Source organism: Nyctereutes procyonoides, unplaced genomic scaffold (assembly GCF_905146905.1).
Source record: "Nyctereutes procyonoides isolate TBG_1078 unplaced genomic scaffold, NYPRO_anot_genome, whole genome shotgun sequence".
In the NCBI taxonomy this organism is placed as follows: Eukaryota; Metazoa; Chordata; class Mammalia; order Carnivora; family Canidae; genus Nyctereutes; species Nyctereutes procyonoides.
In genome coordinates, this window is record NW_026575044.1 from 13,397,605 (window position 1) to 13,458,552 (window position 60,948).

General features: G+C 41.9%; 1 protein-coding gene and 1 pseudogene across 1 annotated transcript in view; both read left to right on the forward strand.

Annotated features, from left to right (window-relative positions):
- The window catches only part of LOC129508859 (Fc receptor-like protein 2), a 16,939-nt gene extending 9,788 nt beyond the window's left edge, over window positions 1–7,151 (forward strand). The window contains exons 8-12 of the mRNA XM_055324082.1: window positions 4,257–4,284; window positions 5,229–5,314; window positions 5,578–5,643; window positions 6,794–6,825; window positions 6,915–7,151. Of these exons, the coding sequence (XP_055180057.1) occupies window positions 4,257–4,284; window positions 5,229–5,314; window positions 5,578–5,643; window positions 6,794–6,825; window positions 6,915–6,953 (251 nt within the window). The 3' untranslated portion in view covers window positions 6,954–7,151. The remainder of the gene's footprint in view (window positions 1–4,256; window positions 4,285–5,228; window positions 5,315–5,577; window positions 5,644–6,793; window positions 6,826–6,914) is intronic.
- Window positions 7,152–31,884: 24,733 nt separating this feature from the next.
- Window positions 31,885–58,182, forward strand: LOC129509027 (Fc receptor-like protein 3; annotated as a pseudogene).
- Window positions 58,183–60,948: the final 2,766 nt, after the last annotated feature.

Below are 60,948 nucleotides of genomic sequence, written 5' to 3' on the forward strand. Positions count from 1 at the left end.
TATTTAAAAAATTTCCACACAAAGCACAGCAAATTCCAATCCGTGCCTCCCTGCCCCACCAGACTTCCTGAAGCACCGGCCCTTGGGCTTCCCTGTCCGGCCTTGGCAAATGCCCCGCAGGACCAGCGGTTTCAGAGCCAGGCCTCTCACCCAGAGCCTCTCCCCTCCCTAACCTGGCTTCAATAGTTCTTCACTTAAATAGACTTCTACCAATATTTTGTCCAATATTTCCAGTTTTCAGAAGAAAAGTCTGTTCAATTTCTTTTTCTGTCATCACTGGAAGCATGAAAGCACCCCCTTCACTGACCAGCAATCCCATAGAGCTGCTGTGTTTTCAGCATGATGATATCTCTTTGTAACATTATATGTAAGTATAAGATTTTAGAAGACTCCTGTAAGTGATATCGCATACTGACCCCTACTAATATTCTGCTAGCCAAGACATGTTACCAATGACCAATTATTGTATCTGTTATGTATGGCAAGCTTACACATACTATCTGTAATTATAAAAAATAAGTGTGTGTCATGGTCTAGGTTTAACCATCTTGGGAAGTTAAGTGGGCTGTCTTGTTCACACAGCCACTAGAGGGCGGAGCTAAGACGGAGTCCACACCTCCTGGCCACAAAGCCTGAAGCTTGCCTCTAGAATCTCCTGACCTTCACCATTCTCCTCTTGCAGATTCCCCCCACTTCAGTGGGCTGTCTTACATTAATTTGTAAGATACAAGACAAGCATGGGGCACAACAGAATCACAAGATAAACTTTTAAGCTCTTGCAAAATGCTTGCTTAGACCTATCAACTACCACTAGGTAAAAGAGATTTTGGAAACTCATCAAATAGTGAAAATGTAATTCAGTTTTTTCAAGTCCAATGGAGGTTATATTTTTTAAACAGACCATCTAAGACTAAGGAATTGTGATTTTTTTCCACATTATACTTTTTAGTTGATAAAAATATATGTATATGAAGAGAGAGGTTGTTGGTTAACATAAAATAATTTCTAAATCATCCATTGTGATGAATTCTCTCAGTTTTCAAGTTACATACCAATATATTAATCACTTTTCAAATATGGAAATAATCTACAAAGCCATAAAACATTTACTTTCTCCTTTTCCATTTTTAAGCAAATTATTTTCTCAAGTCTAATTATATGCACAATGGCCTCTGGTATCTTATGTGGATAAGTTTGTCTGGTTCCTGTTTTTGAGGGAAATTTTTCTAGTATTTCTATGCTGTGTAACATATTCAAATACCTCTTAACATTTTCTCAGAAACAACTTTTATTTTTTTTAATATTTTATTTATGCATTCATGAGACACACACACACAGAGAGAGAGAGAGAGAGAGGCAGAGACACAGGCAGAGGGAGAAGCAGGCTCCCCAAGGGAGCCTGATGCGGGACTCGATCCCAGGACTCCGGGATCACAACCAGAGCCAAAGGCAGACGCTCAACCACTGAGCCACCCAGACATCCCCAGAAACAATTTCTAATTTTTGCTAATACTTGTTAGTATTTGTGAAGATAATCACACGTTTTCCTTTTTTCATCTATTAAATTGACCAATTACATTATACCAGAATACCTAATATTGACTAATCTTTGCATTCGTGGTAAAAATTCAATTTTAGTGATGCATTTTTAACAGAAACTAGCATTGTTTCAAAGTTTTTTTTTATTCATAATGTGTGACTTTTGCCAGGTTCCTTGTTAATTGTGATCTTTTCTGGGTTTCGTACTCAACATTACAAAGGAAATTTAACACTTTTCCTCTTTTCATATGTCTTATATGTTAGGGAATCGTTTACATGACAATATAGAAAACATGGCAATGTTTTCTAAAGATTTTGTGGAATGGTGCCTGTTGGGGTTTTGGAGGAGCAGCTCTTTGACAGCTGTCTCTAGCTCTAAGTCATCTTGTGAGAGGCGCTGCTAATGCTCACTGACACCCGGCCCCCCTTTGCCTCTGGGCTCATAAGCAGGTGCATTCCTTGTCTCCTCGAAGTGAGACGCAGACAGTGAAATGTCAGCAGAAGCCGCTTGTGTTATTTCCTGTCAGAAGAATTTATGAGCAGGGCTGTTGCCTCCTTGTCCTTCCCAAGCAATGGTGCTCACGCAAACTCACGCTGAGCGACGGTGTCTTCTCCAGACAGCGTGGCCTCCAGCAGCCTCCTGAGTGGCTTACTGGCATATTTTCTTTTAAGATTGTATTTACTTATTCATGAAAGAGAAAGAAAGAGAGAGAGAGGGAGAGAGAGAGAGAGGCAGAGACATAGACAAAGGGAGAAGCAGGCTCCATGCAGGGAGCCCGATGTGGGACTCAATCCCGGGTCTCCAGGATCAGGCCCTGGGCCAAAGGCAGCGCTGAACTGCTGCGCCACCCAGGGATCCCCCCCAAGCATATTTTTGACAGGTCTGCGGCACAAGTGGGAAATTCACAAACCTGTGCTGCTTTAAGCCCCTGCAGCCTGAAGTTTGTCAATGTAGCATAACACACTCCGTCCTGACTGCCACATTCTGTTCACAGTTTCTTTGTCTTCTGGGGAATTTTCCTGGAAAACCAACTGTTTTATCCAGGGCCCAAAATCTGCTTACTCGGAGTGGAGTGAAGTGGTGTCCTGTGATTCCTCTAGCTTCTCTGTGGCTGCATTTATCTCTCCATACCTTCTCCTTTCGCATTCTTGAGTGGCATAGAAAAAGAGGTATCCGCCCTTCTGATTAAAAGATGAAGCTGCTAGAGTTATTTATTTGATCTACCATTTGCTTTCTAATTCTGACATTTCTGCTTTTATCTTCATTAGTTGCTGCATTCTGTTCTTGTTAATCTTATTCTTTAGAAGAAATTTGGCATTTAATAGATTTGCTTTCCTTTGTCTTATATATTTATATATGTATTTAGTAGCTGAAGACTTAATTCCCTTAAATGTATATGTTGTAGACCTATCTAGTTTTCTTTATCTTTTTTTAAAAGATTATCCATTTATTTATTCAAGAGAGGCAGAGACATAGGCAGAGCCTGATGCCAGACTTGGTTCCAGAATCCCGGGATCGTGACCTGAGCCAAAGACAGATGCTCAACCACTGAGCCACCCAGGTGCCCCACATATCTAGATGTCTTCACAGTTTTGTGATGAATTACCAGTTATACTAAGGTCAGAGAAGATAATTTATACCATTATACCATCACTTGTTAGAATATTTTTGGAATTTTCTTTGGGAGCCAAGATATCATCAATTTTTGTTATTGTTCAAAAGTGTTTAGAAAGTAGACTAAAGTCCATTTTTAAAAATAATTTATTCAGGATGGAGTTGCTAGAATCACATACGCCAATTTCCTACTCTTTGAAGATGTGCATCCTTTGCCTTATGGTTGAGTGACTGGCTTGGTAGAAAATCCTGAGGTCATTCTTTTTTCCTTGAAGAAAATAAGTTAGTTCCTCCTTCTCTTTGGAGAATACACTTAGGCTAGCCTTCTAACACTGTCTACAAAAAACCCAATACAGTTGGAGCGCTGGCTATATCACCACGCAATGTTTTTCATGATTGCTGAGCTGCATCTAAACTGGAAGGGCTCTGAGTGGGGTTATAAATGCTCAGTGAGAAGCAGAAATGGGCACATCCCCAAGTGCAATGCGACTCTTGAGACTAATCACATCCCTTGTAGTGGCCTGTGCTCCCACCCATGTGGACTTGTCCCAGAGCTGTTAGTTGAAGGACCAGGAAAGAGCTCCTTCCCCCTGGTGACACAGCTGACACATCCATGATGACATGCTGTGTTTCTTGTTCTGCATCTCTCTGCAAAGCTAAATGGTGCAAAGAAGAGTCCACTGGGTCTTATGAATGTCAACATCAAGCCTAAACCCAAGACCACTGCTTTGGGGGCGGGGGGGTTGCAAATATCAGAACATTGAAAAAATGAGAATGTTTCACCTAAACAAGGAGAGTGGTGAAGTCTTCAGCAGGTAACATATATTTTGCAATAATTGAAATAGCAATAAAAAATCCAGAAACAATAACCTATGCTTGTAGGGTTTGCCATTTGAAGTGGCATATCAGATCAGTGGGAAAACAAAATGGGTTGTCCAACTAACAGTGTTGGAGTAAATAAGTGGTCATCAGGACACAACATAACTGGATCTCTATTCTGTATCTTATATCCTAACAGTGACGACATGTGGTTAAGTCAGGTCAAAGTTTTAAGAGGTAAGGACACGTCCCCTAAAATGAATATTTCTTTATCTGCTTTTAGGTGGACACTCTGCCACTGATGCACCCAGGTGAGAACTTTTCTTTTTCAAAATGGGAACTCTAGGGGCAGGCTGGGTGGCTCAGTGGTTTAGCGCCGCCTTCGGCCCAGGGTGTGGTCCTAGAGACCCGGGATTGAGTCCCACGTTGGGCTCCCTGCATGGAGCCGACTTCTCTCTCTGCCTGTGTCTTTGCTTCTCTCTCTCTCTGTCTCTCATGAATAAATAAATAAATAAAAATTTTTAAAAAAGCAAAATGGGAACTCTAGAGAACTTCCTCATTTATGATTTTAAATACTTACTGCTCCTTCTGCATGTACAGATTACGCAGTATCTTTCTATGATACTCAACCATGTCTGTATTCATTACATTTTTCTATCAGGGTGCTGTCTTGGGGTGGCCCATATGACTCTAGGTGTTATCTTGCATAGGATTCAATGTTTCTAAATTACCCTACTAATTCACATACTCAAGATTATTTATGGAGTATTTACAATACATGAGCAAGTTGTTGTTAGGCTTTTAAAAGTGTGAAAATATGCATAAAATGGAATTTATTTCCATAGGACACATAATGTCTTATGGAGAATGTAAGACGCATACAATATACAAAAGAGAGATAAATTGAGGAGAAAGAAGCAGATGAAGTTCTAGGAGAGTTTATAAGAGAAAAAATTAAATCTAAGGCAATATCATTCTCTTATTTATAACTTTTGAAAAAGCTAAATATGAGGAATAGAACATGTTTGCCACATCAGAGAGGCTATCCTATTAAGAAAGTACTTTGTGATGCTGTGGCCTGTCTCTGGCTGCCCACCTGAAAGACCATACCTTAAGAGTCTAGATGAAGGGCCATCAAATCACCCAAGCCAAGTGCCCTGTCTTCCTGGCCCCTCCTACTCTCTCCTCAGCCTACCTCCTCTCTGTTCTCACTCTTGCCCTGGGGACTTTATGTAGTTAGTTTGTTTCCACACAGAGATGCTTCCAGTGCAAACCCTCAAGGGTCCATTCGCCCCAGCTCACTCCCAGACACTGAGGAACTGCAGCCAGAGTATGTCAATGGTGAGTCTCCCCACTGAAAGGGGCTTTAGAGCTGCAGCTGGGAGGGAAGAGAAAGCAGGTGAAAGAAAACAACAACAACAACAACCATGAGATGGTCTACATGCCCTGACCCCATGAAGCCCAATTTCAATAAATAAATGACCTTCAGAATCATGTTGGGGTTGGGAGGACAGTCACAAAGCAGGGGACTGGGAAGGCACATATGAAGGTTGAACCCCTGTCCGTGGACACCTGTGAACCATTGTGCACACTTTTTCCTGCAGTGAACCCTGTAGATGTGGATGTGGTTTATTCCCAGGTCTGGAGCATCCTGCCACCAGAAGACTCAGGTGAGAAACTGCAAAGTGGTTCTTGTCAGATGCATCTTCCTAAGAAAGTGAGACCATGTGTGCAATAGAGGCTTTCATACAATATTTCACCTTGGTATGAAATCTGTAGATCCAAGAGGGAGCAAGAGATATTTTCAGGCAGATTCTCGTGGAGAAGCTGAATTACAAAACAAAGCAAAAACAGATGGTTGGTTGAGAAGAGACAATAGGGAGAATCTGGAATACAAGGTCCTGTCAAAGAAGCCTGGCAATGACCTTTCTCAACTGGGACAATTCCTCCGGACTGTACATACCATACTTCAGGTATTCCCACCCTTATGTGATTTTATTTTCCCCTTGTCTTGTATTCCAGATTCTCCCTAATTGTCTCTTCTCAACCAACCAACCTCTGTTGCTGCTCCAGTGTCCTTGAAGCTGCAACCTTCAGACATGCCCTTGGCTCTATGCTCCAGCTATTTCTGCTGGAGTCAGAGGCTGTTGGTGCTTAGTGGGTTTCCTGGCAAAGGGTCACTCAGCCATGTTCCTCTGAGCCACAGAGGCTGGGTCCCCAACCAGCCTTGCTTATGGCTGTGCCACTACGGCCTGCAGAGAACCAATGACCCTGTCATTCTCCTTCCCTGTCAGGGACCAGCCCAACAAAACTGAAAAGGTACAGTCATGTCCACTGCATGTTTATTCTCCAGGCCCTTGAAGTGTTGATGTGTTGTTAAGGGAAGGGGGAGATTCAGTTCCAGTCTGCCCACCTGGAATAAAGAGAGGAAGAAGCAGCTGCCACATGCTCAAGCTGCCGTGTGACTCAGGATCTCCCCTCCTGTTTCCTTCTCTATAGTGCATCAACCACCTGTGGTCATTATCTGAAGAGCATAAAGGGCTGACAGGAGAGTGAGCTATGACAGCATATTGTCAATAATCCATAGAAGTTGCACCAAAGAGAGGAATGATTTTGTTTAACAAGGGTTGGTGGGGGGCTTAGAGCATGGGCGGTCTTAGAAGGACTGCAGAGTGGACAACATTAAAGCATGGATTCTAGAGAAGAACAGGAGAGGCTGGAACCGACACATTAAGCATCACTAGCATGTGCCCTGGAGCACCATTTGGGCATGAGGTCTAAGTGGAAACCCAAGAGCTGAGTAATATTTTTTCTCCATAGCAAACATCAGAAGGACAATTCTGGAGAACAAGGTGAGCTGGACTCCTGGAGAGTTCTTTCCCCTGTTGTCTCCCCCTCCAGCCATGTTCCTTCACTTCCTTCAACTGTGCATCTCTCCTAGGACTCCCATGTCATCTACTCTTATATAAAGGAGACATAACACTCAGAGGAATTGGGAGACAGATCACCAACAAGGACAGAGCAGCACTAAGGGCTGCGAAAAATGACAAAATGCCCAACCCTCATGAAGCCTCACAGATAGAATGTGCTCCAGGGGCTGAGGAGACCAGCGAGGTCATCATTTTTGTTTTTATCATGTTATTTCCCAGTGTCTTCTTTCATTCATTCAGTATTTATTGAGCTGCTGCCGCATTCCAGATGCCTTGTGGGGGGTTATCTTTGTTATCTTCTCTTTTCAAAAATTTTTTATTGAAATTCATTTTAGTTGACATATAATGTATTTTTAGTTTCAGAGGTTAGAGTTTAGTGATTCATGTGATGAACACTGGGTGTTATAGTCAATGTTCATCACATTGAATAGTGTTCATCACATCACATGCCCTCCTTAATGCCCATCACCCAGTCACCTCATCCTCCCACCCACCTCCCCTCCAGCAACCCTCACTCAGTTTGTTCCCTAGAGTTAAGAGTCTCTTATGGTTTGCCTCCCTTAATGTTTTTATCTTATTCTATTTTTCCTTTCCTTCTCCTATGTTCATCTGTTTTGTTTCTTAAATTCCACATATGAGAGAAATCATATGATATTTGCTTCAATGTTCAAAGAGATGAGGAAGAAGAATGAACACAAGAAACAAGTTTTCTTCTTGTTCTGAGGTGTTGTGAACAGAACCTATTTCTGGGCTTCGCTTTGTTTTCCAGACTGGGATTTTGTTGTCTTTTGTTTCTACAAACAGACATCTCAAGTTTTAGAAATCCTCTCTTGCTCTTGTGAAAACTTTAGAGTTCAGTTTGTGGGGGGGGGGGAACAGCAGCTTGAGTTAGCTTGCCATATTTGTCCGTTCTTGAATGCTTGGTTTGTATATTGATCCACATTGATTTAAAAGTAACAAGGATATTTATGTCTTCTTGAAATGCTAAGTGTTTTATGTTCATTTGCACCATCGTGTAGGGAATAAGATCACAACCTTTGAGACCCCCTACCTAGGGTGGTGTCCCAACCTCATCCCCCACTGAGTGTGTAGTCTTGAACAAACTGCTTAACTTCTGTGTACTTCAGTTTCTTCATCTTTAAATGGGGAAGACCATTTGTTAAATGTTCATAAATCACATAGAACAATGTCTGGCATATAAGTAGCACTAATTAATTATTCAACAAATAAAATATGCATAATTATCACTCAGCCTCAAACATAGTTCAAAAAAAGTTCAAAAAGTTGAGTAATGAGAATTTCTAACAAAATGACTATCAAATGCAACTATGAGAATTTTTAACACTGTAACTCTTTGAATAACATCTTGTATAATCTACTCCTCTGCTAAAGATAGATCACCAATGGGAAGAACACAGGTGACTGTGGGCTTGGGATTGGCCATTCATCTACAAAGAGGTAATTTGGGATATTTTATAAATTATACACAAAAAATTTGAAGTTTACCAGAAAAAACAATGAGGAATACTTACAATTATTATTTAAAGTTTTATATTTAAATAATTATACACCCTTAGCAAGATCACCTGACCTCTGAGCTCCAAGCATTAGGAACTGAGAGTTAACATAACCCAACAATCTAATTGTTACAGGATGAGGGTACTCCCAGCCCTATAGTTAGTGTTGTTACCACCTTAGCAGCGACAAACGCCCCATAGCTGTTCTTTACACCCAACCATCCCTGAGGTATATACACACTGTCATTATTAACAGTAACCCTGGCATAAAAACTTCTAGGTGAACATATGAAAACTGTATATAGGGACACAGGTAAAAATTTTTTTAAGAATTTATTTATTCATGAGAGACACACAGAGAGAGGCAGAGAGATAGAGGGAGAAGCAGGCTCCATGCAGGGAGCCCGACGTGGGACTTGATCACCGGACCCAGGATCATGCCCTGAGCTGAAGACAGACGCTCAACTGCTGAGCCACCCAGGTGTCTCCAGACATAGATAACTGGATGCATCTCTGCTCAGCCTCCCACTAAGCCACCCCAAATCACCCTTATCCATTCCAAGTTACTTATCTACCTATTTCTGGCTTGCCAGAATTGGTGGGAAATCATAGGCAGTCACGAATCCTTCTACATTACCAAGGTTTGTTCCAATAGCTAGGTAACCAATGGGCACTCTGATCCATAGATGGGGACAGTCTGACTCAGAGCTGACCCTTAACGCTCCTCTGTCCACACACTGTTATATGCGGACATGCATATAACCTGACTATTCTGCAATCTGAGGGCTACCACCTGGAGCTGGAAAAAGCTGCAAAAACCTATGGACTTTAATATATAAGATAATGAGATGTGGTTTATGTATACAATGGAATATTACTCAGCCATTAGAAATGACAAATACCCACCACTTACTTCAACGTGGATGGAACTGGAGGGTATTATGCTGAGTGAAATAAGTCAATCGGAGAAGGACAAACATTTTATGGTCTCATTCATTTGGGGAATATAAAAAATAGTGAAAGGGAATAAAGGAGAAAGGAGAAAAAATGAGTGGGAAATATCAGTGAGGGTGATAGAACATGAGAGATTCCTAACTCTGGGGAAATGAACTAGGGGTGGTGGAAGGGGAGGTGGGCGGGGAGTGGGGGTGACTGGGTGACGGGCACTGAGGGGGGCACTTGACGGGATTAGCACTGGGTGTTATTCTATATGTTGGCAAATTGAACACCAATAAAAAATAAATTTAAAAAAAATATAAGATAATGTATCTTCATTGTAGAAAATTTAGAAATGAAGGCAGCGAAACAGACAACTATTAGATTCATTCATACTTCTATCAGTCAGACAATTGTGCTAATATTTCAATATCTATCAGCCAGAGTATTTTCTATGGATGTCTTCCCATGTACGTAAAAACATGTGATTTTAAAGGAATGATAACTATAATCTATTTTATTCAAAAATTTGTGATGTTTTCATGCTGTTATATGCTCAAAGATCTTTGTGGATCTTTGCTTGGTATTTTTGCATAAATTGTAAGTTGCTTTATAAATTATTTATTTGGGAGCCATTATCATATTGACAATTACTCACTATGATAAACAGTGTTGCAATGAATTACCTTGCTTCTAAGTCAACATTTTGTTTGGGTAGTATTACAGTTTAGAGAGAAATAACCTATTACTCTATTTAGAGTCAAACTCAGCAGGATTTCTCCCAAGAGACTGAAGTGGTTGTGGGAAGGGTCCATCAGCTTATTGTGCGCTATACCACAAACAGAAGTGAAGGGACCTCAGAGAACAGAGTAATGTCCATTCCTCTGACTTCTATGTGAGAAAACAGAGGTCAAACACTGGAGGAGTCTTCTGCTTCCTTACTTTCTTTTCATTCAAAATATCCTGAAGACGTGGATGGAACTGGAGGGTATTATGCTGTGTGGAGTAAGTCAATTGGAGAAGGACAGACATTATACGGTTTCACTCATACGGGGAATATAAAAAATAGTGAAAAGGGATTATAGGGGAAAGGAGAGAAAATGAGTGGGAAAAACTAGAGAGGGTGACAAAACATGAGAGACTCCTAACTCTGGGAAACGAACAAGAGGTAGTGGAAGGGGAGGTGGGTGGAGAGATGGGGTGAATGGATGATGGGCACTGAGGGGGGCACTTGACGGGATGAGCACTGGGTGGTATACTATATGTTGGCAAGTCGAACTCCAGTATATATATATATATATATATATATATATATATATATATATATATCCTGAAGGGCAGTTTTTGGTTCCTGCCGCCTGTGACTCTTGTAAGACTCCCTCAGGCCAGCTGCTGAGAGTCTCCTCTCCAATAGCTGAGTGAGGAGGAACTTGTGCTGCTGCACTAGGTGCTTAGTGCTGCAGGTATGTGGGAAGTGGGACAACGGGAATGAGACTGGGAAGTAAGAGGATGGAGACTGAACATGTGGGCATCCCGGGGGCCTTTGTGAGGTCCAAGCCTCTGGCTAAAGTGTAGCAGCCAAGCTGGGTCCCCATGGCCAGTCCAGTCTCCAGAGATCTTTGGGAAGATCCCAGTTTCCAAGAGTGTATAAAAGTGGTACATCTCAATTTCTATCGGGAAAAAATATAGTCCATCTTTGCATAAATTTCTATTCCAATCACATGGGAAACTTTGTAAATGATGTAATTAGCATTCTTTTTTCAATACTAAACCCTCCATTCCTCCTTTGTGTGTTTAAAGTGAAAAATGAGATGCTAAGCAGCGGGATGAGGTGCAGTCTGTGGAGAGATATAGAAAGTGGGAGGACAAAGAGGACAGGAAGGGGAAAAGAGGAAAAGTGAAGTAGGGCAGAGACCTGGGCATCACAGAACAGCAGACCTATGCTCAGGCACAGGACCGTGGGCCCCTGAGCCCCTTGGCCCTGCACCTGATGCTCTAGGCAGCAAGGACTTGGGTAGTTTCCCTGCTGCTCCATCTGAGCATAGGTTCTGAGAAATGATGTCTTGGTCAACTCAGGAGACACATGGATTCTGCTCCAGACTCCCAAGGTTGAGGATGGCTCACTGTGCAGGGCCCAGGCCACTACTGGCACATGGCCACCGCAGAGTGGACAGATGCTGATCAGCTGTCTGAAGCTCTCTGATACTTGACCCTTTCTATCAGGTGACCCTTTCTATACTGGTGATGCCTGGCCTGACTTTAGCTCACACACCTCTTTATTTCACTAGCATTTGGTGGGGGGGTTTGTTCCCATTAAAGCCTTTCCATTTGTGGACAAGATGGCTTCAAGCTCTTCCTCCTAATCCATATCTTGGAAATACATAAATAAGAGGAAGGTTGGTGCCTATCAAAACTTTACATGAACTATTATAAATGCAGGACACAGAGATTCAGGGAAACAGAAGCTGCTCAAAGAAGAAGAGGCAGACTGGAGGACGTGGTGTTCTCTGGATGAGACCTTTGCTCCCCAACATTGCTCCGCAGGGATCCTTGCCCGACCCTGTGGGAACTTTGTCCCACCAGCAGGAACCAGGCCACACAGGAGCTCAGCTGTTGTGAGCCGCAGATTTAATAGCAGGTGCAGGTGAGCTGCTGGGCTCCCAAGAACTCCCATCTTCCACCATCACCCACAGCTCCAGGATTGTGACTGTCACTGAATGGGGCAGAGATATCCTTAGGACAGAACAGTGACCAGAGCAGAAGCACAGAGATGTGCACGTGGGTGGACAAGTGGGGAAGGACACAGCAGGCAGCCTCCCCTCCACACCCCTTAGATGCATCAAACTGTGCCTAGTTCAAGAATAGCCAAGTCAAGACCACAGGTGTGTAAATTATAAAAGTCAGAATAAATAACTGGCAGGTGGATGAATTTACACATGGAATGATACTGAGGAACAAGAGAGTAACCTGGAATATCAGAAAAACTCCCCTGAAAATACATAATGGGGTAGAGAATGGAAAGTCCAAGGGAAAACAATCTGGGTGCTGGCTGTACCAGGGTCCCTGTGTGTAACATCTGCACTACAGGCACAGATAAGAGAGAAGAAAATCTTGGGGATGATAACCAAGGATCTTAATGAGCAGAGAAAAGAAAGATTTCACCCTGAAAGTATAATTTGCTGAGGGACACTGGGTGGCTCAGTGGTTGAGCATCTGCCTTCGGCTCAGGTCATGATCCTGGGGTCCTGGGATCAAGTTCCTTATCGGGCTCCCTGCATGGAGTCTGCTTCTCCCTCTGCCTGTGTCTCTGCCTCTCTCTTTCTGTGTCTCTCATGAATAAATAAATACAATCTTAAAAAAAGGAAGTGTCATAATTTGCTGAGCTGTATAGATAGTGAGAACCAAACATCAGAGTACAGCTGATGAGTGTCAGAGACCAAGGGGCTATTCCAAAATATTCAAGAGGGTAAAGCATCATCAGTAAGTCAGTTAGCTTGACTTTTGACTTCCTCACAATAACAATAAATATGAGAAGTCAATGGAAAATAGTATTTTCTTTTTTTTTAAGATTTTATTTATTTATTCATGATAGTCACAGAGAGAGAGAGAGAGAGAGAGGCAGAGACATAGGCAGAGGGAGAAGCAGGCTCCATGCAGGAAGCCCAATGTGGGATTTGATCCCAGGTCTCCAGGATCGCGCCCTGGGCCAAAGGCAGGCGCTAAACCACTGCACCACCCAGGGATCCCAGAAAATAGTATTTTCGAGGTGGAACTTATCATTTCATATCTAGCTGCCATTTACTTTAATTCTGAGGATTAATATGATTATCCCTGGCAAAACGGGCCTCAGTGTCTTACACACAGATCATGTACCATGCACTACACATACACACCATATTCACACACATACCACACACAGATACACCACAAACACACATACACCACACATCATACACATCACACACACAAACACACATGAACACACACCACACACTATACATATACAACACAGACACACCACACACAAACATACCATACACATCACACGCACACACACACACACCTGAAGATACTCTTAAAGGAAGTACTCTATTGAGCAGAAGAATATATTCAGAGATATACCAGAAGATATAGAAAGTAATTTTGAGTAATTAAACAGTAAAATTTTGTTGTTTATTTATTTTTTATTAATTCAAAGTATATTTATTCAATGCTTATTGTGCCAGGCTCTAGGAGTGTGAAGTTTACTAAGACATAGTCTCTAACCTTAGGTCTAATGGGGAAGACAGAAATTTTTAAAAATCATAAAACCCACAAGAAAAGCAAACACTTCTGTCATGAGAACAGATAGAAGGGATTTTATTCTGCATCCCAAACCAGGAGTAAGTTCTGTCCTTTGATTCCAAGAACTTTCATTCCGCTCCTAAAAATATTTATGTCAGGGAAGGTCCACCTACAACACTGAGGGTGGACAAATGACAATCAGGGATTCACCAACTGAACAAAGAAAGTGTAGGTATTTTAGGCAAAGGCAAGTGCAAAGGAACTGGGGCCAGAAAGAGCAGTTCCAATAAATACATTTTTTCCCAGCCACTAGAGCACCATGTAGGAAAACAGTAACAGTAATGGTGGGCAAAACAGTTTGTGGGAACCAGGGGCCTGTACGCGATCTATTTTTACATAGCAGGCAAGGCACTTATGCTTTAAACACAGCTGTTTAAGACAGGACACAATTACGAGGGCTCCGCTTTCTCTGAACTTGACTCTAAGACAGCAGATAACCTGTCATTTATTTTTAAAATTCTTTTTTCTTAGTGATTTAGAGGCGCTACTTTCAAACTACTATAAATATTTTATAAGTAATATCTGGCAGTTTCCTCACCAATTGAGTATATTCTGTTGCACAATAAACCACTTCATATTTCTCAGGAAGAAACCCCCCACACACAATAAATTTGAATAAAGACATCACCCAATGAATTAGGACACAATTAAAGTTTGCTTTAAATATTTCTTTGGGGAAGGGGACACCATACTTTTACTCAAATAAGAGAAAGAGTTTTACAATTTTGAGGTCTTTTTTTTTTTTTAACACTTATCATGCCATGTATCCGTGGGAAATGGGTTCCTGTGGCTCATGTGCCTTTCCATGGTTCTCATGGTGTGTCTCTTGGTGGGACAGGCTGGTGCTGTCATGGGACCAAGTACCTTTCTCTTTGTCGTCCTTCTCTTTCTGATCATTTTCCTTCACACACTCCAGGAAGCTAGCTTGGCTCTTTGAGTGCTTAATACATTCACTGCTCACATTAATTCTCTTGGTAGGAATCTTGCCCTTAACTTGTACTTTTACAACAATGCATGTGGGGTGACACCAGAGACCCTTCCAGATTTGTCACAATGTCACCTTTCTTGTGGATTTACACGTATGTGGCCAAAGGAGCCGCTCACATTTTCTAAGAAGCTTAGGAGCCTGTAGCAGATGCCTCTCCTCTTTCTCTTTGTGTTGGTCATTTTGGCAAAATACTGGAAGATGGCAGCTCTGGCTGAACTTTTGTTGCTGAAATAAGCAATTTCTAACTAATAGAAGAAATAAAATAAAATTTTAAATTCTATTACTTCAACCCTAGGCTCTGATAGCACAATGGTAATGTGGGAAAGTGTTGTGTCAAAAAATATACATTAGTATTGTGAGTCATCTTAGTAGTTAGTCATGGGCCCCAGAAAACAGAAACAAAGTATGTGACTTAAAGAGAAGCCTGTCCCCCCCAGGCCACAGCCACTGCAGAGAAAATGGCCATGCCTTTGTGTGCTCACCTGGGCAAAGCTACCAAGATGTCTTCACCAAGGGCTACATGTAAAAGGGCTATTCACAAAATCTGATTTGGAAACAAAATCTCAGAATGGACTGAAACTTAACAGCCCAAGCTCAACCAACATGAGACCGCCACAGAGAAGGGAAATTTGGAAGCAAGTTCAGGTGGACCAAGTGTGCCCTGACATTTGGGGAGAAGTGGAACACCACAGCACTGGGCATGGAGACCGTCGGGGAGGATGAGCTTGCATGTGCACAGAAGGTGACTTTTGATTCATGCTTCTCAGCTCACACTGGGGTGGTGGGATAGCTCAACCCCAGATAGGATATCAGCAGGTGCACATCAGCCTGGGCTGTGAGGAGAATCTTGACATTACTGGGTTCCGGGTGCTTAGTGCTGAGTTAGCAAGGCCGGGTTGGCTGGCTAACAAATGAATTTTGAAACTGCAAAGTCCTGAGTAATCCAGAGCAACTTTGCTTGGCTTCAAGATTTGTAAGTGAATGGTAGGGCAGAGTTTGGTGGCTCCACTTACCAGAAGGTGAACAAGAAGTTGGATCTCTGGGTTAAAGATGTTTCATCTCAGTGGTGTTACCCATTCAGAAATATAATTCTAAAAAATTCCAAATAAAAAAAAAAGTCCTTTCAGCTAGCTATGGAGATCTGGGATAAAGATCAGAATGACAAAGATCAGAATGCAAAGGGCTTTGGAGGCCCTTAAGCCCTGTGCCAATATGGGGAGGGGGTAGAGGAAAGACCCTGTGAAAATGTTGGTAAGGGACTGAGCGAGATTGAAGTAGCCTTGTAAGGCTAGCAACAAAAATCAAAGTCTAGTGTCTGTGAAGCTCTGAGAAACACCCTCCCTATTGCACTGGGACCTCAAAGGGTCCCACTAGAAGCATAAGAATGAATTAGAAGTATGCTAGCCTCCCTACAAACGGGTGCCTGGCTCCAGCTCCAGTATGCTAGCTTTCCTACAAATGGGTGGCCTTCTAGAAGGCTACCATGCTCAGATGTGGGTTAAGATGATCTTGCACTGGGGTGCCTGGTGGCTCAGTTGGTTACGCATCTGTCTTTGGCTCAGGTCATGATCCAGGCCCATAGGACGGAGCCCTCCACCTAATGTCGGGCTCTCTGCTTAGTGGGGAGTCTGCTTCTCCCTCTCCCTCTGCCTCCTTCTGCTCATGCTTTCTGTCTTGTTCTCTCTCTCCAATAAATACATAAAATATTTTTAAAAAATGGTCTTGTACTGTTAGTGCCTCCAAAACACTGATTTTTCCAAAACGGATTTAAGCAATTAAATATGCTTGGGAAAAAATTAAATCAACCTAGGCTTCAAGTTAATTCTACAAATTAATTTCCAAATGCAATCTGAACACAAACACAGGCCCATGAAGAAACAAGACACCATGAGTCACAATCAGAAGTAATGAGAGACAGGTCACACCTGTGGTTGACTGATCAGGACAAAAGAAGAGAGAAGGTACCAATAACCAAGATCTAGAATGAAGGACATGCCATGATTATATATTCTGAACTTATTAAAAATTAAAACAAGAGGATAATACATAATTTTAGTAAAAGTGAAATTAGATGAAACAGTTCCTGGAAAAATTAATACTTTTTTTCCAGGAAGAAATATTATAAAATAAACTAAAAAAGACAGCAGGAGAGAAAGAACACCTAACCAGTGTTATAACTATGAAATAAATTGAACCAATGGTTTAAACCTATCAACAAAGAAAATATCAGGCCCAGAGACCATTGCTGGCAATTCTACCAAGTATTTTGAAAGAAATAATGCCAATTGACACAATGCCTGCCAGTATTTGAAAATACTAAATGCATGTTTTGAGTCATTTTATGAAATAAGCACAATTTTTTATCACATTTGCTGCCCTTTGCTATAAGAGCTGGTATGATTCTTTGCAGGTCGTTAGGGATCATATCTCATTTCTCTTTGTGTCACCGACAGCAGCTATGGGAGTTCCTGAAAGTTGGTGGCTGGGCTCGTGATTGCTTCCCCAGAACCAGTTCTGCTCCTGTGGGTATCCTCCTGGCAGCACTGCTGAGCAGTGCTGGGCAATTTTCCCAAAGACACAGGGGGAAAATGTTAATTAAATAACTCCAATGTCATTTGGCACCCCAGGGTGAAAATTCCCTTCTAATTACATTTTCCATTCCAAATTCAGTCCAATGAGCTGTGTAAAGGTTCTACGATGAGATTTAACAGTACTCTAAGATCATCTAATAGTAAAAGCTGCAACCACTAGATGTCATAAATTTTGTCATTAACTCCTTCCTTGTCAATATACCTGGGAAGAAAGTAAGGTTCAAAGATTAGATCACCTTGTTAGAAAAATTCCAGACACACTAAAGTCAAAACAAATCAAACCCTGACATCATTTTCTCTCTTGTGAGTCAAAAGTCTAAGGAAATGAAAGTAACCGCTTATCCAAATTTCTCTTCCTGCTCAATTTCAGCTAAGAAGCAGTTCTCAGCGTCTAGGTGGAGCCGAGGCCATTGGAGCAGCACTGTTCCCACAGAACCTAATACTTCTGTCCAGAACTTTAGAAGTTGTATTGATGCAGCACCAAGACTCTCAAGAGCCACGCATGGTTTTAATGATTTCAAAGAATTAATGGGACATAGAAGATGACAACAGCACAGGCCTCCTGCCCCACACCCACTGGATTTTAAGAGGCCAGCTCCCTGAAGCACTTGCACCAAACAGACATATATTCCAGAACCTGTGTTTAAGGTCTCCAAAGACCCTAAGAGAGGCCCAGCCACATATGAGTAAAGGGGAAGGGGAGGTAAATTCTGTTTGGCTTCAGGAGGATGCCAGTCACTTGGTGCCAATTAACATAAACTCAGTTGTGAGAAACCTTCCAGCCAAAGGTTAATGCTGTCACCAAACACCTACTATCTTGAGAGTGGGTGGAAATCACCTATTTTGTACCTTCTCTTAACTTTCAGTTCCCCTCCGAATGCAGTACGTGTGATACTGTGGTTCTGGACGGAGTGGGGTCTGAGTGACACAGCATCTGCACTCTCTATAAGCAGACAGCCTGCTGCTTCTGGAAGAATGGCACTGGCCTGAGAAATCTGTCAGGTTCATATGCTCCCCACACATATTCCAGGTGGAAGATGTATCTCTGTGGATTCTGGGAATGAAACTGTTCTGTATCTGAAGCTCATGCCTCAAACAATCAGTCCAGTGAGACTGGATCCTTCATACTTGTGCACACCAAGAACATGACCTTCCTCCTCCTTCTAATTCCATAAATTTGTCGGTCACATTCTCAGAGGGCACAGGCAAGCCTTGCATTCCCACTTATAAGACCTACATAATCTTGACCCTTACCTACTAGATCTCCAAAAGAGTCATCTTCCAGTTTGCATCTTGGGCCTTTTTTTTTTTTAAATATAGACAAATTACGTCCACATAATGTGTCTATATTTTTTTTAATTTTTATTTATTTATGATACTCAGAGAGAGAGAGAGAGAGGCGCAGAGACACAGGCAGAGGGAGAAGCAGGCTCCATGCACCGGGAGCCCAACGTGGGATTCGATCCCGGGTCTCCAGGATTGCGCCCTGGGCCAAAGGCAGGCGCCAAACCGCTGCGCCACCCAGGGATCCCACACCTTGGGCCTTAAAGCAGGGTGGAATTGGGGACAACTGATATAGGAGCCTTTCTAGGCCTGACACGAGCAATTTGAAGCAAAAACGGTTACTGGTGCTTTGTGGCACACAAGGAACCTTACAGCTAAAAACTATTCCAGTCATCAGTGCCTTCAGAAGCTTTAGAGTTTTCTACTTTCACTAAAGTATGCTGCACTGCTGAAGCTGTAACTGCCCCAGAAAGCTACTCAGGCTCCCAGGGGACTTTGTGGGGCTACCCCTGCAGCCCCAAGGCTCTGTTGCTGGGTAGCCCTGTGTCCTCTGCTCACAGTTAAAACTCAGCTCTGATGAGTCTGTGTAGTCTGTCAGAGGGAGAATGGAGATGCGTCTTGGGCTGATAGCTACTCCCATAGCTACTCTCCACCCCCATTCAGCACAGAGCAAATGGCAAAAATCACAGCTACCTGTTTCTACCCGAGGAGGGAAAGAGTTGTAGAGTACCCCCAGAATCTCTGGATGGGCTGATTGGTGGGAGTTTTCTCCTGTATAGGTCCAGTCTATAGGTCTCCTGTAGAGGTCCAGTCTATAGGTCCAGTCCAGGTCTATGAAGACCTGGAAAGGTGTCTGCTTTGTCTAATGAACAAATGTTTACACAGAGGGTCAAGGAAACTGAAAAGCCAGACAAAAACGTACCAACAAAGTAAAATTTCCAGAAACCAATTCTAATCAAGCAGAATTAAATGATTTCCCTGACAGAAATTAAAAACAATCCCATAAAGATGCTCACTAGAGTCTAGAGAATAATACATGAACAAAGCAAGAATTACAACAAAGGGATAGAAACCATAAAAAGAACCAAACAAAAATCATGGAGCAGAAGAACACAACTGACCTGAAACATTCACAGGAGCAATTCAACCACAGATGAGACTGATGTAAATGATGTGATTTGAAATTTTGGGTTCATGAGCAAAGGTCTAAGAAAGAATACTTGAGACATTTTTGGTACAAAAGGTGATTTTATTATAGCACAGGAACAGGAACCATGGGCAGAAAAAGCTGCAGTGGGATTGTGAGGAGTGACTGATTATGTACTTTTAAGTTTGTGGAAGGAGGGAGGTGGGTAGAGATAAAGCAAGTTTTGAAGAAATTTTGATGCAAGCCTTTCAGGATGTTGAGGAACTATCTGCTGTTAAGATAAGGTTACTCTTAGTCTCTAGTAAAACATCAGCATTAAGACAGCCACGAGTTCCTTGAGGAAAGTCATCCTCTGCACGTTTCAGGAATCTATCAGTGGAATGAAAGCTGTAAGGGATTTAATTTAAGCTATACTTCTCTCACCTTTGTTTTCCTCATCATTTTCCCTCTGGAACAATTTTGACCCTTAAATCTTTAAGATTGTTGAAGATGGAAAGTCTCATCTTCTGTAGCTTCTTCCTGCTGAATAAAGGTATAGAGATGTCTCTACCTATGGGTTAACATTGAGCAGTTGGGGAACATATAGGAGAGCTAGGAAAGGTGGAGGCAGCAGAGTCCAACATGACAGCAAAGAAGTATCGCTGTGGGTGGTAAAGACCATCTGTCAATGTGAAGTTGTTGTAATGGTGGAGTCTTGGCATCAAGCAAAGAAATATTGGAAAAAGCAACATATCAGGATTAGTATACTATAATAATGAGAAATCCAACAAAGAGACCTTTAATAATTGACCATAATCCTTTCCCAAAACTAAGAAATCATTAAAAGAAAGGGAAGGATTGTGTAGAATCCCAATTTGGGTATTTCTAGCTTTTAGTAGTCCTGTGATATTTTTATGGTAATCTGGGATGTGTAGACAGTATTCTGTTTTAGCAATGGCACATGGACTTCCTTGTACTGGTAGAACATCTAAAACCAACCCATTTTGTCAACAGCTTTGCACATTTGTGCAAGTTCAGTATTGAGTAAGGAGATGCTGGTTTGTGAATCATTGAGCGCCTTTATGGTGTACTTCTACGTTCCAGATAATGCTTTCTAACCCTACAGATGGAACAAAGATGGACATTAGATGGTCATATCAATGAAAGGTATATTGCGTCCATCTTTGTTTTAAACTGAGAGGATTAGCCAGGATAGTGATGATTTAGTAACGTACCCATGAATCCAGGCAAAACCTAATGTGCAATGACCTACCCCACCTGGAGGAAGCCAGGGCCATAGATTAGTTTCATATAAGCAGTGTGTTCCATTTGGAACTAGCCATCTGGTTTCAGGTCACCTTATCCAATCGGTAGCAAACCAAGCAGTAGCCTGGAACACAATGGTTTGGGAACATGTTTCTAATAATAGCCATCCTAGATGTGTGCTATTTGCCCAGCTATCATATGTATGATTCCTTTCTTCCCAACATAAAAACGCCTTTTTGATTGAGCTGTCCAATGTTGTATGTAAGCCATAAATATGTATCCCAAATTTGATATATATTCTCCTCAGTATAGTGATAAGTAGGATTTCATAACTTAGACACTTTTTTGAGGGTATAAAAAAGTCTGATTATGTCCTGGTAAATTCCATATCCTATTAATCATGGGCCAAGAAGCAACATTTCAGTTAGTGATAGATTTATCATGAAACAGGATATCATTATATACTATTTCTGAAATGTAAGTATATAGAGAGTGCCAATCAGTACCTTATAAAAGGGAAACCCATCAAGGTAACCCAGATGTCCTTCCCATGGGCAAAATACCACATAGCCAACAAACTGTCTGATTTTGAAGTTCAGCATAATGTGCCCATTGTAGAAAGGAGCTGTCTTTTAAGATAGGTGAACAGAGAGCAAAAAGAAAAGATACATCCTTCATTGTCATCTGAAGAGGAGTTTGAGATCTTCTACAGTTTCACAGGAGTAAGAAGACACGTTGGTTTGCTTGTGGGTTTCCTATGAAGGAGATACAGATTTTATTCTAGATATATGAGCCCAGGAAGAATGTCCCTTTAATTTTACCGTAGCAGGAGTACATAATGTGACCCAAATGGACCTTTCCATTTTGGGTTTAAGTACCTTGCCATTCTGGATTTCCAGTCTTTTAAGTTAACCACATCTCCCAGGCTTATGTGGAGCAGACTTTCATTTAGAGTTGAGCCAATTTTGTGGAGCAGGTGATCAGTATATTCAGTAAGTGGCCAATAAATTAAACCAGCCTCGAGTGAATAGTTTAATAGAGTATTAGAATCTTCTTTCAATAAGAGAATGAGATGACTTTCCATATAATAACTCAAAAAGGCTGAGGCCTAGAGGTTGTATTGGAGTCATCTTTACCCTGAGAAGTGCTATTGGTAAGAGAGTGGCCCAGTTTTCCTGGGCCAATGGACCACATTTAGTAAGGTGTTGTTTTAAAGCATGATTAGCTTTCTCTACCTTTCCAGAGGATTGTGGATGTCAGGCTGAATGTAGGAAATATTTAATTTTTAAAGCTGTGTTATTTGTTGAGTTATTTGTGCAGAAAAAGAAAGACCATTGTCACTTTGAAGGAATTGTGGTCGGCCAAATCTAGGAATAATTTCTTGCAACAACACTTTGGTTACTTCTATGGTTCTTTCGGTTTTACTAGGAAAGGCTTCTATCCATCCAGTGAGAGTACCAACAAACATTAGTGGGAATTTCTAGCCTTTGCAAGGAGGCATCTGTGTGAAATCAAGCTGCCAAGGATATATTCCATGACTTTGGACTGGTCTTAAAAGTGGAGGCAGACTGCACCTTCTCAATTTACTTGTGTACAAACAATATAAGATTGGCAGACCTGTTTTATTATAGTTTAAATTTACTCTGTCAGATACGTTTTGAATTAAATGTCCTAATCTATTTTTTTTGCCCAAATAAGTAGCCTGGTGTAAACCTCATATTACCTATCATTGATTATTTTTGAGTATAAAGATTTTCCCCCATCATTAACAAGCCAGTCTTGTGCATTTTTTTAATATCTCCATTTCTGGGCTATGTGAACTTCTTGGTCTGAATAGACTAGAGTTATGAACTTTATTGGAATAAATTCTGGTATAAAATTTAATATTTGTTTATTTAGTGCTGCCTGTTTGGCTGCATGGTCTGCCAAATTACTTCCTTTAAACTCTAACATCATATCCTTTTGATGTCCTCTGAGGTGAATGATAGCTACCTCTTTAGGTAGGTGAGTAATTATTTCAGGCCCATATTTGATTGGGGAGTTATGGCTTGACAATAACATCCATGGGCATGTAGTATCAGGAAAGCATATCTGAAGTCAGTATAAATATTAATTATTAGGCTTTTTGCCAATTAAGAGCATGGGTAAGCCTTATTAATTCAGCCTTTGAGCAGAAGCATTTTCTGGAAGGGCTTTTGCCTTAATGGTCTTAATTAAACTAACTATAATGTATCCAGCTTTTCTTTCTCCCTTATCCAGGAAGTTGCTACATCTGTAAACCAACTGTCATCTGCATTTTCAGTAGGGGAATCTTTTAAATCTGGTGTGCTAGAATAAACAAGGTCAATATTTTCTGAACAGTCATGTTCTAATATAGAGATATGATAGTCACATCCAGGCATAAGGGAAGCTAGCTTTAAAGATTAATGGGTTTTAAGTATTATTTCAGGTGTGTCCAAAAGAAGAGCTCAGTATCTAGTAAGCAGTCCTCCCATCATCCATTGATGGCCTTTGGTCTCTAAGACACTTTGAACCTATGTGGAGTCATTATTGTTAAAGACTGTCCCATAGTAAGTTTTGAAGCTTCTTCTACCAGGAGGGTTGTAGCAGTCCCTGCTCAAAGCCAAGCCAGCCACCTCTGTGTTGCCTTATCAAATGACTTTGAAAAATAGCCCACCTGGCTTGTTTCATTTCCTAACTTTTAAGTAAGAATTACCAAGGCTTGTCCCTGTTTTCCTGCTACATACAAAGTAAAAGGTTTTTCTAAATCCGGTAAAGCCAAAGCTGGGGCTGACAAAAGTTTAATTTTTAATGTTTGAAAGGTCATTTCCTAGGTTTTAGTCCAGAGTAAAGGTTCCTTCATCAGGGCCTTTAACTGAGTCATATAATGGTTTGGCTAAGAGGCCAAATCCAGAAATCCATAGGCAGCAAAAGCTGGCCATGCCTAGGAAAGTATGGAGTTACTTCTTTGTATTTTGGGGTCCAAGATCTTATATAACTTTTTTTTTTGTTGGCAGATAGGGCACAGTGTCCTGGTGTCAGTTCATATCCCAAATATTGTCCTTTTTGTCTAGATATTTGTGCCTTTTTAGGGGGGATGGTATACCCTCTGTCTGCCAAGAAATTAGAGTTATAGAATTACTATCAGACCATTCTTTTGTGGGACTACAGATTAAAATGTCATCCACTGACATTTTGAGTGATAGTCCCTTGAGGCAAGGAGATATTATAGAGATCTTTCCTAAGTGTAGCCTCAATGCGTGAAGACTGTCTCTAACTCCCTGGGGCAAGACTGCCCAAGTTCAATAAAAAAAAAAAAAAGACTGTCCAAGTTCATTCAGTAGCCTGTGGGCTTGAAGATGAGGCTCATTCAAAAGCAAATAGTAAAAAAAAAAAAAAAAAAGCAAATAGTAGCCGAGTTTCCTCGCTTAGAGGGATACAAAAGAAAGCATACTTTAAATCAAGTACTGTAAACCAGTTGGCATCCCTAGGGACATGGGTGAGAATAGTACGTGGATTTGTCATTACAGGACGTATAGGCACCATTGCCTCATAAGTGCTCTTAAATCTTGTACCATCCGATATTCCCATTTGGCTACTTTACTGGTAAAACTGGAGTATTACAAGGAGATTGACAAGGCCTTAAAATGCCATGTTTGAGGGGTGTCTGGGTGGCTCAGTCAGTTAAGTGTCTGCCTTGGGCTCAGGTCGTGATCTCAGGGTCCTGGAATCTAGCTCTACTTTGGGCTCCCTTCAAAAAATCTGCTTCTCCCTCTCCCTCTGCCCCTCCCCATGATTCATGCTCTTTCTAGCTCTCTCTCCCTCTCTCAAAATATAATATAATATAATATAATATAATATAATATAATATAATATAATATAACATACCATGTTTGAGACACTTATAAAAAAATGGTTGTAACCCAGCTTTTGCCTCAAGTTTTAAGGGGTATTGTCTTTCATGAGGTATAATGGCTGGGTCCTTTATGGTTACTTTAACTGGCTGGGCTTTAAGAGCCTGTCCTGGGACATCACTATCTCAGACCTGTGTGTTTACTTCCTCCCAGATATCAGAAGGGGTACTGGAGTAAGGTTTTAATTCCCTACTTAAAGAGAATAAGCCTTCCTCTTCTTTAGTAAGAGCAAATCTGATGCCTAGTTTATAGATTAAGTCTCATCCAAGTAATGAAGTAGAATAAGACAGAAGGACTTGAAGAACATGAATAACCAATCGGCACTGATTAAAGGCACTGTCTACATTTACAGATTAAAGGCACTGTCTGGTGACACATTTTAGGTTCCCCCTCTATGCCAACAATCTGATGGTTAGAAAGACAAGTAGGATCAGAGTGCTGAATAAGAACAGAGTAAGTAACTCCTGAATCAATAAGGAAATTGATAAACATATCTCCCACATCTGGGGTAACCGGTGGTTCAGTCATCTTGCTGTCACAGGGAGCCAGAACAATCTCAGGGCCCCATCATGCCAGATCCTCCAGTTCTTGCTCTTGCAGGGAAGTGAGTTCCTGTCTTCCTATCTCTCTGGAGACGAGGACAGTTTCTCTTCAAACATGGGTGTTTTTGTTTTGTTTTGTTGTTGTTTTTCATACAGACAGGACATGGCTCTGGGAGAGAGCCTTTGTTCAGACATTCTTTTCTTCAATGTCCGGTCTGGGTCTTACCTGATCCTTTGTGTGATACTGCTCTTTCTTTGGCCCCTGGTTAGTCTGGTGTTGTGGGGAGTCCACAGTAGGGGAGCCAGTACTTGAGCCTGGATTTAGCAATTTTAGCTCTCTGGTCCTTTTCTTTCTTTCTTTCTTTCTTTCTTTCTTTCTTTCTTTCTTTCTTTCTTTCTTTCTTTCTTTCTTTCTTTTTTCTTTTTTGACTCTAAGGCCACATCTCTATTATTAAAGTCTCCAGTAGCTACCTCTAGTAGGTGTTAGGTGGAGACTTGAGGACTCAAACCATTTTAGTCAGTTTTTGGCAGATGTCAAATGCCAACTGACTTATAAAATGCACGTTTAGTATAGTTGTTCCCCCAGATGAGGTTGGGTCTAGATTTGTATATTTAAGAATGGCTTCTATTAAACGACCCCGAAATAGGGCTGGATTCTCATCAGCTCCTTGAGTAACTTCCTGAATTTTGTCAAAATTTACAGTTTTAGAGAATCTTTCTTTTTCTTTTTTCTATTAAACAGGTGATCACATGGTCTTGTCTTTCCCTTCCTGTTTTATCCTCTTGGTAACTCCAGTGTGCCTCAGCATTTGGGACAGCAGGGTCCCCCTACCAGATAATGTTCCCTATCTATCCTTGCTAGCTCATCAGTGAACTCTTGAGCCCCTGCCCAGAAATGGTTCTTTTCCTCAGGGGTGTAGCAATGAGTTGATATGATGGATATATCTTGCCAGGTCAAATCAAACATAATAGATAACTAAAGCCCCCAATAAATTGAGAGGGGTTTTCAGACTATCATCCTAATTGTTGTTTTATCTGAGCCAGGTCTGCCATGGAGAATGGGACACGGACTATAATTGCACCCATTTCTCCATTAGTGACTTCCCTAAAAGGATGCATTCTAATTTAGGTGGGGCTCCTGCTGTCAGGGAGCCCACTGGAGTTCCACTCTTGGTATGTCTTTCTGGTCTGAGAGCAGATGAATCATGGGGGTTATAAGGAGGAGGGATAGAAACAGAGTCAGTGTCCTCTTTGTCTGGACTGGCCAGTGATTCCTCTTGTGGCCCAGGAAAGGGTGTATTTATACAATATGTTCAATATGTCCAAAGAGGATGTTTATTAACCTGGCTGGTGGTTAGACACATTCTGCAAGAAGCCCTTAGGTCCAGACGCTGATTTAGGGCCATGAAGGCCTAGACATAGGGTACCTCACTCCATTTTCTCTGTTTCTTACAGAAGTGATCTGATGGATCATATTAAGGTATAATATCTCATTAATGAGCCATTTTCCCTCATCTCCTAAGGAGTCCTGAGGTCAGGTAGTATTACATAAAAAGGTCAGTTCATTCATTTTATTTCTTCCTTCCTTTCTTCTCCTTTAATTTAAATTTTTTCCCTCACTCAAAGAGTACTCCTTAGTATTTCTTTCAAGGCTGGCTCAGTGGTCACAAACTCTTTTAGTTTTTGTTTTTCCTGAGAAATTCTTTATCTTTCTTTCTATTCTGAATGACAGCCTCAATGGATAAGATATTCTTGGCTGAATATTTTTCCCATTCAGTATGTTGGCTATATCCTGCCCCTCTATTCTGGCCTGTCAAGTTTCTGTGGATAAATCTGATGTGAACCTGATTGGTCTTCCTTTATAGCTTAAGGACTATGCTTCTCTTGTTGCTTGTAGGACTTTTTCCTTATCTGTGTATGTTGTGAATTTGCCTATGATATGCCTTGGCTTTTGTTGAATTCAATGAGAGTTCTCTGTGCTTCTTGGATTTTGATATCTGTGTTCTTCCTCATATTAGGGAAGTATTAAATTATAATTTGCTCAAATAAACTTCCTTCCCTCTTTTGTCTCTCTTCATCTTCTGGGACTTCTTTGATATGAATGGTATTATACTTTAAGGAGTTGCTGAGTTCCCCAAGTCTACCTTCATGGTCCATTACCTTTCTTTCCCTCTTCTTTTCAGCTTCATTATTTTCCATCTTTATCTTCTATATCACTGATTCACTCTTCTGCTTTATCCACCCTCATTTTTATGGCATACATTTGAGTTTGCATCTCAGTTATAGCATTTTTAATTTTGGTTTGACTGGATTTTAGCTCTTTTATCTCTGCAGTGAAGGATTCTCTAGTGTCTTCTATGCTTTTTTCAAGCCCAGCTAGTATCCTTATAATTGCTGTTTTAAGTTCTAAATCAGACTTCTTACTTATATCTGCATTGATTAAATCCCTGGCCATGAGTTCTACTTTCTGTTCTTTCTTTTGGGAGAATTTCTCTATCTCATCATTTTGTTCAGAAAAGAAAAGAAGAAACAAAACAAAACAAACAAAAACAATGAAAAAACAAACAAAAAACCACCCCAAAAAAACTAGATTCTGGGTGTACTCTGGTCGGTTTGTTAGAAGAACCTAGGTCCCAAAATAAAAATAACAAATAAATAAATAATAAAATGAAATAAAGTAGAATGAAAATAAAACATAAGAAAATATATTATGTATAAATTAAAAATATGAAATTTAAAAGGGAATTGAAAATATAAGAAAATAAATGAAAAAAATAATAAAAAAATAAAAAATAAAGTTAAAAAGGAAGCTAGATCCTATTCCCCTAGAGCTGAAGCTTAAAGCACTCTATGATCTCCTTACTCTATGATCAGTAGACTTGATGCAAGTGAGTTGTTTGTGCTGTATTTTTGGGGAGGGGTTTCTTATGCTGATTCTCCAGCTGACTTGTTTTATTGGGAAAAGCACCTCCAGGGCACAGGTGAGCAGGGCTCGGTGTAAGTGGCTCTGGACTCCACTAGGTGGCGCTGTTCTGCTCCCTGAAGCCTTCTAGTGCTGGTGAGTGGGATGAACATGACAGGCTCAGCTCTGTAGCCCCAGAGTAGAAAGTATGACCCACCCACTCTTCGGTAAGCCCTCGCAGGAATGCAATGAATCATCTCTCCTGTGTCCATGTTTTCCGTCTGAACCCTGCATTCACCCTGCCTGTGTCCGAGCTGTTTTATCTCAGGCACACAATTGAGTTTCAAAACTCCAAATTTTAGGGACTCCCAAGGTGCAGACCTACACTGCTTTCTGAAGGTCTCACCCTGCTTTTGCTGTTTACTGGCCACTTCCAGGAAAGCAACCACACAACCACACAGGAGTTTGTAGTTATGGCAAGGCAGAGAAGAAATTTGGCACCGAGACGTGCTGCTCTCAGCCAGCTTCCCCACGCCTATGCCTGGCAATAGTGCACACACTGGCACCACTGTTCTTTTTGTGACCTGGGGAATCCTTAGGCCATGCTGTCACTCCTGGCACTCTGCCCTGCTTTACCACCTGAACACCTTTAAGCCTGGCATGTCCCTCATGATAGTGGACTTCCTTGTTCTGCTTTTGCATTCTGCTGCTTATAATACTTTGCAGTAGTCTTCATAAGCAGGCTCCCTCCCTGCTGCTGTACCCACAGCTATATCTCCCCCAAGTCAAGTTTCTGCACCTCCTACCTTCCAAAATGTGGTCACTTTTCTACTTGTAGACTTGTAGTTTTTGTTTTATCAGAACTCTGATTGACTTCTCAGGTATTCAGAATGATATGATAACTATCTATTTGTGTTGGAAGGAAGAGATAAGCTTAGGGTCCCACTACTCCTTTGCCATCTTAACTCTTCAGTTTTTTCTTTCTTAGATCTTGCAATCTGAGTTGATCCCAGTGGGTGAAAAAGCATCCCAAGAGAGAGTCCTTGGGGACTGAAGAAGATCCATGTTCCTGGAAAAGTGGAGAAAGTCCATTATTAAAAATCCTTCTGACTCCTGGATGGTGTCCCACACAGGCTATGTTAGAGGTCCCAGGTCTCAAAAGCAACTAGAGGAAGGAAATTGGTATTGATCATCATTCTGTTATAAAGGCCCCACAGGAGGGATGCCAGTCAAAAGGCAAGCTTTATCCTCACCACCTGGTAGCCATGGGCTAGAAGATTGTAGCCTGAGCAATGGATATGAAAGTGTTCCAATAAGACCATACTCCTTGAAAAGTCCCTGGAATGAAAGTAAAGGGAGAGGAGTGGAAGTACTCACCAAGTTTGTGCCAAGGTTCGAGTACAGATGAGCAGGCTCAAAACCCCATATTGGGCACTAAATTATGTAAATGATGTGATTTGAAGTTTTGAGTTTGTGAGTAAATGGCTGAGAAAGAATTCTCGAAACATTTTTGGTATGAAAAGATGGTTTTATTATAGCATGGGGACAGGACCTGTGGGCAAAAAGAGCTGCTCTGGGGATCCCTGGGTGGCGCAGCGGTTTGGCGCCTGCCTTTGGCCCAGGGCGCGATCCTGGAGACCCGGAATCGAATCCCATATCGGGCTCCCAGTGCATGGAGCCTGCTTCTCCCTCTGCCTGTGTCTCTGCCTCTCTCTCTCTCTCTCTGTGACTATCATAAATAAATAAATTAAAAAAAAAGAGCTGCTCTGAGGTTGTGATGGGTGACATTATGTATTTTTAAGTTTGTGGAGGGAGATGGGATATAAATAAAATAAGTTTCAAAGGAATTTTGAAGCAAGCCTTTCAGATGTTGAGGGGCTTGCTGATGTTAAGATAAGGTTACTTTTAGTCTCTAGCAAAACATCAACATTAAGACAGGCATGAATTCCTTGAGGAAAGCCACGGTCTGCATGTTTCAGGGATCTTTCAGTGGGATGCAAGCTGTAAGGATATTAAATTTAAGCTATATTTCTCTAGCTTTTGCTTTCCTCATTAGAGACGCAACAGAAGAAAGGACCAGAGAACTGAAGACAGGTCACCAGAAATACTTCAGTTAGGGGAGCAAAAAAGGAAAAAAAGTCTCTGAAACAGAACAATACTCACATTGTGAGAGTTTCAGAAGAGAGAAAGAATCAGAAAAACAAGGAAATAATGGCTAAGAACTCTCCAGATCTGGGGAGGGAAATTGACAAACTTTGAGAAATGTTCCTGGAGTGGAAATAGGAAGTAATGATAAGAGACCCTTGGACCACAAGACTGCATAGGGCCCTTCTGGGGACGATCCATGTTAGACACTGGGCTTCTGTGTAAGTGGATGGGAGGTTTCCATTTTGTAGGGATGTGCCTGCCTGAAGCCTGTGGTTCCCAGAGCACCTATTGCATGGTGGTGGCCCCTAGCCTCTGAGACCCAGCCAGTGCCCTCCACCCCAGGCTCCTTTGTTTCAGAGATCTTGGTTGATTTAGCTAACCGACCATTTGGACCACTTGTTTTTCTTCATGCATTTAAATTTCTGCTGTTATATTAAATTCACTGATGAAGAGTAAGCCCATGAAACTTGAAGTGCCCCCCATCTTGATCCCAAAAAAAGCAGAAGAACCTCAGGCTTGTGGCCTCACACTGTGGTCCCAGGTGTGTCATGTACTTTCCAGGACATGTGATTAATAAACCTTCCCCACTCCCTGCCCATGTTTCATAATGGTATTGCTGGGGGCAATAATGAGCACCACAGGGCTGGTCCAGCCACAGTGCTGGTTGTTGACAGGCTGAGACCCACACAACACAGGTTCCTGTGTGTGTGCTTGTCCATTCATCCCCTAATCTGCATAGGTCCAGGTGGCATTTAGAGAAGCCTGTTTTGCTAATCTGCAAAGGGGTATTTTTGTTTTTTAAGTAGGCTCTACACCAAACATGGGGCTGGAACTCGTGACCTTGAGATCAAGAGTTGCATGCTCTATTGAGCCAATCTGCAAATCTCTATTATTTTCCTCTTCAGCAACTTCAGGACAACCTATGTAAAAGTAAAAAAGACTTTTACAACTGCTTGAACCTTTTGACTTTGTGGGGCTCACATCATAAAATATCCTGAAACCACACTTACCAAGTGTGTCTATATTAGGACCTCATGTGACACTAAGGTTTGTATGACTTTAAGGTGATAAAGGGCATTTCCATTTGAAAAATGAAATAAAAGTTATTTGAATACTAGTAAATCTACAGCTTGGTATTTTCTGAGGACCCAGGCACAACCTTGGAGACATTTTTCCTGACAGATGTGAATCACTGGAAGGTGGCCAGCAACACTGAAACTGCGCAGCCATGAGCCCTGAAAGACAAGCAGCATTTAGGAAGGTAGACACATTCACATTTTGAGAACACAGGCAGGTTACTTACCTTTTCTAATTCTTGCAGGCCTTATCTGAATACCACTCTCCAGTCCTCCTTTGCAGATGAGAGATAAGCCTGACTTTCGGTGAGATGGCCTTTCCCTGCCGTCAGCCAGGCCAGGTCCTCATGCTTGTATGGCTGCTGCTGCTGATCTTGGGTGAGTAGGGGCCCGACTGGGATAGGAGCCTAAGTTCCTAATGTCAGCTGGGGGAAGCCCAGGGGGCTTCTGTCTCCACTTCTATCTGGGCTTCAGAGACATAGCAAGAGGTAGAAAATGAGCAGAGCCAGGTTTCCAGGAAAACCAGAAGGCTCCAGAGACCACCCGAGAAAGCCATGTGTGGCACCTTGGCTTCCCACCTGCTTCCTTTCTCACTTCATAGGAAGCTTGGATTTTCCCTCTGCCAAATCACATGCCTAGACCCTCAGAGAAACAATTACTGCCAACACAGGCAAGGGAGGGCAGGTCTGCAGAGCAACACAACTCCCTTCCTGAGATTTTAAGCCAATATTTAACCAGAGATTGAAAAGGTATGGAATACAGTGCCCAAGAAGTAAGGTAGGGGAGATAAACCATTTCTCCAAGCTGTTCTCTGCCTCTGCACTGCCCAGTTCAGGCCAGAGAAGAGAGGGAGATGGGCGTATAAGCTGCTATGTGCATAGCAAGGAGGCCAGTGGTGTGGGTACAGCCATTCACGTTCATCACACGAATCATAGGTTGTGTTTTTGTTTGGAGGTATGGAATGTGGGCAAAGAAATAGGAGGAAGAGCCCAAGAAGGGGCTGTAGCTTGGTTGCTGGGGAGTTTCTCAGAATTTAACAAAGCATTGGAACACCATCACCCCGTGCTAACCTTTAACCTTGTCTCTCTCTCTCACAGCTCCCGGACGAGAGCAGTCAGGTCAGTCTTCCATTCTCTCTCCTTCCTGCTATCTGGGCATTTGTCCTCCCAGCCAGCATGCCTGTCCTTGTAAATGGGGACTAGGGGGATATGCCAACATGAATGGTGCTGCCACTCTGGAATCACAGCTGTCACCATGGAAGATTAGCAGAGCCTCCTGTGAACTCTGCAGCCTTCAGTTCTTTCCCCATCGGTGCAGGGGAAGGGAGTATTTGCAGAGACAGTAGGCTAATGCCCAGAACCTTCCAACTGTCTCCTTTCTTCCCTAAGGAACTCCCTCCTCAATATGTTCAAGTTAGAGCCACCATTAAAAGACAGAGAAATAGCTCGCATTCACAGAGGAAGTGTTACAACCAAATCTTTACACCTCCAAGGGAGCTCATGTTGCTATCACGCTTCAATTTCTGGTCCCATTGGTCAGTTGCAATTTTATATACAAAGGTGGTTTCTCAAGTAGCTCATGCCTCTCTATTCAAATTTTTTATGTCCCTTAATCTTTTATTGTGTCTGACTTAGATGGAGTGCAGACCAAGGTTGCCTTCACCATAGAATCTCAACTTAAACAAAATTTAAAAGTAACGAAAGGAGAAAAAAATGTTGTTCATTATATATGAGCAACCAAGTAGGAAGTGGTTTTTCAGAGTCTAGAAACTACATTCCAGGCCCACCTGTATTTTTTTTAAGATTTTATTTATTTATTCATGAGAGACACACACACACAGAGGCAGAGACATAGGCAGAGAGAGAAGCAGGCTCCATGCAGGGAGGCGGATGTGGGACTCGATCCCAGGTCTCCAGGATCATGCCCTGGGCCAAAAGCAGGCACTCAACCGCTGAGCCACCCAGGCATCCCAGGCCCACCTGTATCTTGACAGGAATGTACAGGACAAGAACATTTCAGAATCAGCCACCTTCAGAGACCCTCATAATGTTTGCCTTACTATGTATCCCATCTCTCAAGCTTTTCTGAGCCCATACCAGGGACTTGAGACCTCTCCCTATGATACCCACCTGCCCACCTCTGGGCTAGGAAAAGAGTGAAGAAGAGTAGCTTCTACCCAAGGCATGTCCCTGGGTTGTATCTGCTCCCTTCCCAATGGGAATCAGTCCAGCTACTGGCTGGCCCCTCCTCTGGGTTTGACCCACCTCCCACTTGCATTCACCTGCCTGCACCTTTCTCTTACCTATTCAGGAACACTTCCAAAAGCTTTCCTTCTCCTCACACCTCCATGGTCCACAGCCTTCAAAGGAGAGAAAGTGATCACCATTCTCTGGCCAAGGGATATATAACTTGGTATTACAATGACATTTTCTGGTCACGCGGATCTGAAACAATCCAAATAGATGAGTCTGGATATTACACATGCAAGATCCAAAGATCTACCCTCAGTGATCCTGTGCGTGTGGAATTTTTTTCTGGTGAGGAACGAAAAGGGTGAGTCTCTGAAGTCAAGTTGCTGGGCACCATGTCTGAAGGTTGGGTGAATGAGGGAACCCAGAGAAGGTTGTAAACAGGCATGAGGATATTTGATGAGCTGATCCTAGTAGGGAGAATAAGGAGATAGGGCTATGGAAAATAAAACACTGTCTATCTCCTCCAACCAGAGACACATGAGTAACCCAGAAGCCACCAGGCAAAAAGGGACTCAGTTATGAAGAAAGATATTGTATAAAATTCCTCTTTTAGTGATATGTATGAGGATCTTTTAAGTACGTTTTCTGAAAATTAGTTCACTATCCAGGACAAGGGAGTACTGGGTATTGGGGCCACATGGAAACATTGGTGTAGGACATTTACTGGTATGTGCAGGGCTATAGCTCTTCCCTCATGGGCAGAAATGGGAGTCTGAAGAAAGAAACAGATGGAGTATGCTTGTTCACTCTTTGCAGAATGGCTGATCCTGCAGGCCTCATATCCTATCTTTGAAGGAGATGATGTAGTTCTGAGATGCCAGGGGAGGAAAGAAGAAAATATTAATGAAAAGACTTACTACAGAAATGAAAAAGAAATTAGTAATCATCTTAAAGGAAGCATCATGCTACGTTCAGTCTTCAAGAACAATAACCAATATCATTGTACTGCTTCTGGGAAATCTATTTGGGGATCATGGGAAACAACTTCAAATCTTTTAAAGATCCACGTTCAAGGTAATGGCTACACTCCTGTGGGTAATAGGGCTTGGCAGCGAAACCGTGTATGGAATCAAAGAGGGGTACTCATCAGTGGGGACTTCATGAAAGGCCTCTTCTGAGCAGCCATGGGAAGGAGATGGGAGGTGGCTCCATGTGCATGGGTACCTACTTCCTGACGCTGTGCTGAGAACTCAGGTGCATGTTTCTAGGAGCTCAGAGCCTCACTGCCCTGGAAACTATGTTTGTTCTTCTTTCTAGAGCTGTTTCCACATCCTGTGCTGAGAGCCCATTGAAGGGAGCCCAGTAGCCCTGAAATGTGAGACCTGGCTCCCTCCACCAAAGTCAAACATTTGGCTTTAGTTCTGTTTCTTCAGAAAAGATCAGGCCCTGGGGTCTGGCTGGAGCAACTCCTCAGAGCTCCATTTCCCCATCATTTGGAGTGAAGACTCAGAGTCCTACTGGTGCCAGGCAAAGGCAGTGATTCCCAATGTCGTAAAAAGAAGCCAGAGATCCCGGATACATGTTCAGAGTGAGTGTCTGTGGGGCAGCTCTTCCAGAGTGAAGGCAGGGAGCAGAGAGCAGAGCATGACCTCTCCTGCTCCCTGAGATAGTGAATGTGGCAGGAGGAGCTGCCAGCCACCCTGCTATTCTTTTCTCTTCGGCTTAATGATGGCCTAACTTCCCTATAGCATCCTCTTCCATCTAAGTTCGGTGATAGTTGTTATTGATCACTTACTGGGTGTCCAACCTGTTGAGGCCACAAAGACATACAGGGTACATTTTCTTGTGGGTCAACAGTTAACAAGAAGCACTGTTGACCACATGCAGTCTGTAGAGTTCCCTATGGGGTGTCCATGTGTTAGCTGAAAATTATTCAAAAATAATTAGAAAAGAGGAAGATAAACACAAAATGGAATAGTCAGAGAAGAATGTGAGGAGCAGTGCGGAGACTGGAAGAGCCTTGGAGGATGGAGAGGGGTTTAGGTTCTGAATCAAGTCACTTCAGGGTACGAAGAACCTTCCTTGTTCTCTCTTTTTATGTGGTCCATTGATGCATCAGATATGCCTTAGAGATAAAAGTCTATAAAATCTGACTGTGGTCAACATTAGGTTTAAAAGAAGATCATAGGCCTGGTGCTCACATTATCTGAGCAGGGGAAATCTTGTGTGTAGGGGCAGGTACTGCTCCCTTCATAGTAATGTATACAACCACTTCCTTATTTCCCACTTTAGACTCTTGCCTATTGCACTGTTGCTATTAGCTTATTCCTGACAACACCAGCCTTCTCTTTCACCCTGCAGCGTCTGCCTTTGAGACTCTCTCAAGTCCTTCTCTGTCCTCCTAGGGATCCCTGTGTCTCATGTGAATCTAGAGATCCAGCCCCCTGGGATCCAGCTGATTGAAGGAGAAGATCTCTTCCTTATCTGCTCAGTAGCCAAAGGTACTGGGACTGTTACATTCTCCTGGCACCGGGAGGGCTCAGAGAAGAGTCTGGGCAGGAAGATGCAGCGTGCCCTGTCAGCAAAGCTTCAGATAGCCGTGGTGAGGGAGCAGGATGCTGGGAGGTACTACTGCTCAGGGGACAACATGCATGGCCCCATCCTCAGTAAATGAATCAGAGTCACACTGAGAAGTAAGTCCCTCATTCCTTTCACTCAGCCTTGTTCCCAAGCCAGGGTCTAGGTTCTCTGTCAGCCATGAGGATCTTCTGAAGGAGACAGGAACAGAGGTGTGGAAATGTTAATGCCAACCTAGGAATGGAAAGGATGGAAAGTAAGTTGAGACAATTTACTTCTTGAGAAAACTAAGTAGTAATGAAAACAAAATTATCCAGGATCCCTCCTCATGGTTCAAGGAATACATGTACATCTAGGCTCCTTAAGTGGAGCCATTAATCTGTCACAGTGTCAGGGACCCTTTCTGATGGCCCCTGTCTTCCTCAGTTCCAGCATCCCGCCCCATCCTCACCCTCAGGGCACCCAGGGTCCAGGCCGTGGTAGGGGACATGGTGGAGCTTCACTGTGAGGCCCAGAGAGGCTCTCCCCCATCCTGTACCGGTTTTATCAAGACGATGTCATCCTGGGGAGCAGCTCAGCCCCCTCTGGAGGAAGAGCACCCTGCAACCTCTTTCTGACTGCAGAACATTCTGGAAATTACTCCTGTGAAGCTGACAATGGCCTGGGGGCCCAGTTCAGTGACAGAGTGTCACTCAGCATCCCAGGTAAGCAGGATATACTCACAGCCGTCACAGCTAATAACAGATTATGTCTTCTCACAAACAGAGCCCTTCTGCTCTTTTTGCTGGTGTGACATCCCAGCATACTTCCCACTTCTGCTTCCACCTGGGACTTCTGGGACTCTTCCTGTGACTACACATTCAGAAACTAAGACCACTCCTTTATTTCTTCTGTCATTGTCATTAACAGCCCTGTATTCCACTCAGCCTTTCTACTAGAGGCTCAAAGACTTTCCAAAACACCAGATACATGATGGCTCAGCAGATAGAAAGCTTTATTTCTAAATTCCTTTGTCCAAGAACAAATGACCAGACCAGTCCTTGCCAACATACTCTGCCTTGACTCCCATTCAATCTGGATTACTATCTGGGTTATGAGACAGCGTCTCCTCTTATGGATGCACACAGTCCCAGAGCAGCAGAGCTTTCTCATGGTCTTCAGACCCTAATCACCTGCTGGCCTTCTCATCTTCCCCAAATGCTTTCTCTCTTCTTGAATTTTAGGGTATCGGTTAATCTGATGTTCTCCTTTTAATCTCAGAGAGATTAAACATTTCAAAACATCAAGGTCATAGAGCTGATAAATGGCAGAGACAGGAGAGTCTCAAACCCAGGTTCTCCTGATCGCAGGTCCATATTCCTACTACTAAATTATGATGGATATTTTCCTTTATTATCTTGTACACGTACTCAATTAAAATTACCTATGAACTATTTTTCCTCCTTCAGTTCCAGTGTCTCGCCCTGTCCTCATCCTCAACCCTGCTGGGACCCAGGCTATGGTGGGAGATTTGTTAGAACTTCACTGTGAGGCCCAAAGAGGCTCTCCTCCGATCTTATACTGGTTTTATCATGAAGATGTCATCCTGGGGAACACCTCGGCCCCTTTTGGAGGAGGAGCATCTTTTAACCTCCTTCTGACCACAGAGCATTCTGGAAACTACTCCTGTGGGGCTGACAATGGTCTGGGGGTCCAGAGAAGTTACATGGTGACACTCAACTTCACAGGTGGGTTGGGGGCACCTGAGCTATGGGTTGCAGTTAAGGTCGATAAAATATTTTTCCTACAGGCTGTACAAATTCTACCCACATCAAAGAGTTTTTCAACATACACACCAAGGCTTGGGGCTTCCAGGGATTGTGCTGATTTCATGGGGGAAGGAAAGGGAATAGCTTTCAGTCTTAGATGCTGACAATCATGTGAATCAAAATTTATTTTGAAAATTACAAATCATACTGGAGATCATTCAAATGGAGGAATCAGAATCTGGAAGAAAACAGCCCCCATAGATCTCTAGCCCCAACCTACGTGTTATCTAGATCAGAAACATTTGCCACTGGAACTCAAATGTAGGTCTTCCCAATTTAGGGTTTTCCATGAACAAAGTAATCCATATTACTGTGGGAGTCATCAGAGGGCTGCTAAGTATGCTTGGCCTTGCTGCTACTGTTGCTCTGGTGAGTCACTACAGGACCCAAAGGAAATCAGGTGGGTGTCTATGTCTTACCCTTTGATGTTGTGACTTTTGGCATTGTTATAATAATTTGGACTTGTGTGGTGCATCCTATTAAGGTCATTATTCTCTTCCAAATACTAGACTTTCAGTTCTACTCACTGGCACTCTGTAGGCAACAATGACAAAAAGGTAGAATGCATTTCTCAATGAAGTTGTTACTCCATGTGTTTAATTTGCAATTTAAATCAGGTAGCGGAGTTTCACTTCCAATAAAAATTAGAAAGATAAGTATTTACCATTTCACCCCTGATTCAAAGCTTACTGAGAACACAAAGAATAATAATAAAAAGTCTTCCATCTGTAACAACAAAAAGTAGGTAATAGCCATGGTGCAAACTATAAACTCTGAGATATATTTGAGTGCCAGTCAAATATTGTGAAATTTGGAAAATTAATAGAGATCCCGAGGATGAAATAAAAATTTCAGTCTTTTATCTTTGCTAATATATAGAAATACAACTGATTTTTTATATTGATCTTATACCCTACAACCTTGCTATATACATACTTATTAGTTCCAGTCTTTGTTTTGTAGAGTATATCAGGTTGTTTACATAGTGATCCTGTCACTTGCAAATAAAGATAGTTCTACTCTGCTCTTTCCAATCTGGGTTAGTTTTTTTTTTTTTTTCTTAATGCACTGGCTTTTCCTGTGCCATAATGAGTAGAAGTGGTGAGAGCAAACATGCTTGTCTTGTTCCTGATCTTAGGGGAAAGTGTTTGGTCATTAACTATGATAATGTTAGCTGTATAGATGCTCCTTATTAGCCTAAGGAAGTCCCTATTATTTGTAATTTACTGAGAGTTTTCATAGGAAAAATGTTTGTCAAATGCTTTTTCTACATCAATTGAGATGATCATATGGTTTTCTTTTCTAGTCTATTGATATAGATTTTGAATTTTGAATCTTAAACCAGCCTTGCATTTGTGAGGTCAACTTCACTTGGTCATGATTGTTGAAATTGATTTGGTAAAATTTTGTTAAGAATGTTTACATCTATGTTCATGAGGGATATTGCTTGGCAGCTTTATTTTCTTATCATGCCTTTGTCTGACTTGATGTCAAGGTAACACCTACTAAGTTACCACTTGTAGTATTTGTCATTCCTTTTTGTGTCTCCATATTTCCATATGGTATAATTTTCCTCCTGCCTAAGGTACTTCTTTTTACATTTCTTACAGTATGGGTCTGCTGGTGAACTTGACTGATAGTGTTGCTAAAGTCTAGTATATCCTTACTGATTTTCTACTTGACCTATCAATTATTAAAAGAGGGTTATTGAAATTGCCAACTATAATTGTGGTATCCATTTCTTCTTAGAATTCTATCAAGTTTTGCTTTAGGTATTTTGAAAGGTGCATAAATGTTTATAATTGTTTGTGTTTTTGATAAAATGACCACTTTATCCTTGTAACATGGTATTTTTATCCATGATAGTGTCATCTACTTTGAAATAGTCTTTCAGAGTACTGTTAATGTAAGTAGTATTAACATGGTATTTCTTTATCCATCTTTTTACTTGCAACCTATTTGGGTCTTTATATTTGAAGCATTTTTTATAAATAGATAGTATACAATTAACTCTTGCTTTTTAAACCAATATGACAGTCTCTACCTTTTAACTAAGGTGTTCAGGCCATTTACATTAATGTGATAATAAGGTTAGATTTAAGTCAATTATTTTGCTCTTTGTTTTCCATTTGTCCCATCTGTTCTTTGTATTCCTTTTCCTTTCTTTCTACCTTCCTTTAGACCAACTGAGTACTTTTTATGATTCCATTTTTCCCCTTTGTTGGCTTATTTGGTATATAATTCTTTATTCTGTTTATTTTGCTGGTTGTTTTAGCATTTATAGTATGGATATCTAACTTACCACAGTCTTTTTTCAAGTGACATTAGAGAACTTCACATATAATATAAGAATATTGCCATCGTGAGGTGTCTGGATGGCTCAGTGGGTTAAGTATCTGACTCTTGATTTTGGCCCAGGTGATGATCTCAGGGTTGTATAATTGAGCCCCATGTTGGGCTCCTTGCTCAACCACAGAGTCTGCTTGAGATTATTTCTCCCTTACCCTTTGCCCCTTCAACAGCCACATTCTAAATAAATAAGTAAGTAAGTAAGTAAGTAAGTAAATAAATAAATCTTAAAAAAAATATTACCATCGTGTACTCCATTTCTTCCCTCGTAGCTACAGTGCTATTATTTTTGTAAACAAACACTTACCTGCTAAAGAGACAAGTATAATTTAAGAATCTTACATATTTACTTAGGTAGTTACCACTTCTGATGTCCTTCATTCCTTTTTGTATCTCCACATTTCCATCTGGTATTATTTTCCTTCTGCCCAAAACATTTCTTTTGGGTGCCTGGGTGGCTCAGTCAGTTAAGCATCTGCTTTTGGGAGAGGAGGCAAGATGGCAGAAGAGTAGGGATCCTGATTTCATCTGGTCCCCCAAATTTAGCTAGATAACTTCCAAACCATCCTGGACACCTATGAATTCAACCTGAGATGTAAAGAAAGAATAGCTAGAACTCTAAAATAGAAAAGGGACCACTTTTCTAAAGGTAGGAGTGCGGGGAAGAGAAACAGAGGAGATACATCAGAAGATAATAGCAGGGGTGGGGGGGGGGAGTCTTTGTCAGCTGGCTGCAGGAAAGTGATACAGCCCTAGGACTCAAAATCAGGAACTTTAGAAATCTGCTCCTGAGAAAGTCTTCCCTGCCTGAAAAGTGCTCAGTGGTGAAACAGGGCAGAGTCACAGGACAGACAGTGAGGTCTCAATACTCCTGGAGGTAATAAAAGACCAGGGGTCCCTAAGCCAGCAGAGTTTCCAAGCATTGGAGCTGTGAAATGGATTTAGGTCAGTGACCCCGGAAGAAGGCTCAACTTATGACATAAACTGTGGCAAACCATAGATGGATTAGGGGACTGCTGTCCATGTTGGGTCCCTGCAAAGGACTGGAACACAGCAACCCTCCACTTGCATCTGGGAGATGCTGAGCAGGTGCGCACTCTATGGGATGAATGCTCTCCGTCCCAGGGCCCTGCAAGACACAGAAGCAGGGTAACCCTCTGCTTCCTCCAGGAGGGGTGGAATGGGTGTGTGCACAAGCAGGCAAAACCTCTCTCACCACTAGGTGCCCTTCAAATTCGGCAAACCAGTGTCACCCTGCTTGCCCCCGAGGAGGATCTGAATTGAGTGGGCTCTATAGGAGTCTTCAGTTTAGCATACCTCTTGGCTCCAGGGCTGGAGATCTAGCTGTGACCATTTCTTTTGGTTTAGTTTTGTTTTTCTTTCACCTTCAAGAGAGGCTCAGCCTCCAGGGAACAAAGACCTTACAGGACAAATAGCTTACACTGATCTAGGCCACCTGGCAAAGGGCGGGGCATCTCTGCCCAGGCACAAACACCTGAGAATCTGCAGGGCTGACCCCTCCGCTAGAAGACCAGCTGGAAGAACAGTGGAAGAGCAAGTTTACTGACCAAGAAGCACTGGAAAGCATCAGGACTGAAGGAAAATAGTATATAGAACTTGAGGTTTTTTCCTTATGATTCATTTATCTTTCAGTTTAAAATTTTCCAATATTCTTTCTTTTTTCCTGTCTTAACTATATTTTATCAACTCTTCATTTTTAAGTTTTTTCTTTTTTGACTTTCATATTTTATAATCATGTTATAGATATATTCTTCATTTTTTACTTTCTTTCACTATATTCATTTTTGTATATATAGAAGTTTTGTTAGTTTATTTTGTTTATTTGTTTTTTAATTTTGGGATTTAGTACCTTCTAACATACAGACCAAAATACACTCAGAACCAAGTGGATCACCATCTTGGTCCATTCTGTAAGTTTGTATTCTTTTTCCCCCCATTTCCCTCTCCCATTTTTAAAAGTTGGCTTTTGTTTTCCATTGTCTTTTTTATTTTATTTTCTGGTCCCTGACCTCTTCGGAATTGGCTACTGTGTTTTTGCTTGGGTCATGGTTGATATTTTTGACTACTATTTTTTGACTACTATTTTGACTACTCACTCATACAGCCATTCTGCACTGGACAAAATGATTAGAAGGGAGAATTCACCACAAAAGAACCAGAGGTAACACTCTGCCACAGATCTAATAGATATGGATTTAAGTAAGATGTTAGAAATAGAATTTAGGATTACACTTATAAAATTACTAGTAGGACTTGAAAAAACGCATAAAAAAACTTTAGAGAATCTCTTACTGCAGAATTGATATCTTATCAGGCTGAAATTGAAAATACTCTGAGATGCAGTCTAAACTGGATGTTCTAATAGCTAGGGTAAATGAGGCAGGAGAGAGAGTAAGTGACATAGAAGACAAGATGATGGAAAGAAAGGAAGGTGACAAAAAGAGACAAAAACAACTAAGAGCCCACGAGGAGAGACTCTGAGAATTAAGTGATAGTTTGAAAAAAGAATAATGTTCATATTATTTATATTCCAGAGGGCGTGTAGAGAAAGGACCAGAAGGTATGTTTGAACAAATCATAGCTGTGAACTTCCCTAATCTGGGGAAGGAAACAGGCATTCACATCCAAGAGATAGAGAGAACCCCTCCCAAAATCAAGCATCTGCCTTCGACTCTGGTCCTGATCCTGGGTTCCTGGGATTGAGTCCCAGGTGGGGCTCCCTGCTGGGGACAAAATCTTTTTAAAAAACATTTCTTTTAACATTTCTAATAGCATGGATCTGCTGGTGATGAATTATTTCAGTTTTTCTATGTCTGTAAAAGTCTTTATTTTGCATTCATTGTGAAAGATGTTTTTGCTGTTGTTGAATTATAGGTTGAGATTTTTTTTCTTTTAGTATTTTAAAGATGTTGCTTTACTGTATTCTTGTGTGCATTGTTTCTGACAAGAAATCTACTATCATTCTTTGTTCCTCTGTGACTGTTTTTTTTCTCTCTAAATGTTTTGTCATAGATGAAGGATTTTTGAATTAATGGATTTTTAAATTCAGTGTCTTGGGTATCTGTAAAGTTTCAATACTTTACATTTTGGAATTATTAAAACTTTACTTTCAGTCTGCCTCTCCCTTGGCATAACATGGCATTTCCTTTTCTGTCAGGCCAAATGCTTCTGTTCTGCCTTTCTTAGGACTCATATTGAAAATCAAGCAAGTAAAATAACAGATAAATAAAACATTTGGATCTCAGTTTAATGAAAAAACTTACATATTTTTCTTAATGATTCTGGCCTAGCATCGTCTTCTTACCCTTTTCAGGTTGATCAGTGAGATTCTGTCCTATTTATTTGCATGAAAAATGGTACCAACATTTTATGATTGATATTTTAAGGGTAATCAGTATTTTCTTAAATAACATTACATTATAAAATTAAGTGTATATATCACTTAAAAATATATAAACAGAATAAAAGCACGATCCCCAATAGTACTCATCATAAAATGTATCATTCATTTAGAGCCCATTATATGCAATTTTGTAGTTTGTCTACTCCCAATTATTCAGTAACTACATTTCAGTTCAATTCAATATTATTATCACCATATTAGAGATGAAAAAATTGGAGATATTTCATAAGTTAAATCATCTTTCCAAATTCATATATCTTTTAAGAGTCAGAGTTAGGGCTTACCCCAGAGTCTTCCTAGCCCTCTTTTCAGTGCATCTTGGTGACTTATGGAAGGCTGGTCACACCTCCTACTTTCAAAACTCTTTTTTAACACCTATGTGTGTCATTATTAATTAGAAACATACTAGAAGTGCAGTCATTAAAACCTTACTGTTGCAGTTAATAACGTTCAAAAAAACAGATTGCTCAGTCAGTACAACAGCAAACACAGGAAAATTGAGATGAGCAACTTATTTTATGTGACCCATGAGAACAAGAGCCTAGGAGGTTCTGACCTCCAGATCTAGAGGGAGTCTTTTAAATAGCAAACTCAGTAAGAAATTCTGACAGTCCACCAATCAGAGGGCATCTGCCTTTCTCATCCCAAAATCTTGCTGACTGTACTTCCCTCATAGCAAAGTCTTCCTTCTCATTATCCATTAGCTTTCTCAGGGAGGAGCTCAGCTCTTTCCAATTTTTCTAAAATTGCTCTTCTCCTTAAGCCTGCATGTATCCATCCAGTTATCAAAGGGAGTGATAATGTATTGACTCTGTGACTGAGTTGCCTGGATGAAAATTCCAGTAATGTAACTTGCCAAACACTTGATATTTGGCTGGTAAATTAAACTCACCAGTTTCTTTATGGGCTTAATAACAGTATCTGCCATTTTGGTGCTAACTAAACTGCTTAGCACTGTGCCTGGCCCACTTGTCCTCAGTGTTATTAGCTTGTGTTATGTAAATAGCCACCTTCCGGGTCTATTCTCTCTTTTACAAATAAAGAGATAAACTGACTTGCACCCTGGGACATACCTAACCCATTCACAAGAGAGAACATGGGCTGCTGACAGATGTGAGTTGTAGTTGCTCTAAGGAGGGAGATTTGGGCCAGGATCATGCATCTCCAATTTAACTCAGGGTTTGCAGGCTTCAATCAGACATTTTTCATGAGGATGTCTACTTGGGGCAATAACTTGTAGTCTCTAAGACCAGTGCCACAGATAAACAGGCAAAAGTCAGTAATGGGAAATAAGGAGGAGTCCTGCATTGGGGCAGGTCAAAAAGATTTCAGTGTTTCATTGATGATGGAAAATTTTCAATGATGATGCCACATTTTCAAGCCTGATGGAGTAGGCTCCCAGATTAGGTTTACATGTAATCATCTATTATAAAATTATCAACTGGACATTTTTTTTAGTCCTCAAAGTACATACTTTAATCTGTTCAGTTGCTGAATAAACCTTTATTGAATATTGTCAATATTCTAGCCACTGGGAATATATAAAAGATTAAGACAAGTTTCCAGCCTCAAGTAACACTCTTTCATGGTGGTGAGAGTTAGAGGGAAACATACAAATAGGTAATTACCATCCAATATGGTGACTTTAATATTGCAGAGTCTACGCATGGAAATAGGTCACTTCATACAGCTCTCCAGCCCCAGAGAAAGCCCTGGAGGAGGAAAGCTCAGTGGGAATTGGCCAGGTGAAAGAGAAGGAAAGAAGGGGTATGGAGAAAACAGGACATATCCGTGGTGGTTGGGCTTGCAAGGGCCACAGGTACAGAGAAGGCTGAGCTTGTCATGGGAGCCTTGTTGATCCATACTGTGTAGGCACTCTGTTTCTCATCTCCTCTTAGGGCCATGGTCAGGATAGAGAAGAAGTACTGGGAGCACTGGGCGCATAGTTAAATACTAAGTCAATACTCTTGTGCTACTCCGCCACACCTCCTTAGGGGGCATGCTGCTTTTTTTACTGACTGAAGGAGTATGATTCTGGACAACTCTCTTTCAAGACTCCATCTTCCTCATCTGTAATATGCCATGGGGGGTAGAGCTGGATATTCTCTAAGATTTGCCATAGCCAAGATCTAGAATGAATCTGATTTCCAGGAAAGGACATTCTAATGTAGGGCAAACTACCTACACAGCTCACTTACCATCTGTGATCCTCTGTTTGTTTTTCAGGAGGACTCTCTGCCACTGGAACACCCAGGTGAGATCTCTGCTTCTTGTGCTGACAACATTGTCATGATTTATTCATACCCACAAGACAGGGGCACAGAATTGTATACATTAAAAAATATTTGACTGGACTTCCTATCAACATTTTCAAATTCTTATGAAATCCAAAAATGTGATTCAGAAAACTACTTCAGTGATATTTATGAATAATACTCACTTTGACCTACGCATACACAGAACTCATGTCATTTGCACTCATGTTAATCTATCTCCTTCCTTAAATGGGCCCTGGTGGAGAGCTGACCACTCACACCTTAGTGGCATCATCTTCACAGGGCTGTACCTCATTCTTCCTTGGCTCATTCTTCCACTACACACTCTTTCAGGACATACTTATTAAATGCTGGCATACTTATTAACTACAGAAGGAAATAGAACTGGGGGGGAAATCACCCTTTTCCCGGAGAGCCTTCACAGTATTTTACAGGAAAGGTAGATATTGTAATATGAGTTGAAACAATGAAAGGGGCCTTTTAAAAAAGACAAAGGTCAAGTTCTGTGGAAAAGTAAAAGTCTGTGTATCAGTGTTTAAATTTTTGAAAGCAATAAAAAATTAGGCAAATATAAGTGCTTACCAAAAAGACCTTGAGACTGTGTGTGTGCTTTTACCCACTGACCTGGCCTCAGTTGCCCTCTCTGTTAATGTTGCCGTAAGCTGCAAGTCGCATCAATAATGCGTTCTGAGTTTTCTTGAGAGAGCCATGCAGACTCAGGGTAGCCAGCCATGATATTTTAAAACTATTTTCTTTCTTTATTATTTGAGAGAGAGACAGAGAGAGAGAGAGAGCATGTGAGTGAGCGCAAGCAAGGAGAGGGCCGAAGGAGAAGGTGGGAATTCGCTGACAAAGTATCCCAAGCAGACTCTACACTGAGTCTGGAGCCTGACGCGGTGCTCAATCTCACAACCCTGAGATTATGACCTGAGTCAGAATCAAGAGTTGGACACTTAACCAACTGAGCCATCCAGGCATCCCAGCAGCCATGATATTTTTACATGGACCTCACTGGGCTCCCCCTGGACAGTGGTTTTCCTGAGACTTGGTATAATCCACAAATGCTTCTCTCCCTTGTGTCTCTCCCTGTCTCACAGTTGCAGTCCTGAGGAGCATCGCGGGGCTTCCTGGTCTGGACCGTGCATCATAGGCCCCCAAAGTCTCCCCCACTCTGAGTCGCCAACCCTGACGGAGCTGCAGCCATTGTACAGGAATGGTCAGGATTTCCTAAGTAGCCCAGGGCTCCAGGGATGAGCCAGGGTGGGAGGAGAGATTGAGCAACTGCCCATGACTCAGTCACTTTCAATTTTAAAATGACATTCCTGACCCTGTGTCTGAGGCAGAAGGTAGTTATGAACTTAGTGGCTGAGACGAGTCTAGAATGTGGGCTCTTAACTATAGCTAGCTATAATCTATTTCCTCACAGCAACTTCTGAAGATGACAAATTGATTTATTCCCAGATCTGGAGCAGCCAGCATACAAAAGAAAATCCAAGTGAGACACCTTCCAGGCAAGTGGAGGTGGGGCATCAGTGTGTGAGCAGATCCTAGGGGCCTCTGATCAGGCCTCTCATATAGGAGTGGGACATGGACGGAAGGCAGCATCTGCACCTCCTGCACTGTTATCATATGCCTGTGTCCCTTCCCACTGACCCATGTGCACTGCCACCAGAACTCCATACACTCTCTGTGGGCAGATGCTATTGTTTTTCACTAACGTACTAGTAGCATCTACTGCAGTGCTTACAAAACTATAGGCCTCTTCAATTTTTTTTTTTAAAGAATGCATGACCAGTTATTTTTAGTCTCAGCCTCTCATAACCTAAGATGTAGACAATCATAATTCACCTAACTAGTCTGTTTATTTCTAATCTTGTCTTCCTCTGGCCCCCCAACAAGATCCCTCTGAGAGGCTCATCACACTGTCGCCTGGATTAACTCCCTCGGTGACTCTTCAGTCCAAAGCCTCCCCCTGAATCTTGACTCCTCCTCAAAACTCTGTCTTTCTGACTCTTCCCATTTTCCTGGTCCTACTGGGCTGTTCCATGCTTTGGTGCTCTTGCATCTTATTTGTCCAAGAGACATCCTTACTCCCACCTAGTTTACCCTGCGACCCCTGTTCACCTGTCAAGACATAGCTCAGGTACCTCTGTGTAACATGAGATGACTCCCACTAGTTCTCCCCATATCCAAGCATGGGAATGGGTTACCCTTTGTGGCAATAGCAGAGTTCAATAGATATTTTGATCTTGGTCCCCATAATACTTGTTGCATACATTGACATGCCCTTTGTTCCCCTTAAAAGTTGTAGGCTCCTTGTGTATATGGACCGAGTTTGCATTGTACTCTGTCCTTGCAGTTTACCAGTGCTTCACTGAGCACTTACTGGCTGAATAAATACATGAAAGAGATCCAGAGGACCCCTTGGAAGGATAGAAACACACATACTGAGTTTTCTTTTTTTTTTAAAGATTTTATTTTTTATTTAGTCACGAGAGGCACAGAGAGAGAGAGAGAGAGAGAGGCAGAGACACAGGCAGAGGGAGAAGCAGGCTCCATGCAGGGAGCCCGATGTGGGACTCGATCCCAGGACTCCAGGATCACGCCCTGGGCTGAAGGCAGGTGCTAAACTGCTGAGCCACCCAGGGATCCCCCACACTGAGTTTTCTTAATGCTTCATTACAAATCTTCATCAGGAATTTGCTGTGTGGCCTCAGAATGCCATCATCCTCCCCAGTTTCCTCCTCCTCTCTCCCAAAGATTTTTTGAAATGCATTGTGAGTGGGTTGTAAGTTGGAATATGTTGCCCACAGTCTAATACTTTTCTTCCCTCCTCCCATCCAACAGCGCATTCAACAAGGACACAGCAGAAGGATGAGGTGAGTCACCCTTTCTGGCTCCCTCTCCCCTCTGCTCCTCCTCACCTGTACTTGGGTACTTACTGTTTGTGGGCTTTCCACCAGGAACCTGGGATCGTCTATTCAGAGGTGAAGAAGGCATATCCAGATGACCCTGCAGGGCAGGCCCATGAAGATGCTACAGAAAGCTATGAGAATCTTCCATGAACATCACTGGCCCTGGGACTGCTAGTCCCTTACCCAGAACAGCTCACACAGACCCTGGGAATAGTCTTTGCCTTCTCCCTGTTCTCCACAACCACATACCCTCCTTCTGTCCAGGAGGCTGGGTGGAAGGTCTGCTCTACCCCTCCATGCCTGAGTCTGTGTTCCCTGGGAACAGAAGGGGCGACATTTCAGTAAAAATGCATTTCTTCACAGTAGAGACACATGTGAAAGCAGGGCAGGTGGACCTTCACCTCCTGAGCTCATAGAACAGAGGAAGGAGGCAAATGGTCCTGCCAGGATCACAGGGGTGCAATCCTGACCGTGTGCTCCAAGTGTGATTGAAAGCTTTGGATATGTGGTCTCTGCATAAACAGTTTGTTCTAAAACTTTTGTTTCCTTTTTTAGATAGATGGGTGATAAATGACTGATGATAATACTAATGAATAAGATAAATGCAGATATAAGAGAGACACACCCCAATCCACTCAGAATTTGTAAGCTTCATGAGTCTTCCTGTCTTACAAGATCAAACCTACCCCCTACCTGTAGCAGCTGAGTCACACTGTTTAATTGTTCAACAACCACCATTTGGAGGGTCCAGAAGCATCAGCAGCAACCCTGGAAGCTCAGTGGAGCCAGTGACTCTCAGGACTCAGGGCAAAGCCTGGTGTTGCTCGGGAGCTTGCATGGCCTGAGTTGGCAGAGGAGGTAGAGATGCAGTCAGCCAGTAAGCCCATGGGAGACAACCCTCACACTGCCCACCAACTCCCAGTCAATTCTTCAATGGCCTGAAAAGCACTAAGTGTCCATGATGGGAGAAAACATTTAAAGAACATGCCATCTGTGTTTAAGTCTCTGGAAAGGTAGCAGAGTTGCTTTGAGTGTCTTTTATTCATAAGGAATATCTGACATTGTTAGCCTGTGTCACCTGGGATGACACTGAACTTTTTATAGCTGTGAAAAAGATAGGCCTTAGCAAGCTAGTAGGTTCACTGATAACTGGTATACATCAACTGACACAAGTTACAGACAGCATTGATTTTACACCTGCCTTGTTTATGTCTTTAAGTAAATAATGCAGTGATGGCAACCTTTGAAATAACAATAATAAGAAGTACTAAATGTATTTCAAGTGTTATTCCTTTCCCTGTGGGTGTCAGAAGCTTAGGAAATGAGAAGTGAAACATACAGCAAAATACAATCCAATTTGAGGTTTTAATCTTAGCCTTATGAATTTGACTGACAAGCTAATTTGCTGAGGGAAAAAAAGTGATGTCTTTCATAAAGAGGAAATACAAATTTTTGTTACGAAAGGGGGACTTATATGTCTTGTTTCTGTATTAGCAAGTACAAAATGCTACCCAGAATGCATGCTTGACCTTTAGAGAGAGTGAGAAATCCAGAGGTCTATGCTTATTTTTTTAAATAGATTTTTATTTATTTATTCATGAGAGAGAGAGAGAGAGAGGGGCAGAGACACAGGTAGAAGGAGAAGCAAGTTCCCTGCAGGGAGCCCGATGTGGGACTCCATCCTGGGTCTCCAGGATCACACCCTGGGCTGAAGGCGGCACTAAACCACTGAGCCACCCGGGCAGTCCAGATGTCTATGCTTAAATTTGGCTCTGAATGCCTCCCAACTTTGGGCTCCAGGAAGAATAGAGCCATATAGGGGGAGAGGAGGATGCCACGAGGTACCAGCTATGGGAAGCCCACCCGAAAGAGTGGTGACAAAAGGCTAAGGCAGTATCCCGGGACTGGTAAGAGTCACTCTGCAGGAGGGCATGTCAGCTGTGGAGCTGTGATGCCAGCAAGAGATGGGGACAGCATGGGGTTCTCTGGTACACAGAACCAGAGAGGGGGTATAGACCCCCCTTCCAGGACTCCTTATCCAGGTCCTCAAGCTGAGAACAAACAGTATCTGTGAACAGTCATGGAGAGTCTAAGGAATAATTGGGAGAATACCTAAGCGGAAGTCATGCTTCCAGTTGGTCAAGAAGGTAACATTTGAGGCATCGAGATTTAAGACATGACTATAATTTCTTTTATTTACATTATATTTATTTATTTACAAATATCTTGAAGAATAATTTATACACAATAAATCACATATATCTAAAGTATACAATTTGATGTTTTGACAGATGTATACATCCACAAAACCACCATCACAATCAAGATCCCAAACATCTCCCTCACACTCCATTGTTCTCCTGCCCTAAAGAACACCTCTTTCTCTCCACACCATCTCATGCCATCACAGGATGCTTTCTGTCACTATAGATTAGAGTGTATTTTCTAAATTTTTATGTAAATAGGACCATACAGTATATACTCTTTTGTGCCTAGCTTCACTCCCTAAGCAGAAGAATTTTGAGAGATTCATTCACACTGTTTCAAATAACCACAAAACGTTCCTTTTTATTACTAAATAATATTCCATTGTATGGATATACCACATTATCCATTATCTGTAAATGGACATTTGGATCATTTCATTTGTCATTATTAAAAATAAAACTACTGGAGCACCTGAGTGGCTCAATCAGTAAAGCATCTGCCTTCCCCTCAGGTCATGATCCCAGAGTTCCCGGATGAAGTCCCACGTTGGGCTCCCTGCTCAGTGGGGAGCCTGCCTCTCCCTCTCCTACTGCCCCTCCCCCAACTAAAGCTTTTTCTCTCTCTCTAATAAATAAATAAATAAAATCTTAAAAAATAAATAAAACTATCATGAAAATTCACATACAGATGTTAGTGTCTCCACTTCTCCTTTGTAAATACTTGGGAGTATAATTGCTGAATCACACAGTAGATTTATACCTAACATTTTAAGAGGTTTGATATTCTTTTTTAAAATATCTGCACCATTTCATGTCCACGTGAACACTGACTAATAGCTATAGTATTTCCACACCATTGTCAACACTTGGCATTTGCAGACTTTAATTTTAGCCATTGCAAAGAGTACACACTCTGATCTCACTGTGGTTTTAATTTCTCTGGTAATCCAAGATGTTTATTCTCTTCTCAAATCCTTACTGGCTCTCTGCAGATCTTCTTTTGTGAAGGGTCTGCCCACACTCTCACTTCTTTATTGGGCTATTTGTCTTTTTATTATTGAATTGCAAGAGTTTAGTCTTTAGTTTTTTATTCTAGTCTGATTTACATGTTGCAAATATCTTCTCTATGTCTGTAGCCTGCCATTCATTTTCTTAATGATATTTTTTGAAGAGCACAAGTTTTTAATTTTGATTAAGTGCAGTTTATCAACTTCTCAATTTTATGAGTCAGTTTTGTTTCCTATTTAGGAAAGTATACCCAAGGTCAAAAGCTTATGTTCTGTTTTTCCCTATAAGTTTTATCATTTTCACATGTACATTCGGGTCTATGCACCATTCAAAGTGAATTTTTTGGTGTGTGTGTGTGTGTGTGTGTGTGTGTGTGTGTGTGTGTAATATGGGCAAAATGTTCTCTTTTTTTCCTGTGAATATCCACTTACTCCAGCACCATTTGCTGAGTAAACATTCTTTTGCCTCTTTTTAATTTGAGTTGTTCATCTCTTATCCAATTACTGGAGTTATTTACATATTTGGGATATGTATCCCTGTGTCAGATACATGTTTAGCAAATATTTCCTTCTAATTTGTGACCTACCTTTATATTCTATTAATTGTGTCTTTCAAAGATCAAAAACTTATAATTTCATGGAAATTATTTATCATCTTTTTTTCTTACAGTTCAGGTTTTTATAGCCTTTTAAAAAACTATTTGCCTAACTGAATATTATAAAGTTCTTTGTCTACATTCTCTTTTAGAAATGTAAGTTTTTAGCTCTTATATTTAGATATGTGGTACATATAAAGTTAATTTTTGCATATGGCATGAGGTGAGAGTTGATGTTATTTTTTTCCCATATAGACATCCAGGTGTTTTACCACCATTTCCTTAAAAAACAAAACAAAAACAAAATAAAACAAAACACTACCTTTTCCTCATAGAATTACTTTGTAACCTTTGTCAACGATCAATTAGCCATTATCAATGTACATCTACTTCTGGGTTATCAGTAGATGATCTTACACATCAATCTTTATGCTCCAAATCACACTTTCCTGTTTACTGTTGGTTTGTGTTGCGTCTTGAGATCAATTAGTAGAAATTCATCAACTTTGTTGGTTTCTTTTTTCAAAATTGTTTTAACTAATCTAGGGTTTTTGCCTTTCCATATGAACTTTTACATTGATTTTTAAAAAGTTTTTATTTATTTATTTGAGAGAGGGACCACAGGTAGAGGGGAGGGACAGAGGGAGAGGGAGATGCAGACTTCTTGCTGAGCAGGGAGCCCAATGCGGGGCTCGATTCCAGGACCTGGAGATCATGACCTGAGCAAAAGGCAGACACTTGACCAACTGAGCCACCCATGCACCATTTACGTTGACTTTTAAAAATAAATTTTAAAAATCTATTAGAATTTCGATTGGGATTGCATTGAATCTGTGGATGAATTTGAAGAGAACCACCATCTTAACAACACTGTCTTCCAATCCATGAACTTCATACAACTTCCCATTTCTGTAGTTCTATTTTGTACATTTTATATTAAATTTATTCCTAATTGCTTTATACTGTATACCAATATAAATGGAGTTTTATTTCATTTTTAAATTATTATGAGTCCTCTTTGGTAATAGTCCTCAATTTTCTGAAAGATTTTGTGTATAATTGAAATTTTTCCCTCTGGACTTTTGATAGAATATACCAGCAAGGCTGTTTGGACCTGGATTTTTCTTCACAGGAAAGTTTTTTGATAAGAAATTTAAGCTCTTAATTGATAGAGGACTATTCACACTTTTTTTCTCTTTTTGTGTCAATTTGGCAGGTTATATTTTTCAAGGAATTTGTTCACTTCACTTAGTTATCAATTTTATTAGCATAAAAATTTACACAATATTTTCTGATATAGTGATAACTGTCTTTCATTCCTGGTTTTGCTAATGTGTTTGCTCTTTTTCTTTTTGATCTGTTTAGCTAAATTTCTCAGTTTTGTCAAAGAATTGACTTTGGTCTTTGTTACTTGATTCTAATTTTTTCTCTCCTTTTTTATGTTATTGACTTATGCTGTTATCTTTATGGTTTTATTCCTCTGACTTACTTTATGGGTGATAGGCAGAACTATTTTGGTATTGTGGACATTGCTGCTATAAACATTGGGGTGTATGTGCCCTTTCGAATCACTGTGTTTGTATCCTTTAGATAACTACCTAGTAGTTATTGTAGGGTAGCTCTATTTTTAACTTTTTGAGGAACCTCCATTCTGCTTTCCACAGTGGCTGCGCCAGTTTGCCTTCCCATCAACAGTGTAGGAGGTTTCCCCCTTTTTCTGCATCCTCACCAGCATCTGTGGTTTCCTGAGTTGTTAATTTTAGCCATTCTGACAGGTATGAGGTGGGATCTCATTGTGGTTTTGATTTGTATTTCCCTAATATCAAATGATGTTAGCTTTTTTCATGTGTCTGTCAAACATTTGTATGTCTTCTTTGAAGTAATGTCTGGAGAATGAAACTGGACCATTTTTCTCACACCATACACTAAAAATAAACTCAAAGTGGGTGAAAGACCTAAATATGAGACAGGAATCCATCAAAATCCTAAAGGAGAACACAGATAGCATCTTCTTTGCCTTGGCCACAGCAACTTCTTCTAGAAACATCTCCAAAGGCAAGGGAAACAAAAGCAAAAATTAACTATTAGGATGTCATCAGGATAAAAAGCTTTTGCACAGCAAAGGAAACAGTCAGCCAAACTAAAGGCTACCTATGGAATGAGATAAAATATTTGCAAATGACTTATCAGATAAAAGACTGGTATCCAAAAATCTCTAAAGAACTTATCAAACCTAACTCTGGGAAACCAACAAGGGGTAGTGTGAGGGGAGATGGGTGGGGGGATGGGGTGACTGCGTATCAGGCACTGAGGGGGGCACTTGACAGGATGAGCACTGGGTGTTATACTATATGTTGGCAAATTGAGCTCCAATTAAAAAATATATTTAAAAAAAGGACTTATCAAACTCAACACCGAGAAAACCAAAAAAATCTAGTCAAGAAATGGACAGAAGACATGGAATAGTCTTTTTTTAATGAGTTGTATGAGTACTTTATGAACTAGGGATACTAATTCTTAATATGTTATTTGTGATATAGTTATTCATGATGTGTCTTATACTTCTGTTTGTGGTATTTTAATATGCCAAAGTCTTCTCATAGATTATGAAGATATATTCTTTACTAAGATGCTGTCTTCTAGTTGCGGGTTGTGTGTCATAGGACATCTCCTGAGACTTCTCTAAATTTCTTTAAACATGAAATCCAGACTTCGTCTCAAGAGAGGAAATATTTGTGTGAATGTGGGAGAAAAGCCACTTCTCCAATTTTGTTCTCCAAAGCATAATGTCTTTTTTTTTTAAAAAAAAGATTTTATTTATTTATTCATGAGAGACAGAGACACAGGCAGAGGGAGAAGCAGGCTCCATGCAGGGAGCCGGATGTGGGGACTCGATCCCGGGTCTCCAGGATCACGCCCTGGACTGAAGGCATCGTTAAACTGCTGAGCCACTGGGCTGCCCCAAAGCAGGATGTCTTGAATGGTCTTACTGTTAATATGCAAACAAAAGCAGTGCCTCACTGATAAAAGAAAAGAGACATGTATGTCAAGAATTATAACTGATATCGCAGTGGCCTCTCAAAGACCCCTTTCACCTTTGTTTCCTCCTGAGACTGACCTTTCCATACGTGAAATCTTATTCACAAACTGTCTCCTCCTCAGCTGTAAATCTCTCCCTTCCTTGGATTGGAGGAAATTGAATGGATTTATCTACACATGCCACTCTGAAATCAATCTCTCCTCTCTTCCTTATCAGTGAATAATTAATGTGATCTGCTTCCACAACCGGCATTTCTTCTGCCCCTGAGTAAGGCCAGAGCTGCTTTACATGTGGTGGGAGGGGTAAAAATGGAACAAGGGAAGTACACACAAAAGGAAGAAGTAGTGGTTAGCGGTCTGCTGAGAAAGTTCTCAGATGACAGCAAATAAAAAATATTAGAAAATGAACAATTCTGTGCAAGTCTCTGGTTTCTTCTCTTTGGCAGTTCCAGGCAGAAGAAAAAAAAAAATCTGTGCCTTGCTCTATTCTTTTAAGATTTCCAGGCAAGGCTAGCTCCCTGGTCAGTGCCCAGAGGCTCCTTAGTATCTACCTAAGCCCCTTTTAACAGTGACAAGAGTGTGATCCTCTATTACTTGAGGCCCTGGTCAGTGCCCAGAGGCTCCTTAGTATCTACCTAAGCCCCTTTTAACAGTGACAAGAGTGTGATCCTCTATTACTTGAGGCCACGGGGAGCTCTGTGGTCACCCCTGCCTGCCTGCCAATCTATATGAGCACGGCCTGCCCTACAGGTAAGCCTGTCTTCTGAGGAATGGCAACAATGGGACAAATAAGATCTCCAAAGGGAAGGGCAGGTTTTACAGGTGCCTATTGATGGAACAATGTCTGAGCTATAAATCTGCTCACAGTTCAGCAGCTGACAGACTCCAGTGAGATGAATCTGAAAGCAAGCATGCACCAAGGGAGTCTTGCTGAAAAGTCCCTGCTTCCTGCCAGAGTCAAGTGGTCTTGCTGGGATCAGCATCTATTTTCAATACCCAGCCCTGCCACTTCGCTTCAGCATCAGGTTAACAAGGTACCTGGAATATTTCTTGGCACAAAATCCTTTTGCTCCTCTGTACCTGGATGGAAAGAAAGGTCCCCACACCAATTTGGAAAAGAGAAGACACTTGCTCTCCAAAAGACTTAAATATACTGAAAGTGGGACTTGCTTTTTTATTCATAAAGTATCAACAAGCTTCTTTTGGAATCAGGAACATGGACCAAGTTATATGGCCTTAAATAGAAATAAGAATTTATTCCCATTGGGAATGGTTTTTAGAATACTGATCAGGAAGGTCAAGAACAACCTGGGATCAGAAGGCAGCTTGCAGGGGGAAGCTGGCGGAAACCTGCCCCTCTACCTGTCATCGGTGGCCTACTCAACCTCTCTATGCCTCCATCTCCTTATTGTAAGCTGAGCATAAATGTGCACCCCAAGATCTTGTGAGGATTAAATGAGTTAATGCATGTGAGGGGCTTAGAACTACATCTGGAATGTACCAAATACTCAAATCAGTGATTGCTTTTGCTGGCTGACTCCTTTTACCTGCTGACACATGAGCTTCTCTCACAGAACGTCCCATCATCTGAAGTCATCTTGTTTGCCTAACTGTTCACTTGTACGACATTGGCCTTCCTTCACCTTCATGGAGTGGGTTGGGCTGCTTCGCTGCGTGCTGCATGCTGGTGCCGAGAACTCAGGCTGCCTCTCACTGATGCTCTGAATGCTTCTGCTCTGGAAACTGTTGCAGTCTGTGGCACCAGGGCTGTTTCTGTCTCCCTGGGGAAGGCTGGACTTCCGGGCTTGGGGAGGCATGCATTGTGAGCCTCCACAGAATGCATGGATTAATCAGAATTAATTGGTTCAAGTCAGATTGATGGAGGAGATGACCACATGCAACACTCGAAGTCCTGTCCCTGGAGGGTTTCCTTCATCACCTGCTTTGAGGAATGATCCTGGTTGGGGCTGCCTTGCTGCAGCAGACCCACTCCCATTAATTCCAGCACACTGTACAAAAACACCTGTGAAACATGCCGTGGATCCTCTTCTCCTGGTTCCTATTCTTCAGGTAAATGGTTGAACAGAGTTCTACATGAGGCCATAGGTGTGGACTACAGGAGAAGAGGACAGGCAGCAAAAGTCAAGCTACCAGCTCATACAACTCCTGTCTGCCAGCACAATCCCCGAGGAGGGACACTGCTGTGCATGAATAGCCTTGTGGTCACAGGAGACTTGCTCACGATGAGCACTTAAGATTGCTTCATCCCTGGATGTGCCATGATTGAGCATTCAATTTCCAGTAAAACCCAGTGGTAAACTGGATGCTTTTTCTCTAAAATCCTAGGAGCCCATCCCCTTATTCTCTTGTCCTGGCTCCTCAGAGGCCCCACGGATATTGGCTATAGTCACTTAGGGAGACACAAGACCTGCTGTATCCCATTTTTCAAATGGCCTAGCAGTTTCTGTGGCAATAGAAGCTTGCAGATCCTTCTCTTGCCCTGGGCCTGGCTCAAAACTGACTGCCTTATGGGCTACTTGGCAATTGGGTAAGAATGATACACTTAAATGAGGAATATGTTGCTTCCAAAATTCAAAGAAACCTGCCAAGTATTGTGTCTCTTCTTTACTGACAAAGGGATGCAAGTGGCAGCAATTTGCTTTGACTTTGAAGATGTCCTGAAATGGGGTTGATAATGTCATCTAACTTAGAGGAATTCTGTGGGAAGAAAATTCTGAACGAACACATGGCATTGAGCAAGTGCTCCTAAGTGTTAGCTCTGACGATGATGGCCATGCTAGTTATGTTTACTGTTGTTGCTATATTTGAAATTTAAGCAAGATTGCACAGACAAGGCCTCTTTAGTTCTCTAACAGCCTCCCTTGTCCCCTTCCTGGTCATGGCATGCCACAGTCAGCCAGCTCAGAAGGAACAGAGGTAATGTCTGACATAGAAATGGAGACACATCTCTTCCTAAAAAGCTGCTATCAAATTCAAGAAGCCAGTTTATATCTGCTCAAACAGCTCTTGGGCATCTGAATCATTTTACATGTAGCAATATGTTCCTTGGAAGCCCCGGACGGTTTTATGGTTTTCAGCAAGAATATGATAGGAAATGTCCTCTGTCCTTACCTCCTGTGTATGTTCATGTGAGTTGTGTATGCGAGGCAGGGCTGTGGGGAAAGATGGGGAAGCAATAGCAAGAGAAGCTGTGGGTTTTTGGATCTGGAAACAGAGCCAGGAATCCCAAATTCATGTGTGGAGTGTTTGCTGAAAAGGGACAATGGGGCTGGAAAGAAGAGGACAGAGCAGGACAGGTGGGAACAGGGTTTATTCCAGAGAGGTCCTGATGCCATCCTGAACCCCTCTCCTGTCTGCTGGTGCATCAGGACCAGAGACCAAGCATCACAAAACTTCAGAATGGCCACCACTTTCCTCTTCCTTTTACTTTTTCTATACTGGGTGCCCATGATGATGCTCCAGAGGCTGAGCAGGATACCAGGTTCCTGGGAGGTGCAATCACCATGGACAGAGAGCTAAAGCTAGAGAGCAGCCTGGTGCCAGGACTGAGATGGCAGGAAGGCACATGTGGATCAGAGAAGACAATAGTGAAGCAGTGGGGCATGAGGAGATCTGAGCACGTAGCACAGACAGTAGTGTGTCCCTCCTGTGATGTCTCTGCAGAGGACGGCTGGTGTTCCCATCACCCTTCCCAGCCCAGCACATTCTTCCCTGGAGCTGTCCCAGCTGCAGGGGGATCAGGCTCCTGAGGTGAGCACACAGTCCAAGTGAGGAGGACAGGGTCCTGCCTCACACAGAAGCACATTCATAGCTGATACTCACCCTCCTCGAGCCCCTCTGCAAACACCTCTGGGTCCGGGTCTTGCTGTAGTGATGGGGATGCTGCTTAGTTTCCTGGCCACTCAGTTCCTTTATGTACAGTTAAGTCCCCTGAGTAACTCAGATGCACAGCCAGGTTTGGGCTAGTTTGGACTAATTAGCAAAACTAACAACATAGGTAATATTAAGCACTGATCATGTGCCAGCTACTGTTTTCATCACTTTGCACGCATCGATGAATTTAATCTCCATTTGAGAGGTATTATTACTATTTTTCCCATTTCACAGATACAGAAACCAAGGCACAAGGAGGTTGAACAACTTACCTGAAGTGGCCTAGCCAGTAGCAGGCGGAGGAGGCATGGCCCCAGAGCCATGCTCTGTTGCACACACATTACTCTTAAAAAGTACACCAAGGCCCACAGAAGCTTAGTCATTCACTCAGGCTAGCCAGCCAGTAGCCAAATCACTAAATTTTCCAGGTGTAAAGCACCTTCTGGCTACCCTTGGGAAGACGGGAATTTCACATTTGTCATTTATTCCGCTAACATGTATGCAGCATGAGCTCCCTGCCAGGCACTGTGCCAGGAGGGAGAGACAGCAGGATAGTCTGGAGCACCGACAGCCAAGGAGTAGAGGACAGCGGTCCCATGACGCCTGGGGTGCTGGTCCTGACTGCACATTTCTGGGCAAGGAGCCGGCCAGACCCACTTCCGTGGTGTTAGGATGAGGAGACCCCTTGTGTGCCCCACAGAGCTGGCCCTTGGCTGGCACCAGTGCTCTGCTGTGCAGGAAGGGCATCGGTGCCAACCGTAACCAAGGCTGCTGTGTTGAGTCCCCACTTATGGGCTGGTTCATTTAGTCAAAGATTATTGTGCATGTACCATATGCTAAAGATACTGGAATTCTCCTGGCTTAACATTCAAAACACAGAACTCAAGAAATATCTCAAAATAGGAATTTGAATGTGCTGCGTTCTACATTTCTTGCCTTCTCTGGCCCTGAGCCCACACTGTACTTCCTGAGATAATAGCTTCTGCCACCGACCACCCTGCCCCTCCGTCCCCATCCCTGGCTAACACCTACTTCATATTCCAGTTCAGTGCTACTGTCTCAGGGAAGTCTCATTGTTCCCCCAACACTACCTTTGGAAACAATGATGAAAAATTGTCATTCCTAAT